Raw genomic sequence first — 72,089 nt, forward strand, 5'->3', positions numbered from 1 at the left:
AAATCTTATTGGAAAGCATATGTTATGAACATGTAATTCCCTTGCACGAGACGATAGTGCATCATAGTCCTCCAATAAAGATAATCTGAGCAAAACATGTCTTTCTTCAAGACAGCCTATAGTGCAATTCCCCTTATTCTCCAATTGTGTTGCCATATTCTTCCGTAAAGAAAATTGATCAGGCCTTCTATAGTAGAATTTATCCACCACCGCATATCATAGATTTTGACTACTGCATAAGCGTTCAAACTCCCTCTTAGTCCATGTAATTGTTGGTTCTCCATGTAGGTAAATGATTGGTTTGAGATCAAACTCTTCAGTATCCTCTTGATCAGACGTGTTATTTAGCGTATTATGTAACACCCCAATATAGTTGGTTAAAGTTGTAGGGGTTGTGTTGGGCAAGCCAGCCACTGGTGGTGGCTAGCCACCGGCCTCCGTGGCCATCCAAGGGTGGCCGATGTCTTTTAGGGTTAGGTTTTTCAGTGTTTTCTCTCTCTCTCTTTGTTGCTTCTCCACCAATGTTTTATTCCAAGGTGACTGCTTGTCTTATTTAATCTTCCTCATGTTAATTCTAAAAATGGTAGAGTAAGGAAAGGGTTCGCTCACCAGGGGGGTTAGTGTGGGTGCCCACTTGACCCACGAGTTGGGTCGTGACATCTGAACTTCTGGCTTCACACAAATCTTTCCTGAGTGTGGTGGAGCAGAATTGGACAGCTGACTTTATTGACAATCCTTTCTATGTGTATCAACACAAAATTAAGAAAGTCAAGAAGGCTCTGAGTCAATGGAGTAAGGACACTTATGGGAACATATTTCAGCAACTTGCTACTATAGAGGATACTATTAAGGTGAATGAGGTACAGTTTGAGATTAATCCATCCTTGGCCAATAGGAACTGCTGTTTAGAGCCTAGACTGAATTGACAAGATATTTAATTTATAACTGGAGGAAGAATATTGGAAATAAGAGTTAAGCATGAGGTGGCATAAAGATAGGGAAAGGAACACTAAGTTCTTTCATTCATATGTGAAGGGAAGAAGAGAAAAGTTAGCTCTACACAGAATTCAAGATCCACAAGGGGATGTGCTTACACATAAAAAGGACATGGACAGACAGGCAGTCATATTTTCTGAAGACCAGTTCCATGAAGAGAGCATGCCAACAGAGTTTGAACTGCTAAAGAATATTCCAATGAAAATTACTAAAGAGCAAAATAATTTGTTAGAAGCAGGGCCAACTGGAGACAGGGTCAAACATGCTATATTTGAATTGAATAGGGAAAGCTGCATTGATCCTAATGGATTTACAGGTATGTTCTATTTAATATGCAAGGATATAATAGGAAAGGATATTACGTTGATGGTTAAGGCCTTTTTTTGGGGTAGTGAACTACCTTAATTCATTACTCAGACAAATTTAGTGTTGATTCCAAAGAAAGAAACTATTTACTCCTATTATCATATGAGGCCAATAAGCCTAAGTAATTAGCTATCAAGATTCTGTCTAGAGTGCTTCATGAGAGATTGGTTGAATTCCTACCTACTTTAATCTCTCCTACTCTTTGTTAAAGGTAGAAGCATAATGAAAAATGTATTGTTAGCTCAAGAGATTCTAAGGGAAATCAAGACGAGAGCCAACTATGTGAATGTGGTAATAAAGTAGATATGGCAAAAGCCTATGATATGCTTTCTTGGCTATTTTTTACTAAGGTCCTCAAAAAGTTTAGCTTTAGTGAAGTGATAATAAACATTGCTTGGAGGTTGTTGTCTAACAACTGGTATTCAATACTGGTTAATGGATAGAGTCATGGCTTATTTAAATCATCAAGAAGTGTGAAACAAGGAGATCCATTCTCATCAACACTGTTTATACTGGAAGCAGAAGTAGTGAAGTTTGAATTCACTATGTGATGATCCTAGCTTCAAAGGGATAGTATGCCAAAATGGAGTCCTCAGATAAACCATTGATCATATGCATATGATATTATAGTATTTTTCTTAGGAGAGGATAAATCTTCGAAAAGCATGTTGAGAATTCTGAGAAAGTATGAACAATCTTTAGGGCAGATGATCAATAATGAGAAGATCAACTTCTATGTAAATCACAAGATTAAGAATCTCACAGTGAACAGAATACAAGCATTCTATGTACGAGAAAGGAAATTTTCAATTCACATTCTTAGGATGTCCAATTTTCTACGGTAGGAGGAAGAAAGTGCACTTTGAAGATCTGGTGAAGAAAATTATGAAGAGAGTTAATGTTATATCCCGCATTTTTGTACAATTGGATAATTCAAGACAATCGCAGGAAGACTACAAGCAAGGCCCTATTTTTGTTTTGCTTGGCATATGAGTTGCTTATGAAGAATTTAGAAGCGGGAATATTAAGAAAGGTCAAGGGCATAAAGGGAAATTCGCAGTATGATTCGTGGAATTATGGAGGAAGACGAAGGGCAAATTTGGAATTTGGAGAAAAATAATTTTTCATTAGTTGTAAGACCAAAATAATATATGGGCTTGGAAATTAAATGGACCACCTAGTCATCCATATGGTTGGGCTTAGGCCCATAAAGAATTAATGAATGGTATTAAAAGATGAATTAGTCATCTTAATTCCATAACTTTCTAGAGAATTCAAGAGCAAAAAAAAAAGAAGAAGGAGCAAAACTCCATAGGCATTTCGGCCAAGGGCAAAAATTGCCAAGGAAATTGACAAAAATTTCTTCAAAAATCATTTCCTACCAATTGAAGGGCCCCTAATAAGGTGGAGTGGTCTTTGGAGCAAGAAAAGTCCATATTCATAATTTGGAAATTCAAGCAAGTTGGAGAATCAAAGAAGGAGGTAAGAATTTATACTCTTTTATATGTTATGGATGTATATGTATGTTGTAGTGTACAAAAATGGATGAAATTCATAAAGAATGTGAACATGGGAGTGGTGGCCGTGTGATATATGTGTGTGTGTGGAAATTATGTGTCAAGTATTTTGTTTAGTGTTTGGTTGTTATTGTTGTGAATGTTATGTTGATAATGGAAGTTGAATGATTTTGGAAAGGTTGTAGTTGTGTATGCATAATGGTGGCCGTGTGGTGTATATTGTATGTATAGCCGTGTATATGTGTTGAATTATAAAGGAATGGTGAGCAAGTTTTATTTGGTATGTTGGTTGTTGTGTTGTGAACTTTATGTTGCAAATAAAAGCCTAATGAGCTTAGTGAAGTATTAGTAGTTGGAGGCTTGTTTTGGAAGATTATGTAAATTGAAAATTTTGTTCTTACATGTATGGAAGACAATGACATTAGTGTGGTGTTGTTGGAATATATATTATAAGGTTGTTATTGTTTTTATTGGAGTTGGAAGGTTTTGAAAGAAGTAGCAAATTGATTGAGTTGTTATAATGTGTCTTGGATTGAATATGGAAATTGTTAGTGTGATTGGTGATATTATGTTGATAGTTTGGCCGGGTTAAATTCCCGGATTGTTGTTGATGAGAATTGGCTAAGTTGATCTTTGGGAATCATGTATTTATAGGGGAAGTGCTGCCGAAATTTCGGTAGCCAAGTATTATCTTAAGATTCCAATTCTAAATGCTCTAATCAAAGTTTGGTAATTGTGACCAATTTGTAGATTTTGGCGGATTTGCGACTTAAATTTGGAATAGCGTAAGGGGCGGAAAGAGGTATGTAAGGCTTCACCCTTCTTTCTATGGCATGTCTTAGACGTAATATGTTGGATGTGAGCCTCGGGGATAACTCTACCCTCCGGAATCCGCGCCTAAAGTTTCCCCTTTTTCATTCAGTAGAATTGAATTAAAAATTGTGTAAAATGTTGGAAGAACTTTCTAAACCTCTAGAACTCGCATAAATAGGATCCGACTACCCTAAAACCCTCACAAGTAACGCCATGACATGTAACATACGTAAATTGTGTACGCCGCCTCATTAGACCCGAGGTGGGCCTATTGTCCTCGGATTTCTCTTTATTGTTCCGTCTATCAAACGACAAGTTTTGTAACTATTCTAACGAGAGTACCTCTATGATGACAAAGATAAGAATATGTCTATGATGACTATGACAAGAATGGTTCCATGTCTAAAAGTCGTAAGTTAATGACCTAATATGAATATAAGGACAACGAGCTAGTTCATGATTTCAATTCTATTCCTTGTTATGATTCCATGTCCTAAGAAACTCTAAAGTATATGAAGTAATGTTTTAAGAGGCTTATGATCTTATTCTATGTCTTCTCTTAATGCTATCTTTCGTTGATAGTCTCGCCTTATAATTATCGTTCCTTCAAGGTGAGACAAGTGACCCCGATTATTCCATAATGTAATCGGAGAATTTCGACCTTACGTCACTCCGATAGAGTTATAGCTTTTGATTTGGGCTCTCTTGCATGCTTGAGATGTGACAGTTACACGGAGCCTAACTGGCCAGGCACGACCACCGCTACGGCGGGCTGCTATGTTTACACAGAGCCTAAATGGCCAGGCACGACCACCGCTACGGCGGGCTGCTATGTTTACACAGAGCCTAGATGGCCGAGCACGACCACCACTAGTGGGCGGCACGAGATGATTACCCCGGACGCGGGCTAATGATGTTATGTAATTCCGACAGGTTATGTAGGTAGATAAAGGTAAAAGTGAGCATGCATGATTCCGCCTTAAGGGGCACTCCCATGTACAGGTCACCGCTTATCATGATACATTTCACATGCATAAGTCACAGCTGTATACATGACATGTTCCATATGTACAGGATACCCACTTTTACATGATTTGCTCTACTTATTATATTATGTTACTATTGATGCCTTACATACTCGGTACATTACTCGTACTGACGTCCCTTCTTGCGGACGCTGCGTTTTCATGCCGCGCAGGTAGACAGGTTGACGAGTTTGACTCTTAGGAGCTTCTCCAGCGAGATATTGGAAGTGCTCCAGTTGTTCCGGAGCCTCAGTTCATTGGTACTATTTTTGTGTATATAATCGGGCACGGTAGTACTCGGCCCTTCCTATGTATATATGTGCTATGTTTAGAGGCTCGTAGACAGATATGTATAGTTAGATGTTTTGTACTTTTGATGGTCCTCGTCGTTGTATAATGTGCTAGCAAAGTTTATCAGCCCATGGTTATAATTACGCTATTAATATTAACGTTAAACAACAAAAAAAATATGGTATAGTTCAGACGGCCCACTCAGTAATGGAGGTAAACGATAGGTAAGGGGTGCTCGGTACAAGTATCGGGTACTCGTCACGGCCCCTAGTTGGGTCGTGACAGTTAATTCCTGAAAAAACAGACTGTTATCTTTTAGAGGCATGCAGCTACATATTGATTAAGCATGTGTTGCTGACCATGCCAATATATACCTGCTTTCAACTATGGATCCTCTAGTAGGAGTTGCTAATCAAATAGACCAGAACTTTGCTAAGTTCTTCTGGAGTAATGCACCAGGTGGGAAAAGAAAACATTAGGTGGCATGAGACACGCCAAAGGATGAGGGAGGTTTAGAATTTAGATCCTTACATGATATGTCAAATGCTCTATTTTCCAAGCTATGGTGGAGTTTCAGAATATCTATGAGTTTGTGGAGTGCATATATAGGCAAAAAATATTGTGAGAAGTTACATCAAGTGATTGCAGAAGACAGGGGTGGCTCACATACGTGGAAGGAAATGATCTTAGTTAGAGGGGTGGTGGAGCATCTGATCTGGTGGAAATCAAAACAAGGTAATTTCAGTTTTTGGTTTGACAATTAGACAAAGCTAGATGCATTATCCTTTATTCTTCCTGAAATATCTAATGGTAAAGAGGCGGATGTGACTACTTTTGTGACAAATGGAGGATGGAACATGTAGATGTTAAATGAGAACCTACCAATAGAAATGGTCCAACATATTGTAGAAAATATAAAGCCACCTTTGAATGAGAATGGTAATGATACAACTTATTGGACATTGGAGAATGCTAAGACATTTTTGGGAAAAATTTCACTTGAGAAGATGTAGCAGTTCAACTTCATATGGGAAAAAGTAATACCAACAAAGATCGACATCTTTATGTGGAGGTTATGGAAGTGCAGGATATCAACAGATGTTAATCTTAAGAAAATGAAAATCAACATTGTATCAAGATATTGGTGTTATGAGGAGTACATGCAGGAGACGATGTCACATTTATTTCTAACATCTTCTATAGTTGCAAGGCTATGACGACAGTTTGCTTCCTATGCAGGTATTAATATGGATGGACTACAATTATAAAAAGTCTTCACTACATGGTGGAATATTGCAGCAGGCTCAAAACTTAAGCCAATACTAAGAGCATTTCCTGCTTTCATACTGTGGTAATTATGAAAAAGAAGAAACTCAACCAAACATGGGAAGATATTAGGTTCAACACTTGGTACATCAATTCACAAGGACCATATTCCGTGATTAATTAATTAATCAGAGTATTAAGCAACTACAAGCCTAAATTGTTCTATGCTAAGGTTGTATGGGAATTACCACCATCAGGGAGACTCAAATGTAATACTAATGGGGCTAGTAAAGGCAATCCAGAGAGAAGTTCATACAATTTTTGCTTGAGGAATGACAGAGGGAACCTGGTGTATGCTCAAGCTCAAGAGATTACTAAAACAAACATTGAAGCAGAGGCCATAACTATTATGAAAGCAACGAATTACTGTGGATCAGTTAGACTCTCAGATGTTGTTTTAGAAACAGATTATTTGATACTCATAAAGATGATACAAAAACAGTGAAAGCCACCTTAGGGGATAAATGAGATGATAGATGATATACATGTTAATATGGAGACATCACCACAAAAAATGGGTAATTTGTGGAGGTTGAAAGTTGCAATTCGCAAGGGTTTTAGCCTCTTCTTGCAACTAGCGGATGCTAAAACCTCAGCGAATTGTAACTTTCAATCTCCGCAAATTACTCATTTTTTTTTTGTAGTGCATTAAGGTTCAGATAGCACATATCTACAGATAAGAAAACCAGCTCTCAGACTTTCTAGCAAATCATGCCACAGAGATTGAAGGATAGCTGCAAATATCACAATTTACAGATTTACCAACACAAGAAAGGAGGATTCTCAATATGGATAAATCTTAGACTTCAAATCTGAGAATCAAGTCTAGAAGAATTATGCATCGAAGAAGATCAAATCAATCATAGTTTTTCTTATATAGCTTTACTCTTTTATCGTTTTTTCCCCTCTTTGTTTTGTTTTTGTTGGGCATGATTTGCTTATTAATAAAAAAAATTCTGTTAGAATAACACCTAACAGAATTAATTTGCCATTTTTTTTTTTGTTGAAAAAAGTGAATGAATAAATGAAAAGGAAAAGAAAAAAGAAAAAAAAAAAAAAGAAAAGGAAGAGGAGGAATTTGACGGGAACCCCTGGGAGGCAGGAGTTGAAAGTGGCCGCAATTAACTAAGCGCTTGCCAGATAATAATCCCTCATAAATAAAACTACGCGCTCTGTTGCTCTTTGTACAATACACATACACAACACTTTCTTACCACAACGCATACAGCTAGCTAATTATACTCTCTCTAGCACTTTGGCCAATTCCACATCTCCCCATTTTCTCTCTCCCTCCTTCACCTAGACATAGATTACAAACTCTTTTTTCAGTCCTTTGTTTTCCTTATTGAAATGTAGTAAGGACAAGAAGTTGCAAATTCGGACTTTAGCTCAGTAAGTGACGTACGTTTTTTCCTAACCCATGTATCAATAACATCCAGTTGCAGAGATCAGACCATTACATAGCATCGATGTCGACGATCTACAGTCCATCACGGAGTCCAGGTAGCTCGAGGTTGCCTTTGGGAGGAGGCGGGGGGGCATCGAGGTTGAGATCTTCATCGCTTAAGAAACCACCTGAGCCACTTCGTAGAGCTGTGGCTGATTGTCTGTCTTCTTCTTCTTCTTCTTCTCCGGCTCACCATGGGGCCCCCTCTGCTACTGCCTCCGAAGCTTCCCGAACCCTAAGGGTTAGACTTCCGATCCTCGTTTGAATCTAGGGTTTACTACAGTACTTTCTGCATTATTTTTGTGATAAAATTGAAGGTTAAGTTTCCTTTTTTGTACATTTGCTGATATACATTGCCGTGAGTTGGGTCTTAATCTAGGAAATTGGGTAGGGAATGTGTAGTGTTTTTTGGATTTATGATGTTGTTAAGTGTAATATACTACTCCCTCCGGCCCAATTTATGTGGCACTCTTTGACTAAAGTTTAAGAAAATAAGAAAGACATTTGGAATTTGTGGTCTAAAACTAAGCCTCAGATATTTGCGTAGTAATTTCATTAAGGGTAAAAGAGAAATTTTAAAATTATGGTGCTTCTATTTTTTTATTTTTTAAGGAGAAGGTAAATGGTGCTGCTAATTATAGAAAGGTTATGGTAGGGAATGTGTAGAGTTTTTTGGATTTATGATGTTGGTAAGTGTAAATATACTCCCTCCATCCTAATTTAAGTGTCTTCGTTTGACTGGGCACAACGTTTAAAGGAATAAAAAGAGACTTTTGAATCTTGTGATCTTAAATTAAAAATGGGTGTAATGTACTAAAATGTTTGCTGAATCTTGTAGTTTTAAACTTGTCATGTACTCCCTCCGTCCGTCCATATTTACTTGTCATGTATTGACTTGACACACCTAGAGGCGAATCCAGGATTTCAATAGGATGGGTTCACCATTAGCTATAGGGTTTTTTGATTTCTTTTGCCTTTGATTCGTTGCAGCTTAGCGCCTATGGGTTTTTTTTGATTTCTTTTGCCTTTTGGGACTTGGGTAATTAGAAATAAAGGGGAAAAATATTCATTAGATGTAATATAAAATAGAAACACGTTTTTTACTTTTGGGTAATTAGAATTATAGGAAAAAAAGGATTTAGAATAATATAAAAAGGAAAGTTAAAAGGCTGCTTTAGAAAATAAAAGCATAAAACGTGCAGGAGCTTGGGTTCGATCCTGAGACCTTGAGGAGATAAACACAACCCCTAACCATTGCTCCACTTGGCCTAGTTTGACCATGTGTTCCTTCAGTTAATATTAGATATGTTTTCAGCAGTGTTATCAAAAGCGAAAAGCGCAAAAAAGCCCTAAGGTCACCTGGGGCTTTAAGCACAAAGCGCGAATAAAGCGTGGGCTTTAATGAAAAAAGGCGCAATGGTGCGGACATACAAATATATATATGTTTAGTCCAAGAAAAATAATGATAAGCATGAATAAAAAATATATGGACAAAGAAATTGTAAGAACATTACGATAAAGTGAAATCTCAATTATCTAGTGTCACCTCATCAAGAGAGGCTCATTGGCAGGGAAAAGTATGTCTTAGAGCCTTGATTGATGACACTGAAGCGCACATAAAGCGAGGTGAAGTGCTCAACATGTTTGAGCCTTGCTTCAGGGCTTAAGCGCGCCTTTGACAACACTGGTTTTCAGAATTATACACATGATATATCGAGTTTAGTCGAGTGACCATGTGTTCGCGTGACCCAAATTTCATACAGAAATTCGCCTTTGGACACACCCCATAAGGAGCCATAAATAGAATGACAATTTTACTCTATCAGTCCTAATTATTAATAAGTCATCTAATGATTGAAATCAATCGAACATACTTTAAAACTTGTGCAGGAAGTTTCGAACCCAATAATTAATAATAAGGGTAAAATAGGAACAAAATGGTAAATTATCTCTTGGTTTTCCAAAATGGACAACTAATTTTAGTAAAAGTGGACAACTATTTTAGTATACAGGATAAGTAAAAATGGATGGATGGAGTAGTATGTTTGAATTGTCAACAGAAAAGAATACAAGCGGCAAAAATTCCAGGAGAAGGTGTGGGGTTTCGATGCTTGTTTAATTTTGAAACTACCTTGGTGTGTACCTTGGCCAATTTGACTAATAATCTTGTACGCAAAGAAACAATACCCAACTTATTGGATTAACAAATACATAAAGATAATCACATCATGACATACAATCTGTATCTTCAGACTGATATAGAAACTCTTGCCTAAAAGGCCAAGTATCTAAATGGTTCCTAAAATGCCGGCTTCTTGAAAATTGAAATGCATCTATTTTGTTTCATCCTCAATTGAAGACTTTGCAATTACTCTAAAACTTGGCCGCTGTCATGTTTGGACCTTCCTAATGAGCCTATACGGTGAAAGGTTTTCTCTTTCTAAAGTTTGAGGATAATCCCTCCTTATATATGTGTCACATTGAAGTTCTGGCATGCTATTTTTATGTTTCTATAGTTGTGCTTTTATTTAGTAACTGAATGAATGGATTCAAACTAGTTAAAAAGGAACTGCTACATGTTTTACGAGTGTACTTTCACGTTATGAATTTTAATGGTAGAATGAATAATAGTTGAATGATCACATATGCTGTTACTCTTGCCAGAAACCTTAAACAAGAAAAGAAAATAATTTGTCCCATTTGGGGAATTTTGTTTTCTAGATAGGAGTCATTTAAAATTGAAACTTAAATGCTTATTGGATTTTGGTGTACTAGTTCTTTTAGCATAATTACACTTTTAAAGATAACACTTGTTTGGCATATGTCCTTCTATATTATGATTATCATGTCATATAGATTCATTGAAACCCTTTGCACTATCGCGTAATGTTTCTAAAATTATAAAGTGAGATGAGAAATTGTGGTCATGCTATGAGATTATATTCTTACAGGAATATCTGGCAGCATATCCAACAACTGACTTGGCTTATGGTGTTATTTTGGATCATACACTAGCAGAGCGCGAGCGCAGGTATACCATACTTTGTTGATAGAGGCAATGATATCCTAGCATGCCTATATACTTCAAAGTAGTATACTTATGTGTCGGTCTGTTGCTGCCATAACTACACTGAATGTTTTTCTGTGCTGTATTTCAAGTTTTACTTGAAAGCCATTCTTTTGATTTTAAAGTTATAAAGGATTATCTAATTCTTGTCATATAGTTCTGGAACTGATTACAAAAGGTCTTTTTCGTCTTATCTTCTAGTCTGGTAAGATGTTTGTGAGCGCTAGTTGAAATGAAGTTAAATCAGTATAAATCTTTTCTCATGAGAAAGATGTAAGGAACGCTGCATGTATCATGTAACTTTATTGGCACTATGGAACAATGATGTCGAATCTTGGTAAGGGCAAAGTACGACTTTCAACAGGCTAATTTAATTCAATATTTTAGGCAAATTCAACATAAACAAAAATGAGATTGCATCTAGTAGCTGATGCTGTTGTGGTATCGTTGTTCTTTATTATATGAAGTTAGCAGGAAACTAACATACCACTAAATGCATGCCTGATGTCCTTTCTTGCAGGAAGGAAAAGAGAAATAATACCCTCTCATGGCGTGCCTAAAAAGCATTGATGTTAAGAATTTAAAAGCATTTCTGGTTATCAACTTTTTCAATTTGATCCAAGGGCTAGAAAAGCTAACCCAGTAAAAAGAATTTTGGATTATCTACCCTTTGTTAACTTGATTTATATAGCCTCTTAGGTTTGATTGTGGAATGGTGATATTTTGAAGTTGAATCTTATGCCTTACCTTGTATTTTCGTTTGTTATTTTATATAAGCGACATTGCACTATATCTTTGTAGAAATCACCGTGCTCTTCTGCTATTACCGGAATCACAACCTACATCGCTTATTGAAGAATCTTAAGAAGAATAAAAGCTTCTTTGTATTTCTTGATGAGTTTACATCCCATGAGAATGGGTTCTTATACAATGTGTCCTAAGACTAAATAAGGAAAGGTAATATTATAAAATCAATTACATTTATGGTTATAAAAAAAAATACAATCAATTACATTTTATCACAATAACAATCTAGCCCTATAACTAATCTAGGAAATCGCTGATCAATCAATCAATCAACACTCCTCCTCATTGCAAACCAGTGTATGGAAAGTCCGTTTGTTGAGGCCTTTGGTAAATACATCAGCTAACTGCTTCTTTGATGACACATGGAACGAACTCAAGACACCATTTGTAACTTTCTCTTTGATGAAGTGTCGATCAATTTCGACATGTTTTGTTCGGTCATATTGGACTGGCTTATGAGCTATACTGGTTGCAGCCTTGTTGTACGTGTCACAATACAAGGAAAGTTTCTCTTTTTTAGACTAGTAGCTTTTGTGACCACAAAAGTTCACAAACACATTGGGCCATAGCTCTATATTCTGCCTCTGCACTTGATCTAGCAACTACACTTAGCTTCTTGCTTCTTCAAGTAACCAGGTTCCCTTCTACGAGTGTACAATAACCGGATATAGGTCTTCTTTCATCTAGAGATCAAACCCAATCTGCAACTGCAAAGGCTTCTATTTGGAGGTGACCATGTCTGGAGAAAAATAGACCTTTTCCTGGAGCAGATTTCAAATACCCCCATATGTGAAAGACAACTTGCATACAAGGATCTCGGGAATCATGCATGAACTGACTCATCAGGCTAACTGAATAAGCTATGTCTCGTCTAGTGTGAGAAATATAAATGAGTCTTCCGACCAACCTCTGATATCTCTTCTGATGAACTGACTCTGCAACTCTGCTTTGTAATTTGTGATTGCTTTCATTGAGCGATTATGCTGGTCTGCAACCACTTCTACAAGTTTCTTTCAAGAGGTCCAGAATATGCTTTCTTTGAGAAATAAAGATTTCTCCTTTTGATCTAGCACCTCAATTTCAAGATCCTTAATTTCAAATTACTGTGAGCAACTTCTTCAATCATGTCATCTCTCCTTGTCATCTCTAGTCATTACTATGTCATCAACATAGACTATGAGAAGAGTGAGTTTACCCTTTTGATGTCTCCTGTCATTACTAGTTCTCAATTGTTGACTCGTTTGTGAATTTCGGCTTCCTTCAGTTTCAGCTAGAAATCTATAATCAAATCTTCTACCCTTTTTGTCCTTACTCCGTGGATTTTACTCACCTTAGTTACATTCCACCAAATCCACAATGAAAGGTCCGTGTTAGTCGAGGTTGGATTAGTGGGGTGTGCAAACTGGAATAATCATTATCTGAGTACCAAGGAAGACAATAGATGACCTCTTTAGAAAAAGATGCAATGGGGTCAACATTATTCTTTACCATCTCTATCAACTCAGTGCATGAGAAGGTATCCATCAATGCTTTGTTATTTTGGGTGACGATATCAGGTGTTTGTTCAGGTATGCGAAGATTTGGATTGTTTGATGGAGGAAACAATGATCGCAGATTTTGGGTAGATCAGTTGCAATTAGTGGTTTGAGGTTTCTTCAGTATCAGATTGGTTATAAAGTAGTGGGCTAAGTGCTTTTAAGAGGAGATGGGGCTTGAGTATTTTTTAGTGTAGATGAGCTTGGTATTTTTAAGTGTAGATGGGGCTTGGGTATTTTTTATTATAAATGGGGCTTGGGTATTTGTCAGGATTTGTATCTATTGTGATAGGGGATGAGTTGAGAGGCATTGGCCTCAACTCAAAGAAGGAGAAAGTGTCGAAGATGGCCCATCATATCAAGGGGATTTTGAATTAGAAGCTTTGGTGATACTTTGACCAGAATCTGCAGCACCACTTGGGACCTCTGCCCTAGAAGCAACTTTTGAGTTGTCTTTACATGTCCAAGCAAAATTTTCGGATATAGAGAGCTTCCCGTCAAACCTCAATTTTCACTTTGAAAAAGTTATTTCGTCGTTAGCGGTAGGAAGAAAGCTTCTTCGATCCAAATAGGGATAGCGATGACATAACTGCCTATTGCTAGGTCTACAAAGCTAGGGAGCTCGTGGGGTGGCATTCAAACCTGAATGCGAGCCCATTTAACAAAGCGAGTCTGGTTGCAGAAATAGAGAAAATCACGGCATTCAAAGAGAAAATCAGCCTTGTTGAGTTCTTTGACAGTGATGGAAACAATCCACTTCTTAAAAGCCCAATTTTGAATTTCAGTTAAAGAGTCCTGAAGTCAGGTGAAAAGAACCCCACCGAACAACATTGAAGATAGTTAAATCTAGAAGTACTTGAAGCCTCATTAATGGAGATTCTAGACCCACTTTGTATAGGAAAAAGGGTGCGAATGGGGCTAATTGACCATTTGGGTATTGTAGTAGTCTCAAAGGAACTACTTGATCTGATTTCTTTCGTCGCAAGAAATGCCACAACTTGGCAGTGATGTCGGACCATCCTACGTTCAGAGAGTGCTCCGGGATGAGAATGTCTTCTTCTTGAGTTAGATTGAGTCGCAATGCACAGGAATCTCTCAAAAAGGTTAAAATTTGGTTTGACTCTGACATGGACTAGCTTATTTCTTATGACCCATCTACTGGTAAATGACATGTGTATTCCGAGACAAGCAATATAATTTTGACAAATCCAGCGAAGGCATCCGGGATGCCTGGTTAATAGATATGACTCATGGACCCTGGTTTTCTCTCAATCCATTCTTACCATATGTCTGATTTAGATGACCTTGCTCTCACTTTGAAGGATTTGTGACCAACAACAAAATAAGAATTCCTATCCATGTTGAGTTTTACGGAGATCACTCTAGGGTAATGATTGTAGTAAAATTGTCGGCAGAGGGAGGGGGAGAAAGCTTGGTGTGATAGGGAGGCTATCAGAGAGATGAGTATCTGAGGGGGTTACGATGGGGTTGGAGAAAAGGTTCCTGGTGGGTAAGAGAGCAAGGAGAGCATTTTCGTGTCAAAGCTTGTTAATATGAAATTGGTTTTTGCTAATTTTCTGTTGTTTTTTTCAGTTTATTCTATATAATGGTATAGTTTTATATTTTTGCCAATATGCCCTTCATGAAAGTTAGTGTAAAGTTGGCATTGCTATGGTTTCTGTACAAGTAATAATTCTTGCACTTGTCAAGAAACACGGCTTTCTTCATAACACGGCGACACACATTGTAATTCGTAAAGGTGTGATCCATTAAGTTTTAGTTAGGAATGTTAGCAGCCCCGTTGATGGGAAGTATCTCATATTCGAAACTTTGATGCAAACCAAGAAGGCCCAATAGTTCAATTTGGTACTTACAAGGTATCTTTGTTGGATATTGGATTATTATATGTGTGCATTTATGTTATTCCTTATTTATATGTGAAATCTAACCTTCTTGATATATCAGTGATATGAAAGTAATCCACAATGAAGGTGTCATTGTGTATTTTATTGCTTAATCACAACAACAACAACAACAACAACATACCTTGTATCATCGCACAAGTGGGGTCTGGGAATTTTATTGCTTAATCACATACTAAAAAAATCATAGGAAGGGTGACGTCTCCGATCTTAAAGTTATTCACTTGGAAGTTGCTAAATGTTTTAGTTAGATGTAATGAAAATGTAAGACTGATAAAAGCTCTACAAAAGCAAATGGGGGGAATATTTCTCCGCAAAAAAATAAAATAAAAATACTATCATAAAATTAAAATCTATGTGAAGAGTTAACATACCCATAACTATAGGAGATTATATATGCAGGAAGGAAAAGAAGAAAAGTAAGCAATCAGTAAGAAATGTATTATTGATATTATTGGGGTCTGTATATGCATGAGGATCATTAGTTTTTGTAGCTTAGTTCAAAAATATATGGACGTACTAGTTCGCCCTACTTAAATAACATGACAGTTTGCTGATGCTCTCCTTTGCTCTTTTAGTGTGGGGCAATGTTATTACAGCTGCAGCTCGGAAGGAAAAGGTTATAATTGTTTATAGTAGCTGGAATTTTAGTTTTCTGCAAATTTGAACTGTTCTGTAAGGCATTGTTTTTCTTGAACTACTTTTCTCCCCTCTTGAGATATTTCTTTTTTTGCTTTACTGCTTCTTGGATGTTCACTTTCCTATAACCATTACTTTGTATTCTGTCCAACTGATGTTCTTTTTTCCCTCTTTAATTTTGAATCAGCCCAGCAGTTGTAGCAAAATGTGTGGCGCTATTGAAACGGTATCTTCTAAGGTAGTTTCTTCCTATAGCTTATGTTCTCTTCTTTCCCATTGAAAATCCAAGGTTTCATATATCACTAGATCACTGGCATTTAGCTTTATTTAGATTGTCATCATTATACATTTTATGACAGCTTTCTTATTTCATCAGTATTTTATGACAGATTCCTGTTACTAACTTTAAATTCATCAAAATCAAATTTACATGAACCTGATATAACTTGCTGCCTTTACCATCTATTGATGTATAGTACTGTAAGATCTTAGATTTTGACTGTTAGTTGTAGAAACCTCGTTAGTGTAAAAAGGACAAGTTTTCATTAGAATTCATTGCGATATTTGTAGAATGAGTAAGTTGATCCACCATTCACTCAAAATTGTTAAAAAGTAATTCCAATGGAGTTGAGATATTAAGTTGTTTTTGTATCAAGGAAATCTTAGTAAAAAGCATTTATTATGATCAATCACTGATGTAGAAATTTGACATACTAAGAAGAGAACATACAAAAAGCGAATAAATGGTTTTAGGTTATAAGAGAACTTAGTAAACCGACAAACTCTTCAAAAAATAACAACTTTCAGTTTCAATTCTTGTAGTGAAGGACGTACTATTAACAAGAACAACAACATACCTTAGACAAATTATTTGCTTGAAACAAATTAGATTTGATCAGCATCAACAGAAGAGAGCTAAATTATGGATGGAGGTACCAGTCACGTCAAAGCTGATGTCAGCATGAAGCATCATTTTTTTTTCTGAGATAGAAGAAGCATCAAATTGTTGGGAAAAATTTGACAGTGAAGATTTTGGAATAAACAAGTTGATCCATTTACTCGTGTTTCTGTAAAGTACTATCTTCGTTTCATTCTACATGATAGTATTTGATAGGGAACAGAGTTTAAGATATTAATCGAACAAAATATTAAAGTCAGAGTTCAAAAATTAGTTTGATTGGGAAAACATCACATCAATGTTTATTAAAAGCTTAATACTTTAATGAATTCCAATTCCTGAAAGTTGTGAAAGTAGTATAAAACTTGACTAGTGTAATACATTTGGATATCCAAGAAGGAAAGAACATTATTAAATTAATTGGAATGGAGGGAATTTGGCGTGTTCATGGAAAACCGAAAAAATCAAACCAAACCGAAAACCAAACCAAACTGAAAAAGAGTCAATTTTTTAATTTGATTTGGTTATATTTTTATTTTTAACAAACTGAAAAATTTTGTTTGGTTTGGTTTTAAGCAAAAAATAATCGAAAAAATCGATACAAAAGGACTATAAATACCTATTAAAAAATCGTACACATACATACATGTGTGTATGCATATTCTTATATATTTTTTGGAGCACTGCTTTTGGCAATAACTTTGACGTGATTGGTTTCTCCATCCATAATTTAGCTCTCTTCTGTTGATGCTGATCAAATCTAATTTGTTTCAAGCAAATAATTTGTCTTCTACAGTTTATAAATATGCACAGGCGTGTATAGAAGTACTTTGACATATGGACTAGTTAAGTGTATATATATGCACTTTGTCAGGTGCTATTACTATCTACCTGTATTAGTGTATTTTGCGTCACATTGTTCCACAATTATGCGTATAGATGATGTCCTTGGCATTGTTTTTTATTTGACAACTGTGTTGTCCAGGTCAGCTTGCGCGTACCTCGACTAATTCCACGGGGTACCTGGTATCTCACACCAGCACATGTACCGGTAAATCTAGGAAAAGATCACCTAGTGTTTTTGCCTCCACTGGGATTTGAACCTTAGACCTCGTGGTTCTCAGCCCACTTCATTGACCGCTAGGGCACCCAAGGGTGTGGCCTAGCGGTCAATGAAATGGGCTGAGAATCACGAGGTCTCAGGTTCAAATCCCAGCAGAGACAAAAAAAAAACACTAGGTGACTTCTTCCAATCTGTCCTAGCCTTGTTAGACAGAGTTTACTTGGTACCTATTGTTGGTGGGAGGTGACAGGTATCCCGTGGAATTAGTCGAGGTGCATGATTGCTGGCCAGACACCACGGTTATCAAAAAAAAAAAGAATTGACTATGATGCCACGCCCTTGGGTGCAAATTAGATGTTGTCCTTGATAGTTCTATGTCACATTTAAAAAGAAATGACAAAAAACCAAACAAACTGACAAAAACTGAACGGATGAAGTTTCTACTAAGTTTGATTTGGTTTAAGTACTTAAAAATTGACTCAATTGGTTTGATTTCTTTTAGGTAAAAACCGAACCGTCAACCCCTTAAAAGGAGTAATAACTAAGGAGTGAAGCTGTAAAGATCTTTTGGTTTACATAAATTCAATATCATAAAAAGATCATTCATCAATATTTGGGAATTTGACAAACTGGAAAGATTACATGAAGATATGATTGTTGGTTATAAGAATCAACTATCTGAACACATGAATTCTAAAGTCATGTTCTAGTTTCAATCCTTGGAGTGAAAAACTTACTATAACCTACACTACATTTCGCATCAGCGTGAGGTGCAAATTTTGTTGCGATAAGTTTGGTTTGGAAATATGAGGGACAATATGTCATCAGTGGGCTATAATACTCTTCCTTGGATCTCATTCAGCCAATTTTGTATATTGTAATCACTTTCATTGAACTTGTCAAGATGATCTATGAGCAACCTATGGAGCTGAATCCGTTCCTACTTTTCTCCTTTCACAAAGTGTTTGTGGGGCCAACTCAAGTAACCTTTTAAAGCACTTAATGTTTACTGCGTGCTTATAATATCCTAACTTCAATTGAATACTATGGTTGTTTACATCTCTTACCGTGAAGAACCTTAAATCTCTCATTGCAACTCTGCTTTATGTTTGTTGCAGATATAAACCCAGTGAGGAGACATTGGTACAGATTGACCGATTTTGTGTAAGCATCATTGCTGAATGTGATATGAGTCCCAACCGAAAATTGGCTCCATGGTCACGTTCTTTAAGCCAACAAAGTGGTGCATCTACCACATCAAATACTGTATCGTCTTTGCCTGTTTCGAGTTATGCATCAGGAGCACTTGTGAAGTCCTTAAATTACGTTCGATCTCTAGTCGCGCAATATATCCCAAAGCGGTCATTTCAACCAGCGGCTTTTGCCGGAGCAGCTACAGCGTCAAGACAAGCACTTCCCACACTGTCATCTTTATTGAGCAAATCCTTCAACTCCCAACTTAGCCCTGCAAATGGTAAAGAATTATTAGAGAATAAAGACGTGTCTACTGTTTCAACTTCAGGCTCACCTATAGCTGGAGAAATTAATAGAATGGAAGATCATGAATTCACTGCTTTTGATGTTTTCAAGTGGCGTTGGTGCAGAGATCAACAATCATCACCATCTCTATCCAAAAGGTAGTTAAATTGTTTGCTAGTGGTCCTGTCATTTCCCTTTGCTCTGTGTGGCATTTACTGATTATGGAAAGCTCAACTTTCAGTGACCATCTTTTGAATCCCAAAGATGTGAGTGCACATAATTTCCTCGAAGTAGGTGCAGCAGCTCTTCTTGTTGGTGACATGGAAGCTAAAATGAAGGGTGAGCCTTGGAAAATCTTTGGGAGTACAGATATGCCTTATCTAGATCAACTTTTGCAGCCTTCACTGCTCACGACTGTGACCAATTCTGCTTCTGCTCGTGCCCACTTAAGAGCAATAACAGCTCTAAAACGTACTAAACCAGGGCCTCATCAAATATGGTAAGTTCAACTGGCACTGTTTTTCTATATCGTTTTTGAATTTACAAAAATGCTGCTTGAGGTTGGTTTCTACTATGACAGAAAACAATCTCAAATTCTTAATGGAAGTTATAGGAGATCATTTGTCCAATGAATTCACTTTCACTTGTTTATCTTCGAACTATTTCTTCTACACACTGAATGTGCTTCCTGCAAGCTGATGTACAGTCGACTTTCATTTGTTTCAGCATTGGTGCCTATTTTACAGGCTACTATATCTTGAATAGTATAAAGGTTCAAAGGCATGTGGAGGTTTTACTTGAGTTATAGAAACATGGATTCCATAGTCTGTATAAGAAGTGTTGAAAACCCTTCTTTATCTCAATGTTGTACATCTATGAAGAGCAATAATAGTATTTGAAGTCATGCAAAGTAATGAATCTGAACCAGTGAAACTTTAATTTTTGTAGTAGTAATTCTTCTTTCCTTTATATATGTGTAAATCAGGGAGGATTCTCCAGTGAGCACTTTCCGTCCCCGTGCAAAGCCGCTTTTTCAGTATCGACACTACAGGTATGTCATGAGGCATTACGTACTAAAAAAAAGATATTTTCTTTTAAGATAATTCAAGTGTTTAGTTATCTCTGGAAGCAACCTTTTTTAATGTGAGATCAAGATTTTCTACGCTTTTCTGCCCTAGGGCTTAGTTCAAGTGGTAAAGGTTTAGGGACTTGTGATTTGGTCACAGATTCGAGCCCTACACCATGCAAACTAAGACGGGTATGTAAGTGGAGAAGGATAGAGGGGCAGTCCCATTATCCCCTAGTTCAAAGCTACAGTTAGTCCTAGGTTGGCAAGGGTGGAAGGGCGGGCCCATTATCCTCTAGTTTTGATGGTTGCGGTTGGTCGTGGGTTGGCCCAAATGGATTTCTCGGTCATTAAAAAAAAAAAAAGAAACCCACTGGGTGCAAACAATTTCTGAGGGCCATCGGACTGGGTAAAACCCTGAATTACCCGTGGTGCACTTGCGGGAAACTCCTTGCCGAGGGCCTGTGCACCCCCGGGATTAGTTGGGGCTCAAAGAGCCTCGGACACCCGGTGCTTAATCAAAAAAAAAAAAAAAAAGAAAAAAGAAGAAATTCCTTGCTTTCAAATTATAGATGTTCTTGAATTCTTATGTCCAGCCTTTGATTCTTCAAAATTTGTGGTCAATCTATCCTATTTCGGTTATACAATTGAGTTATTAGAATATTATACGTTTCCCTCCCCCTCTCCGTCGGGATGTTGGTCTGTGTCCCCATCTCCATGAATTTAAAGTACTTCTAGCTAGTACCTTGTCTATTTACCTCCTTTACGGATATGTTTGTAAAGTGGACTAAGTTTGAGCATTTCTTTTGAGTTGTTGATGGTCAATTAGTAAAGATAGATGACCTATCCTGTCTTATCTCGTCATATCCACTATTTTTGCCGAATTTCACCTTGCTTCTTTGTTAGGATTGGGCTACAACCTATGTACTCAAAAAACCAGGTTCTTATAAGGTAAATTGCGGGATAAAATTAATCAACACAAGAATTTTTCGTGGAAAACTGCTTGCTCAAGTGAGGCAAAAACCGCGACCGATCTCTTATAGGATTTTCCCAGCTTCACTAAACTCGAGCAGTTTAAGGTTACAACAACGTAAGGAACTGTTCCCTAACAGTCCCACCTCTACCCTCTTAATGATAAACTTCAACGACTCGACCCTGTCAAAGAAGTCCCGTACAGCTCGATACAAACACCTATTACACAACAGTGTTGTCAAAGGCGCGCTTAAGCCCAGAAGCGAGGCTCAAAACATGTTGAGCGCTTCGCCTCGCTTTATGTGCGCTTCATTGTCATCATCTAGGCTCTAAGACATTCTTTTCCTTGCCAATGAGCCTCTCTTGAAGGGGTGACGCTAGATAATTCATATTTCAGTTTATTGTAATGTTTTTACAATTCCTTTGTCCATACATTTGTTATTCATGCTCATTATGGTTAGTCTTAGACTAAACATATATAGATTTGTATTTTTGCACCATTGCGCCTTTTTTCATTAAAGCCCACACTTTATTTGCGCTTTGCGCTTAAAGTCCCAGCTGACCGTAGTGCTTTTTCGCGCTTTTCGCTTCTGATAACACTGCTACACAATTCTAACAAAGTAAATAGATGGAACCAACCAACCCTCAGGGGTTGCCCTGGTGGTAATTGGCTTGAGCCTTGGGGTGCTCCCTTTCAAGATCTCAAGTTCGAAACCCACTGGGTGCAAACCATTTCTGAGGGCCATTGGACTGGGGTAAAACCCTGAATTACCCGTGGTGCACTTGCGGGAAACTCCTTGCCGAGGGCCTGTGCACCCCCGGGATTAGTCGGGTCTCAAAGAGACCTGGACACCCGGTGCTTAATCAAAAAAAAAAAAATAGATGGAACCAACCAAGTATTAGTTTCATAATTGTACCAGAAAACCAATGCTTGTTTTACTTGGATCCTCTTTCTTTCCTCGTATGCGCGTCGGCTTCCTTTTCCCACTTCAATGCTAATTCCATGTTGATCAACTTATGGTAATATTTCCATAATCTGAAATCCAACCTTTGATCGAAGAGGAATGAGTCATTCTACTGTTACCTCCCAGTTGGCATGAAATTGCTCTTTGGCAGTCTCTAGTGTTGCGTGATAAGGATCAGTTCCTTTGAGCAATTCCTTTCTTGATATGACTGCTTCACTGAATCCTTCGGAGATCAGTTTGGACTTCTGGTTCTTCAAATGCCTTCCTTATAATTCCCTTGATTGTCTTTGGGTACATTGTTTGTCAAATCATCAAAACATCATTATAAGCTCAACATCTGTTATTGAGTCAGCAGCTACTTAACATTCAAAACATCATTATAAGCTCAACATCTGTTATTGAGTCAGCAGCTATTTTAACATTCTTCCTTGTCATATAAATGCACAGCTATCGCTGCGTTACGTTGATCCTTTGTCTATGTCGTGATCAGTGTCGGACGAGTCTAACATAGACATGAGTACTTCGTCCCAGTTCTTCAAAATACATTACGAATTAGCAACAAACTAAGCAGAGGATACTTGTACTCTTAGTTACTTTTTGGTATTTTCTGCTCTTTTTATCACCATAAAAGTTTTTGTAATGGGAAAATTGCTGATGTCAAAATCCTCACAAGGGTAGAAGATTTATAAACAAGGGGATTTAGTCATTGAGATTCTTAAAGCTTAGGAGATAAATTTTGTCTACAGGTAGAAGATTATTTCAGAGCTGATAGATATGATACTGAAAGTTGTTTCTACTAGATTAAATGTTCTCTATTCAATGACATATTATATCAGGTTAGGTTTTCTTTAATATGTGTGGTCATTGGGGTTTCTCACTTTAAAAATATATTTTTGTTGCTTTCCTTCTAGGTATGCGTTTATCATCTCCCACTACCTAATTTCCTCCCTCGTTGTCTCTCTTGACTCATAATACTTTGATGTTATCAGTGAACAACAGCCTCTGCGATTGAATCCCATGGAGGTCTATGAGGTTATTGCTGCAGCCTGCTCTGAGACTTCTCCGCCAAATACTTATGTGATGACGGTTTCATCTAAACTAAGTAACAACAGTGGAAAGCCATCAATGGACGTGGCTGTCAGTGTACTTGTCAAACTTGTAATTGACATGTATGTGCTCCTTTCCCTGCATCTAAAACTTTTACTAAAAGTAACAGCTATGACTTGAATCTTGTTTATTTTTATATGTTATCCCCTTAGAGGTAACTTGATAGATCTTGAGTAGTGGAGTTCGGCAGCAAAGTAGAATTAAATCTGTTAAAGAAGAGTCATTTCCTTCTCAAACATCAAAGTAATGGCATATGCATAATTTCCTCTGCATGCTCAATATTTTAAGAATGCTTATGTGTTATGAGTATCAGCACTGGATGCGCTTTTCCAGTTTCTTGATTTTGAAATCTAATCCTTGAGTGAGTAGCCAACAGCTCTTAATGATTCAATACCTTGCCATTCATGTTCGTAGGCTGTGGACCAGGACAAATTTACAGTCCTACTTGTCTTGTAACAGTAGTCTAATTCAATATTAGCTTTTTGATAATGCAAGTACTGTAGATGTCTGTCTTTTTTTTCTTCTTATTTTACACTGACAAGTAAAATTTCTTTGACCTAATTTGGATCTTTTTTTATGAACAACTAATATGGATCTTTATTGGCCTGATATGGACCTTATGGGATATGCAGGTGGCAACTGTGTTACGTATAAGGAAGTACTCAATTTGATGTTTATTGGTGCATTTACATCACATTTCCATGATAAACCCACAGTACCATTTAATGTTTAGTGGTGCATTTACATCACATTTCCATGATAAATGAATTTTTAGTATCATTTTGGTAATTGTTCCCAGGGGTAATCTATCTTTGCTAATTGTGGTTTGTAGGTATGTTTTGGATTCTGAGACTGCTGCTCCTCTTGCGCTGTCCATGCTTGAGGTGCTGCCTTGTTCTAGATGCTCGCTCTTTTGTGTTAATGTTCAGGATACTTACTTTTGTGAAAATTAATTGTAGGAAATGATGAATTCTACTCGTTTGGAATCCAAGACTCGGGCCTTTGATTTAATTTTGAATCTTGGAGTTCATGCTCATTTATTGGAGCCTCCAACAACAGATGATGCTTCGACAATTGAAGAAGAGTATTGCAAAGAAACTTTTTCGGACAATGAAACTCAACTTTCTTTGGAAGGAAATAAAAAATCAGATTATCTTAAGAAAGCTGGGAATTCCTCAGCCATTGATAAGTTTGAGTGTTGGATTTTAGGCATCCTCTACGAGATCCTTCTTCATCTTGTCCAGGTAAATGTGGCTAACAGTCAAAGCTCTTTCTCTCTCTCTCTCTGTTATTTCCTGGTCATCATCTTTTAATGTTTATTTTTTCCGAGCTTTGATTTTGTCCCATTCTTTTGTTATTATTTTTGGTTGGCTTTATATCTAGCACTTCAATTATGTAGGATCCAGTTCTCCAGAATCTTAAATTTTGGTTTTTCTGATTTGTCATAATTCATTATAAAATGTTGAAAATTAAGATTTGCATGCATTGTTACATAGCTTGAGTGCTCACAACTCTGTATTGCCTCCACACCACAGGTTAAAGTATAAGGCTAGAAGTTCTTGGATTAAGCTGGAACAAGATTTAACCTTTACTATTGAGGAATAACTTGTCAGTTATTAGTAGGCCATTAGACTTCAGTCGGAAAGTTCTCGATACTGAGTTGGGGCACAAATTCACCGGCTTAGTCCTACACCTGATTTTTAGAGTTAGTTTGGGTTTTGTGAATTGCTTAATTGGTTGCCAAATTATTCCTGAAGGTACAATTTTGTCCTTGACTGTGTCCTGGTTGCCTTTTGATAAGAATCGCCTCAGTGACCCAAGAACACAATAATGAAAATCAAGATTTCAAAGAAACGTGAGGAAGCTGAAAAGAAAATCAAAGAAACGAAAAAGATTTGAGATTTAGGATAAATTGAATTCAAGAAAGTGTTTCTTGGATTCAAGTACAGATCAAGAAGTTCAAAAATAATCCAGAACTTCAAGATAAGTCTAGTTTTTAAAATTGGCTCCTAACATCAATAATTAGCCTAAACAAATGACATTTAGTAGAGAATTAACACAAGAAATACAATAACAATCCCGATTCCCTTAGAATAACGAAGAAGAACAATAACCCTAAATTAATCGCCTTTCTTGATACCTAAAAGTAATCTAAGATTTTGAAGAATTTAAACTTACCCCCTAAAAGTGTAGACGTGAAGGTTGAAGAATAAATCCAAGGTAGCCACACCCACAAGAACAAAAGAGAAAATTATCCAATATTATTCAACAACAACAACAACAACATACCCAGTATAATCCCACAAGGTGGGATCTGGGGAGGGTAGAGTTTACGCCAGTGTTATCAAAAGCGAAAAGCGCAAAAAAGCTCTACGGTCAGCTGGGGCTTTAAGCGCAAAGCGCAAATAAAGCGTGGGCTTTAATGAAAAAAAGCACAATGGTGCAAAAATACAAATCTAATATGTTTAGTCCAAGACTAATAATAATAAGCATGAATAACAAACATATGGACAAAGGAATTGTAAAAACATTACGATAAAGTGAAATATGAATTATCTAGTGTCACCCCTTCAAGAGAGGCTCATTGGCAAGGAAAAGTGTGTCTTAGAGCCTTGATGATGACACTGAAGCGCACATAAAGCGAGGCGAAGCGCTCAACATGTTTTGAGCCTCGCTTCAGGGCTTAAGCGCGCCTTTGACAACACTGGTTTACGCAGACCTTACCCCCCTAATTTGGAGGGTAGAGAGGCTGTTTCCGATAAGATGATAAGATAAACGAAGTGAAGGAAACAATCAGGTAGTACTAGAGCTATAAGAATCTGTCTAATACAAAACAAAGCACTCCTATTTATAAGGCTAAGCAAAACTAACCAAAATTGGTTAGAACAACTAAGCAATAATGGACAGATCAGTTTCTGAAGATTTTTATCAATCTTAGAGGCATAGTATGGACAATGCCTAGGAAGATAACTGAGGTTCTCTTTAGCTTGGAGGAGGGTGGAGCAGGAGTCTTAGACAAGGATAGATGGAGGTTTGTCCCAGCTTGTATATGGGACAATCTGTAAAGAGAGGAATTCCAGATGTTTCGAAGACACTAGCAATTCAGTACAGAAGATTAAATTGAATTGCAATTAGACTTTTTGCCTTTTGGTGTAAACAAATTTACATAGAAGACACGTGTCAATCATAGATAACCAAGGATTCTGCTAGGTTTTGATCAGTTGCTCTTCCTTTTTGCCTCGTAAAAATTGTTTCAGCACAACCTATGTGTTGTTTTGGTTAAATATACACAACTGTTACTATATCAAAAATAAATTAACTAAGAAATAATTAAATCGGAAATAACTAGCTATTAAAGAAAGACTAGGGATCCTAGCATTCCTGGAAAGGAATTCCAACAACCTTAATAAAATCCTAACTACCTTGGAAAGCATTAAAGATAGTCCTAACAATTAGGAAACAATTCCATAACAAACTAGGAAATGAATTATTTATCTACAGCTAAGGGATTGCAAGGATGGAACATTACATTTAGGAGGGCTCTAAATGATTGGGAAATTGAAAGAGTAGTGGAGTTTTCTAAGACCTTGGAAGTCTTCCAGGGGTTATCAGAAGCAGAGGATAAGCTGCTTTGGAATCCAATCTAAGATGGGGCCTTCACAGTCAAATCTGCCTACTTAACAATCAGCAACTACGCTCATCAGATAGTCAACTGGCCATGGAAGTTTATCTGGAAGACTAATGCTCCTACAAAGGTTCTATGTTTCACCTAGCTGGTGGCTAGGCAGGCAGTTTTGACTCGAGGAAGGTTGAGAAGAAGGGGGTTCGAGGTATGCTCCAGATGTTTGTTTTGTGGTTCTTACACAGAAACTAATAGTCATCGGTTTCTTCATTGTTCTTTCACTATTCAGCTGTGGCAGCTCTTCCTCAATATTGTGGGGATCAAATGGTGTGTGCCTGCAAACACTGTTGATCTGCTTAAGAGCTGGAACAGTTTGGGAGTTTCAGTTAGACAGAAGAAATGGTGGAGATTGGTTCCTGCTTGTATTTGGTGGACAATTTGGAAAGAGAGAAACTCTAGGGTTTTTGATGATAGGGGTAATCATGTGCAAGATATTAAGATGAAGTGTCTACTTTTGTTTCACTTTTGGTGTAAAGAATGCTACTTAGAGGAAGAGGTTTGTTTCCTTAATAGATTTTATAGGCAATTGTAACTGTTTTTTAGGATTTTTGTTGGCAGCGGGGACTTCTCCTCTGTAAATATGGCTTCAGCACTGCCCTAGTGGCTATCAATACCAACGTTACCAATTTCGGAAAAAAAAAAAAGTTTTGACTTTTCTCCCTAAGTTTGGCGACAAGTAGGAGACTTTCCTTAGCTGATTTACGCGCCCATGTTCATGCTTCTTGGGCAGCAAGTAAGCCCATCTTAAGGGCTAAAAACGGGGCTCCATGTGATATTTCTTGGCTGCAAGTTTGACACAGTTTAGATGCTTAAATTGGTCCAAAAGTGGACTGATTTGGCTCATTTTTGATTCCTCCAAAGGCTGATTATTGGCTCCAATCTACCTCATCTTGGACCTCAATTTGGGACATAAAATAGTTATAACACATAACCAACTCATCTCCTCTAGCCTTGGGCTCTTCCTCAACATCAACAGCTTCTTTATTTGCACTTGAAGTCCAATGACCTTGTTTTGCAATTCTGTAGCTTGAGATCTTGTTAGTTCCTTCTTGGAGCTTCTAAAGCTTCATCTTTGTCCTTGAATAGAGTTGAGCTTCCTAGGATGCTTTGACCGCTGCATCCTGAATTCATAACTGTTGTGTTTGTTGTGTCCTTCTGGCAGCTGGGGGGACATATTGAAGCTGGGACTCATGTAATGGCATGTAATGCTTAACAAGGGTAGTTTTAAAGATTATTATTTGTAATTGAAATTTGAAGAAAAATAGAAAAGAAGGAAGAACAAGTTTAAAAAGGAAAAACTCAAAAAGAAATTCACAGAAATTTACCTCTTCGTCTCTGTTCAAACGAATTGCAGCCATTTCCTCTCTGGGAGATTGTGTATTTGCAGATTGATTGAAGAAGTCAAGAGAGAGGAGGGATCAGGTGTCTAAGAAAGAGTCTCTGTGGTTGAACAATTAAGATTAGATTCTGTGTTCTTTTCATTTTCTGCTTTTGTCTCTTGGTTTTCTTTTTTGCATTTACTTTTTTGGGCAGAACATTTGTTTGAATTTTAGCTTTGTGAAGCATCAGGTGTTGCTCATAGGTGCAGGTTGTTGTTTTATTACAGTACTGGAAGTGATATCAGTAGAGTAAACTACAAAATGGACGTGGAAGATAATAGTTATAGAATTAATAATAGAACCCAAAATGGATTTTGGGTACTCCTGTAAACAGTGTTGATAACTTTTTGGATTTTGTTGGCTCCTTGACTCTTATTTAGCAGAGTTTCTAAGGCAGCATAGGTTTAGACTGTTTGCACAGGTTTTTGCTCACCAATCTAGCTTCATGCAGCTCTATGTTTGAAGCTTAGGTTTCTCTCTGTAACTTTGCATCTACTTGATGCCTTTTCTAATGAAATTTGTTTACTTTACCAAAAAAAAAAAAGAACCCAAAATGGATGAAACAACTTATCTATGGCCGACAATGGCTGGAAAATGGTAAAGGAAAATCTTATAAGTTCTTTTTTAATAAGCTAAGGATGCAATATAAACCTTGAAGTTTACATAGAAACAAGAAGATATGGTTGACTTTGCTGTTCTGTCACATAAACCGGTCTGCCAAACACTGGACTACAATCCGATCTGGTCTATAATGCCCACCTGCAATCCAGTCTGAGGGGATTGTGATGCTAGCTTTTCCGATCTGGTGTACCGAACAACTCTCCGGTTATCCTAAATATTGGCAAAGATCCTCTGACATCAGGATTGCATGTTTCAGCCCCCAAATAATGCACTAACAAAAAGCAAGCTTCCAAGTTGTGTAATTTAAAGTTCCAACCCCTCAAAGGTCTTACGTCCCATTCTTTCTTAACATGCCACTGAAGGCGAACTGGAATAAATAGGAGTCCTTTCTTGTTTATGTATTTCCTTTAAGGTAATAATATGTTGCAAATACCTTTCAAATCTGTCTGATATAATGAAAATGGAATCATGGGCTCACTAATACCTGAACCACTTAAGTAGACGAACTGTGTTTTTTGTGCTCGGATTTCAGGTGCTGGTTCTTAGACTGATTTGTTGTTTAGATTCTATAACACAGTTTATTAGTTTCGTCTTTGCAGACCCTTTAATGGTCTCCTGATCCAGCATTGTCTCCTGCTTCTAACTTTTTCTCATACTTTGAACTCACATATCTCTACTTAATGGCATTGTACGGTGATGACTTAAAGTGCTATTCTCGTTCTAAGTCTATTCACAATGTGATGAACAGACAGAAGAAAAGGAAGAATCCATCTGGGCTTCTGCTCTCAGTTGTTTACTATATTTTGTCTGTGATAGAGGCAGAATAAGGAGGAGCAGACTTAAAGGTCTTGACATAAGGGTGAGTCTATACCTTGGCTTGTTATTGTTGACATTTCATGTTCACTTTCTTTTTCGTGGAGAATATTTCACCTACTTTGTTTGTTATAACTTATAAGTATAGTAAAGGGAAGAATGTGATTGGACTTCCATAAAATTCCAGAAAGTGGAGAAAGGTTTTTGTGGTGGGGGACTTAACTTCTTGATTTAACGGACCAACTAAACATAGAAAAGAGAAATAGGTACCTGATATGACTGATTAATGAAGTTTATCAATTTCATATATTATTTATCATATAACATCATGAGTTCCTAGCTGGTGAATCAATTTTTGTAGTTAAGGAAAGAACTGTTTGAGGTACAGTCACATTATCCACCTAGTTTCAAATCCGATAATGGATGTCTCTGTTATCCATAAAAATAAAAAAGGACAAGAATATTGATAGATGAAGTAGATTTGTTAAAAAGAAATAAAGAAAGTAATTACTCCCTGTGTTTCAATTTAACTGGTATGGTTTGAATGGGAGTGGAGTTTAAGCAATTATGAAAGGCTTTCATTTTCAAAAAAAAAAAAAAAAAAAAGAAGGAAATAAGGAAAGGCTTTGAATATGTGGTCTTAAACATGCCATTAAACTTCTGCATGCTAAAAAAGCATGCCAGTAAGGGTAAAATTAGAAGTTTAAAATTGAATTTTTCTAAATACAAAGAGTTGCCATTCTGTTTGGAACAAACTAAGAAGGAAATAGTGCCACATAAAATAGCATGCTGTTAAGGGTAAAATTAGAAGTTTAAAATAGAATTGTTCTAAATATAAAGAGTTTCCATTCTGTTTGGAACGGCCTAAGAAGGAAATAGTGCCACAAAATGAAATGGAGGGAGTAATAGATGAACAAAAGTACGATTTTTGGAATCTATTCAAATAAAAATATTATTCGGTGGTACTGGTAAACTGACGAGCTTATAAGTGAAGTACATGAAAATGCAGGATAAGTTGGACGCGTTTTATGTTATTGTATTTTGTCCTCAATGACCTCAGGTGCTGCCTTATTTGTTTAAATTTGTCTCTTAATCTTCCCCTTCATAAAATGGTAAATATGAGTGTCAACACCAACTGATATAATTTGTGATCCCTAAACGAATATCCATATGACCAACGACGGTTGTGCATTTATGTTAAGTATCTTAAGTCTCAAAAGTGCTTGATATTTGTTCCAACTTTTCTATTAATGCTCTTGCAGGTTGTTCAGGTACTTATATGTGTTAGCAGGATGAACTCTTGGGCTGAAATAGTTCACAGCAAGTTTATTGGCATGTTAACAAACATGTTTTATGAAATTCCGGAGATATCTAATAAAGCTCTTTCGGCTACCCCTGAATTTCTTATTCAGCAGGTTGATCTGATTGGAGGAATTGAATTCATATTTGTAGAGGTACTGTCCTATCCATGGTTATAATTCATGTAAAATTGTCCGAGAGTCCTTCATGTGGGAGTAACTTTTGCTTGGCATTTTGTGCCTATTGTATGGAGTTAAAATTGTACTGGGACTCCATCAAATGGGAATAACTTTTGCTTGGCATATTGTGCCTTCTGTATATTTCAAGTGTATATTGTTTTTGGTACAAGACAAAAACTTATGGGTCAAACTATCTGTAGAAGCTTTCTTTGTATCTGAGCAGGAAGGTTAACAATGCTTTCTGTTTATGTGCTATAAGTTGTACAATCTGCAGAATCTCTGAAGAGATTTTGGTGTGATTAAGCTGGAATAGTCTAAAGTTGGGGCTGGGGAGGGGGGAGTTCTATTTTTTAGTTAAAGTTGGAGCAGGAAATTTTTTTACCCCGTGCAGAGTCTGTGAAATGATTCCATTATTTCAAGAGCTGTTAGCAAAAATAATTCTGGTCTACTTGCAATTTCATATGTGATTGCTTGTATATAGCACAAAGAGAAAGGTTTTGCTTAAAGATAAGTTCTTTCCACCAATGCAGTTAGTGCTTTCAAATGCAAGGGAAGAAAGAAGGAATCTGTACCTGGTGCTTTTTGATTATGCTTTGCATCAAATAAATGAGTCATGCATAGCTAGTGGAACTTCAGACTACAGTGAGGATGAGGTCCAACCTGTCGCTATGCTGCTTATGCTCGCAGATGCACCTGAAGCTTTGCATATATCAGTAAAGCTTGGATTGGAAGGCATCTTGGAGCTTCTGCAACGCCCAATATCTAGTGCATTGTCCAAATATCCAAATTCTGATAGACTTTCTATGGTAATGCTAACTTCATTTCTTGCTTATTCTCATTGGCCATCAAACATGATAGTGTCCTTTTTTCGGTGAAAACATCTGAGAAAGCTTATCCAATCGGGCTTCTTTATGATAACTTGTAAAACGATTGATGCTTCTCATTATATGCTGTGTTAATGAGCAGTAATTTGGTTGTGCTTCTTGGAGACTAATCAACATAGTTGATAGCCTAAATATTGATGCAAGGGAAATTGCATCTCAGCGAAAGTAGTTCTCTATAAGGTCCAAGAAGGTTTCTCCTTGGGTTGCCTATCCAACAGTCAAATTGGTCTCCAATGTACTTGTTCCTTACCTGTTTTAATTCTCTATGTGCACTCCAATCTTTATTTCCATGCATCCAACCCCCCCCCCCCCCCCCCCCCCCCCACACACACACACACACACACACATACCCCCTGCAAAAGCCAGGGGTATTATATGTTATAGACAAAGATTCCATATGCGTTGACCTTCTATTCTCTTTTCTTGGTCCGGGTAAGGAAAACCTAAAAGTCTAGTTTCGGTCATCTTGACTTTGTTATCAGCAATACTTGTTCAAATTTCTTGCCATTTGCGTGTAAGTTTCATGAACTTAGTTAATCTTAGACTCTAGGTTAATGATGTGCTTGTTCAAGATTGTGGCCTAAACCATTCACGTAGTAATTCCAAATTTTCGATTTTTCGCCTGTCTCTGTATCCCTTTAGGTATTCCTCCATCTGGCGTTGTTTCAAGAACACAAACATGGGGACATTTTAATTTGCATGAGTTTTGTGTGAGTTGGGTGTTTACCATAAAATCACCTCAGTGATACAATCTGTAGAAATAAAACTTAGTGATGTGATGTTTCAATTTTTTGGACACTTGCATCTTTTTATTAGTTTTTGGGAGTTTTGCTGAAATTTTGTTGTTTGAATTTGTTTACTAAGAATCTCATGGCGCGACAAGCCATTTATCATTAGAATAAGTGTCAAGTGGAAGTGTAGTGTATGCAGCAATATTCTGCAGGTAAGAAAGACATTATACACAAGTAATAGAGTTTATTAAACTTTACCTTATCAAAAAAAAGGTAATAAGTTTATTAACTATTTGGTTTCAGATATCCTTTGTGCAGAAGGGTTGGGTGTTAGAATCTATAAGTACCGCTGTAACACCTTCAAGTCAATTATAGAGAGACATTAACTAATGCAATATATGCAACTCATCACTCTATCTAATACAATATATGCAAATAATTTTTTCCTGGACCATACCATGCAAATTTCTTTATGATGCGAATTAGGAGATGTTCTTCGAGATTTTCTTATTTTATTTTGTGCCTTTTTCTCAAGATTGGTCAATGTTGCTCTCTCGATGAACGTGAAATTTTACGTCACACAGAGGTAGTCACTAGTTTACGTACAATGTGGAGTCAGAAAGAAGATATGGAGTGTTAAAAAATTATAGCAACATGGGAGGGTTTCTTCTTTTTATATGTAGTATCATATATACCTAAAAAATGCCACTGAAATACTTAAATATCCCGTTTTGTCATGAAATATTATTTCAATAATTCAAATACTTAAACTTGAAACAATTATTTGCAAGTAGTAGTTTGGCCATGAAGTCATAGATTTAAGCGAAATACTATTTGAACTCCAAATGAAATATTAAAATAGCTGTTTCAAGGTGAAACTGAAAATAAATAAATTCAAAGCTTCAACTTACACTTACAAATTTTCAATTTCTCAAATATTTTCAAGTGGAAGTCCATGTTCGTACACTACTTAAATTTTCATAAACATGTTTCAAGTTCAATTTCAAATACTCTTTTGTCAATTTTCAACTAAACTATTGTCCAGACGCATACATTGATACAATAACATATTTCCATCTATTCCATGAAAAACAAAACATATAAACTCCAAGTTTGAAGGTTGCAGTTGACCCAAAGGATTGACTGTAGACGGATTTCTCGGTCATAAAAAAATTGATTCAAACTAAAAGTATCAACACTACACAATATAAAAAAGTCTTCGTCTTGCTCAGATTCGTACATCGTAGAGGAGTCAACATACTCCTTTACATATCTGTTACTATTGGCAGGGGATAACTCCCTTTTTAAAAAAAAATTTCATCTTGGAGTTTAGTAGAATGATGTTCTAATTCTTAAACTGGATTTGGAGTTGTAATGCTGTCTTAATGGCTTTCTTCATAGTGGAACATATTTTTCTACCAGTAACATTATTTTACATAATTTCAACAGTAAATCAAAATTTACTTGATTAATCATCTTCATTCTTTGATGTCTTCTCCATTATTAATCTAACTTTTTTTCAAAGTAAATTCTCAATTAACTAAATTTTTGTTGCTTCAATATCAATAAATAGAAGGGTCCCATCTCTAAATGTTAAGCTTTTAAACGAGTCAGTTCACACAAATTATATCAGTAATTCTTTTTTTGATCAGGTACATCAGTAAATATTTTCACTTGCTTGTTTCAAGAAAAATAATCAGGTGGAGGTCCATATGGAGTAGGGGGGAAGAGGGAGGGAGGGAGGATGAGTTCCGAACCTAATATAAATAAAGTGTCCTTTCTCTCACAATTAAAGCTTTTAGATGAGTCAGTTCCCACGATTTATTACTTTTCAACCATTATATTTCACTTATTTTGCTTCCACTACTTATAAACTATACAAGTCAAGTTAGCATCTTAAACTCCATGTATATTCACTGACTCGTTTAAAGTGGGATGGGGGAGAGTGAAATGGTACATTTCTACGGTAAATTATACATATCCCCGAGATCATTGAACTGAAGACTACTAGGCACATGTAGGTGTTTTTGGATCCAATTTTAAGGACTTTGGGTCCAAAATCTGAAGAGAATTGGCAAAACTGGTGTGTCCAAAGTTGAAGAGAATTGGCAAAACTGGTGTTTTGCGACTTTGGCCTAGGAGTTTCGGACAAATGTTTGGTAGATCTGGCCAGATATTTGGCTACTCTATAGCAAAAATTCCATAACAGCATTCCAGATTTTTGTGTTTGGACTGCTTAATGCTCATGCCAAACTGAGCGAATGAACTAGATACAATTTCAAGGCATAAATGAAAAGCTCTTTGGATTGTGAGGCATATCTAAATCTGTCATTTCTTTGCACTTGATTGTATAAATTTGCTTTCTCGACTTTGTAAAGAAATTAAAGGCTGTTATAACTATTGTGTTCTGTATGTGTTGTTATACACCTACATAGCACTCCTTGCTTCCATTCTTGATAATCGTAGACCTTTTTAATGAATTATTTCTTCTTTCCATGTGGTAATCTGACCTTTGTTTCATTTGCAGCTGTTGGGAAAAATTGTCGAGAATTTTGAGATGCTTATAAAGTCATTTACTCATCTTGATAAGGAATTTGCTGATATGAGGCAGATAACTAAATCATGCAAATCTCTAGAAAGTATTGATGGAGCTTATGGAAACAGTTTTGGCATGAAAGCGAAGCTCTCTTGGGCCACCTTACATTCTCTTCTTCATTCTGAAAGAACTCTGTGTCGTCACAATGGTTATCTATGGTTGGGGGATTTGATCATCACAGAAATTGTCGAGGAAGGGGATGCTAGTATATGGTCAAGCATCAGAAGTTTGCAGGAGAAAATTTCTCGGGCCAGTGTTATTGACTATTCACCTGATTTAGATGTCCCATTATCCATATGGCTCATGTGTGGGCTAATAAAATCGAAAAGTAACCTCATTAGATGGGGTTTTTTATATGTTTTGGAGAGGCTTCTTATGCGCTGTAAGTTTTTATTAGATGAAAGTGAAGTCCAACACGCAATTAGTGGTGAAACAGTTGGAGATCTGCATAGTAAAACTCGTCTCGAGAAAGCGAATGCAGTCATTGACATCATGAGCAGTGCCTTGTCCCTGATGGCCCAGATAAATGAGACCGACCGCATGAATATATTAAAGGTGATTTCTTTTATCAAAAATATTTATATTAAAGGTGATTTCTTCTGTCCTTTTCTGGAAAAAAAAAGAGGATAAAGGGAGGAAGAACGAAAGAAGAAAGTTAGTCAATCTTGAAACGCTTCAGATATGGTGTTCTTAAGAGGATATAAAATTTGTGGACCTTGAGTTAGATGACATGTGCACCTTTATGCCATGTTATTTGACCTTTAGAGGTATATGCATTTGAACTACATTTGCATATCTCTGTAATGCTTTTCTCTGTTGAAGAGAGCAATAGTCATACTTTTTTCGGAAGGATAAATATTTTGTTCCCATCATTTAATTAAACCTTATTCACAACAATGCTTTGAATTACTATGTTCTATGGACTTCAACAACAACATATCCAGTGTGATCCCACAAGTGGGGTCTGGGGAGCATGGGGTGTACACAGACCTTACCCCTACCTTTGCGGGGTAGAGAGGCTGTTTCTGAAAGATCCTCACCTCAGTTCTATGGACTTCAGTGCCATGATATTTTCCATTGCAAGTCCAGTCTGTCTTGTCTGTTGTTTAGGGTTTGCACTGCTCATAGGGTGATCATCTTACAAAATGCTAATTTACGTATCAATGGGGATACAAGTGGTGGTTAGTGGGTACTACTGTTTAACTTATTTTACTACAAGTGGTTGTATCTTCCTGTTACTTATTACCTGTGTCATTGATAGTCAGTTTCAGTGTCTCACTCCAATAATGCTGTTAACCTTTAAACAGATGTGTGAAATTCTTTTTTCTCAACTGTGCCTAAAAGTCCTCCCTTCAACTGTGACATCTATGGATGATCCTATGACCTGTATCAAAGATGTTAGCTGGAATAAGACGATTGGTCCAGGAGAAAGCTTCCCTCGACAGGAGTGCTTTGGCTGGGAGGAACACATTGAAGATACTAACCACAAACTCAAAAGAAACAAGGATCCTCCAAAACCAGAAACTGCATCGATGGCAGCGCTGCTTCTCCATGGACAGGCCATTGTTCCTATGCAATTGGTGGCACGTGTTCCTGCTGCTTTGTTTTATTGGCCGCTAATCCAACTTGCTGGTGCCGCGACTGATAATATTGCATTAGGTGTTTCTGTTGGCAGCAAAGGAAGAGGAAATGTTCCTGGTTCCACCTCTGACATACGAGCCACTCTTCTCCTGCTTTTAATTGGTAAATGCACAGCAGATCCTGCGGCTTTTAAAGAAGTTGGTGGGGAGGAATTCTTTAGGTGATTTCTAGATATTTTTTCTCTCCAATAAAGTATATTTTTGTTAATTTAGAAGTTCATAAACAAATTTTCACATATGGGTATTTTGCAGGGAGTTGTTGGATGATACAGACTCAAGAGTGGCATATTACTCTTCAATGTTTCTTCTGAAGGCAAGTTTCATGTTGTTTTCCTGTTCTTTTGCAATGATAAGTCCCACTACATTATGAATTAATCTGAAATTGGCATTTTGCAGAGGATGATGACAGAGGAACCGGAAAATTACCAACGCATGCTGCATAACCTTGTTTCTAGAGCTCAGCAGGTGCGGTCCCCCTTCTTTGTTAGAAAATTTATGGGACTGGTGGACGATAAAAAGTTATTATGTGTTATTGGCCCTCCCTATTCCACCTACAAAAGTTTGTCTGCATGATGATAAATACCAGCATCTTGTAACAGTTTGTTTCCAGAGCCTCATCATGGCATATTCTGGTTCTATCATTGTTTTGGTAAAATACATTCCTTAATTGCATCCGCTGACAACTCCAACAATTGTCTTGAATTGCTGGTTCTTGATGTCACTTGGACCTTGCTGTTTCTTGTAGCTGGTATCTGTAGGTCTGATGTTTCATTGCTTTCCCACCGGACATATTTTACAGTGAAGTACCCCTGAAATGCTGAGATGCCTGGATTAGAAACTTGTGTCTGCTCTATGAAACATGACAGTGTCGGGAAAATTGCTGACTTGATGTGTCGTGATTCATAGTGCTATTTCATAAGCAGCAATTTTCAGCTAAATCTGTTGAGCTGTCATATATTAGTATAACTAAATGCAAATGGTAGGCTGCATGTACAGCTAATCTGTTTCTGTTGAGATCTAGTTGTTAAAATTGGTATGTTATATTCATTTGCAAAAGCTGTCCTGGGCTGTGCAGGATCATGGAAATCTGTAGGCTCTATCATGTTACTGATTACAGGGTTGGACTTGTAATAACTGATTCCCATTTGTGTTTATATGGTGTTCTTTGCAGAGCAACAATGAAAAACTCCTGGAGAATCCTTACCTTCAAATGCGGGGTTTACTTCATCTGTCAAATGAATGATATACCACATGATCCTTTGCTCTGCTTTATGAAATTGCTATTTAAAGAATCTTGATGTTCACTGCTTCTGACAATCATGGAGCCCAACTGCAGGGAAAAGTATTCCAAGTTGTGAGCCCAAGGAGGATATCATCATGAAATGGTTGTAAGTGTGCACTTCTGTGGGTGTTTAACCAAATAATAGTACTCTACGCAACATGGATGCCAAGTTGCTGTACTGGGCTGGCTCGGTTGTTTATGCTTCAGCAGCTTCTCTTATGTCATCTCATGGAGTTCCTCTGAAGTGCAATTATGGAATTTGTTTCCATTAATTTTATTGGCATTCTTTTCATGGATGAGAGATCTTCCGATGATGTTTTGAAGCTGCTTGTTCATCAGATGAGTAAGGCAAGCCGAATATGTCCAGAATTCACGAGCACATGGAAGCCTGAGGATGCACTTCAACCTTACTGTTGATGTGTCAGATTGGGTTACCGAGCAATCTTCAGGTATTAAATCTGTCTTCTTTGCAGCATTGACTTTTCAGTGTGAGTATGCTTTTGGGTAAAGTGAGTGGTCTCAACATACTCTCTTTAGTCTTTTGTAAGTTCATTTTTTCAGGACTTTTGCTCCTGTTGGTAAATGCATTCTTACCTTGTGAAGAAAAGATTATTTTACTCTATTGGTTCTTGCTCTATTTACTTAAAAACGTGCCTGACTATTGCCATTTTTGCTTATCATGTGAAAGCAGGTGCTTGTTCGAACGAATTTCAACATCATCAGAACTTTTGTACAGGATAAAATATCCAATCGGCATCTATCTCTTTTGCCTTATTTGGGAATGGTGCTTTATGGAGTTTATAAATTCATATAGGTCTTCCTTGCACCATGGATGACAAAATTTTGTGGATTATAATCTGGATCCCGCACATAGGAGAATCACAAGCTTGGACGGTTATCAGGTTTACAATGTTTAATGTGATCAAACATGGCAGGGTAAATATTCTTATTCTTTTATTTTATTTATCATAGCTTTGTACGTGTGTGCAATTTTCTCTTTTCTTCCTGGGTCCTCAAAAGGAAATAATAGATCCTTGGAGGGGAACCGTCTTTTTGATAGATGTAAAAGAGATGCTGACTGAATATCCATTTAACATGTAAAATATTAGATAATGCAAGTCCTTTTATTTGATTTTTCCGTCAAACTCTAAGTGGAGGAATTGTTTGGCTAGTGTGCAAATATGTTGCGATGATTCTCCAGCGTATGCTTCAACTTTGTATAAGCTGCAAATAGGTCGTTCCTTTATCCAAATTTTTGTTGTGAAAAAGTTCATCAAATTGGTTTACCATGTTGATGCGTATTTTGCATACTGAAACAGCTCTATGCTTGATGGTAACTTAAAAAACAGCTTTGTACATTTATGATATCCATATTCGCTGTGTACGTGTGTAAGGAAGAGCGAGAGAGCGCTTTAAATGCAGATTTAAAACACCTGAAATTTACATGGTAAATTACTTCAAAGATTTAATAAGCATAATGCTCAGTTTTTTTAAAGTATTACGTCTCATGCCTCATTCATTATTTCAATTATCGTATTTTGAAAAGTATTTATATTGTACCAAAGCATGATTTTCTCATGCAAGACTTTGAAAAGTAGCATTTCTCTCTTTACCCCGATAAATTTCATAATGGGTGACCGGGTGATGCACAACCAATAATAGTTGTGTGAGGGCATCCTTTCCTCGTTAAGTGTTTTGTGGGCCCCCATTGTCAGCACTCCTTATCTCTCCTTCATTTCTTTTATTTTTTATTTTTTATTTTGCTGAAATCCGTCATTTCTTCAAACGCACCTTTGTCCCACATTTGTAGTTCTATTTGGTTCTGTTCTTTCTATTTTGTATAAGCTCTCGCACTTGTATTTTTCTCAGCTCTTTTTTGTACTCCTATGTGACATGGCAGAAAAGAAGGGGATTACACATTCACAAATTCACTTGATTATTTTTTTCTTTGCCATTAATCTTTGCACGCGTCAACTAAATCAATTAAAGAAATTTACTCCCTCCGTTTCATTTTAATTGTTATTTTAGATCTTTCACGTTCATTAAGAAAAATAATGAATATAAGGTATAGTTATTAAGTTAAAACGCTTTTTGAGAATTGAGTAATATTAAAAAGAACTATTTCTTTAATTTTAAGGGCATTCGAAAATAATTGACTACTTTAGTTTTGAATTCCTAAAGGACAATTATTTTGAGCTAAAATGATAGTTAAAAAAGAATTGAAATTTTTGAAAATTTCCAAATCACATCTCAAAATATTATACTTGGAGCCCAAGAGGACTTCAAAAAGATAATTCTTACTCACTCTGTCTCAATTCATGTGGCACAGTTGAAATTTCGATATTCAAACTTTGAACTTTGATCGTGTATTCGGACATAGAAGCTCTAAGTTTTTTGAAATAAAATTTATATATTTAAAAATTATGTAAAAAGTACTATAAATCATAATAATTAACAACTTAAAATATTTAAAAGACATATAAGAAAATTTCGGTAAACAACGACTTGATAGACTCCAAATTTCAACCATGCCACATAAATTTGAATGGAGGGAGAAATAAGAAACTTAAACAAAACTTAGATTAGCAATAATCACTGAATAGACGCTAAAGCAATGATAAATTTAACGAATATGAAAAAGAAGAAAGATAATTGGTCGGTTAGTTCTTCTAGTTTCTTTAAAAGTTTCACCAAAATATCTTTTGCTCATCCATGAGCAAGTGAAAACACACTAATACCAATCAATATCAACATGAATTGTGGTGAGATGGTTAGGACCTCTCCACTCTTAATCAGAGGTCTTGGGTTCAATACCCTGAGAATGGAAAATTTTGTGTTGGGAATGCCGCCTTTACAAATGGGCCCTGTAGAACGCGAATTCGAATTTAGTCGGGCTTCAATGCGGATACCGTACATCGGGTGGGAAAAAAAGAAGCACACCATAAATATCCTCTAAAACCTTACTTGTCGTTGTCCAGCTTACAAAATTATCAGAAAACCCCCCTTTTTAGATTTTGTAGTGTGTTGAAGAATATAAATGAGGAAAGAAAACTGACACATTTATAAAGTTCAGTCTTTTAGGATATCAGGGAAATAGAAAAACAAAATTAAATCCAGATTAGTACACTCCATTTATCTCTAATGGATTTTTAACAAATGAAAAAAAAAAAACTACTACTATAAATTAGACGCGGAGACCAAATAAGCCAAACACCTGTCACGCCCCGAACCATGGCCTAGGCGTAACACGGCACTCGGTGACTTGCTGCATGTGACCGAGCAAACGACATGGCTAGCTGAATCAACATGGGGGCGTGAGCTGATACGGAATACACTTTAAAACATGGATAATCTGAGTAAGCATGAAATCTTATAATAATACTGAAAATACTTGTTTGAAATATGAGGCGGAACTAGTCTGAATAAATATGATAATACTGAGCCAAAATGGCTATATGACTCTGAACAACTGACATCACATAACTGACTAGTCTATGAAACCTCTGACATGAGTCTGACTGCTAAACTGTTTACCGGGATAAGGCCTCCAGCATACCTTTACTGCATGACTGAAATAAATATAAATAGAGATAACACCCCGAATAGAATGTGGCTCACCCAAAAACTGATACGAGCAAGTCCTAACGTGCTGATCCGTCGTCCTGTAAATCTGCATCGTGAAATGTGGGCCCCCGGGCAAATCAAGGGGACGTCAGTACACTTGAATTGTGTCACGACCCAAACCGATGAGCCGTGATGGGAGTCTGACCTCTAATGACCAAACACCCCTAAACACGTATCTAAAACATACTGAACGTCAAAGGCCCGTAAATGGCATAAATTGATCTCATAAGAGGGAAACATCAGAACTTTGTACAATCTGTATATACATATACAAAACATGAGGAAGAATAGTGCAAGCCAGCTAGGTTGCTACTTATACTGTACACAAAAGAATAGAAGCCGACAAGGCTACATCATCTGACTACTACATACAACTGTCTATAGACCTCTACTGAAATAAAAGCTGTAGAAAGGACGGGACAGGGCCCCGTCATACCCATATGTATACACATCCAAAAAGGGTCATACCAAAACTGACCGTAGCTTCAGATCAAATGGAACGTACTGACCACTGCTAGATCTAGAGGTCCTACTGAGCTGGACCACCTGTCTGTCTCCCTGTACCTGCGGGCATGAACGCAGCCCCCCGAGCAACAGGGAGTTAGTACGGATAATGTACCGAGTATGTAAGGCATAAGAACAACATATATACATAAGAATCATGGATAAGATCTGAATTTATAAACTGAAATGACTGACTGCATGTACTTGTATGAACTAGTATCTGCCTAAATCTGCATAAATCTGTATAACTGACAAATGCCTCTGTGGGCACATAATATGCATGCTCATACCTATCAATGATGGTCGTGCATCTATATATGTGTGCGTATATAACGCCTGATATGTGTGCGTATATAACGTGTAATAACCCAATTTTTAAATTAGGGTTTATTTGGTAATTTTAGCTAAAAGGAATTAAAAAGAAAAGAAAATCGAAATTAAAAAAAAAAATTGAAAAGAGGAAATTTAGTGGGCCAAACCCAAAAAGGAAAAGGAAAAAAAAATAGGGGCTTTAAAAGTCTGATGGTCTAAGCCATCAGACGTGACAACTAACTGAAAGAAACAAAAAAAAAGGACGAGCAACAGAGAAGGAAAAAACAGTAGAAGAAAAGAAAAGAAAGGGAGAAAAAGAAGGGAAAAAAGGGTATAAAAATAAGACCTTTCATCCCAAATCATCAAGGTAATGACTCTAATCTTTTATTTAAGTTTATTACATAATTATGGGTGAATCTTTATGGTGAAAACATGGGGATATTTTGAGGAATTGAGAAAGTTTAGCTCTAGGGTTCTTCAATCAAATCATTGATTTGAAAGGGCAAATAGCGTCATATTTTAGACTTCTATATATCGTTGTAATCCTCTCGTTAAGGCCTTTCCGAAAACATAAGTCTTGTCGGGTTTTGAACACATTGACCAGAGGGCGTTTTCGCCCTTTAAAATTTGACTTTAACCGTTTAAGCCTCTAAAAATATAGAAGTGGTTTACCCTAAGGGTTTTGACCATTCTAAATCTGTTTTTTTGTAGTTTGAGGCAATCCGGAGACTCGAGAACGCAATTTTGAATTATTGGGAAGTGTGCTTGAATTGTGAATTTGAGGTAAGTGAGACTTTAAGCTTTGGATACTTGCTTTTCAAAATCCGTTTTAAAAATATGTTTTGTCTGCCTGGTCCATGTGTTGGGGCGAGCGTGTGCTTAGCAGAATCGGTGGTCCTTAAGGCCAGCCGCATATATTTTATTTTCAAATAATCTAAAACTCTCTTTATAAATTGTTTTGTGATGTGATATAGCTGTGAGCCATGATATTGGGACATTGTGTATGCTTCCCTTAGCATTGTGTATGCTTCTTGATTATATTAGGGCATTGTGTATCCTTCCCTTAGCATTGTGTATGCTTCTTGATGATATTGGGGCATTGTGTATGCTTCCCTTAGCATTGTGTATGCTTCCCGACATATTTGGCACATTGTGCATGTTGCCGTGGATTCATGGTGTTGATTAATTCTTTAACTGTTGTTTATGAAAGGTCCTTAGTGTAAACTGTGTTGAGATATATAATATACTTGATAAACAGTGGTTTGGGCCTTGGTTGCTATTATATAATGATATATTCATGTGCGTAATATTTTGTGCTTGTTGTGTGTTTGTATTTTCTAACACTTGTTCCAGAGGTATTTAAAGTGGCGGGTGGAGGATCTTGTGGGTTATATTTATGTATAACTCACTCCTTACCTGCATGTCCATGCAGATACTATCATTGAGAACGAGGCTGGTAGTTGAAGATTTCGTGAGTGGATTCTGTTGCTGAGGTGAGCCACCGCATTGTTCGTGGAGGCAGACATTTCAGCTTTATCTAGTTTGCTTCTAGTTATTTCTTTTATCTTGGGTTTACATGCCCGACATTCATGCTCATGTAACTATGTTAGATGCTCCATGGTCTTAGCGTGGGATGTGGGCTAGATATTTTTATCTTAGCGTTGGTTGGTTTTCATAAATTGATTATGGATTTGGTTGGCGACTATTTCGCATTTTTATCATCAATAACGTTGTTGGACTTGCACTTATTTTCTTTTAGTTCTTTCATAAATGATTAAGGATATGATATATGGTTCGCCTGGCGGGTGGTGTTTGCTGGGTGCCAATCACGTCTAGCGGGTATGTTGGGATGTGACATAACGCCTGATGTATATGCGTATATAACGCCTGTAAAGCCTCTATGGTATCTCATCATATCGTATCGGCTCCTCTGCGGCCATAATCAATATAATCATCATAGTGGTAGTGCGTATATAACGCCTATATCTCTTCTCATACTTTACATATATCTAATATTCGTGTATATAACGCCTTCTGGTCACGGGTCAATATACATAAATATATAATGAATATAATGCATGAATAAACTGTATGAACAGAACTGGCTACATAAGACTGGACCCATGAATAGAAGGATTACTCATAAATGGGATACATGAACATCAAAGACTGAAGTGCTTCTAATGCTTCTAAGAGTAGAGTAAGATGGAAGCTCGCTTGTTGGATCATATCATAGGATCATGCCAAAAGAAGGAAGGAATGGCCTTAACATACCTGGAAGTATACTCAATCGTCCAACTTCTACCTCTCGAACTTGCAAGTCTACAATTAAGATAACATAGGGCTTAGTTAGACTATTTACTTAACTTACTAACATCCTTTAGATGCATATAGAGCTTAACGACTTGTAGACAATATTTTCCTTATAAGCTTACAACTCTTCAACTTCTCATTCGATCCAATGTCAATCACAATATCCACAACATGATGACAACACACACACACACACACACACACACACACACACACACACACACACATATATATATATATATATATCAAAATATATTCAAATCCATTCCCAATCATCTCTTAAAGTAACCCTAAGTCACTATCTTATCTTTCATCAACTTACCACCCCCACAAATACCCTCTCTTTACGTAAAATCATTAAAACTCTTGATACACAACTTAAATATAAGGGTAGAAATCATTTACATACCTTGAGGGGTCAAGGATTCCAAGAATCACTTCAACTTCAACTCCCTAAACTTCACAACCTTGAAGAAACCCTAGAAGCAACCTTCTTCTTCACCTTCTCGGGTTTATGGGGTCCGGGTCTTGTCAAATCTTCACTATTATGATGAAAATTATTAGGAGATAATATCTTAGGGTTTTTCTGATTTGGAAAGGAGGAAAATGTGAAATAAGGTCGTGAACCACCTATTTATACTTGGAAGCCAAAAAGGCTACAGCGGTCCGGTTCGACGAGCGGGTCGACGGTCTGTCGACTTGCTCCATTGACCTGCGCCTGCAGATGCAAGGCTGCGGGATCCTGTCGATGCCGCACATCGACGGTCCGTCGACCATGTCGATGACCCGTCGACGATGACTGGTGTCCTGCAGATTTTTTTGATTCAGTTCCGATTGCGCCGATTCAATTTGTTCAACTTCTGACTCTATAAATTGCCAGGAATATCTGCTGGTACCCTCGTACACGGGGTAAGGCATTTTCTACCTCCAAACTCGAGCTCAGGTCTCTATTCCAAGGGCATACCCGGCTAGGAAACCATAGGTTCTACCACTACGAGCACGAGGGGGGTAACAAATTGTACTGGTATGTAAAGCAATTGAATGAAATAAAGCATGGCACATGAAATAATAGAACTGAAACTGAAACTGAAACTGTAAGCTGAGTGTGAACATGAGCATATCTGACATGAGTAAAACATATTAAGTGGGAGAGCCTTAGTATAACCGACATGTAACCACCACGTAAGTACTTGGCGTCTGATCTCTGCCCGACCAGCTAAGCCATCCTGTACCTTGCTGGGGTACAAGACATGACCATGAGCATGAATGGATCCAATAACCTGCAATGGATAAACATGAAGGTATCGTCCTAACTGGGGGGAGCGATCCTTACCATACGTTGGCAAATGTAGTTTCAGGCTGTTTGAGCCTTCTCGGTAATCTGTACTACTCCCAAAACATGAACATGGATATAGTTGGCTTAGAAGCCCATGAATTTCATAAACCTGACTTGTAACATGGTTTATAATTATAGTTTAACATCAACATAGATACATAATATAACTTGCATAAAAACATGGAGACATGTAGGATTTTCATGAAAATAAACATGATAGTTCATATCTTTCCTGTAAGAACCCATGGAATGCAAAGTATGGGTTTCCATGGATTACAGACCGATTCCCAATAACCAAAATGGAATATCAAGAATACAATAACGAAGTATCAATACAAACATGGTATATCATGGTACATGAGCTTAGGGTCATCATAAACATGTCTAGAACCCTAGTTTTGGGTGAACTTCGTATAATCATGGAAGAACGTGGTGTGAGGAAGAACAATGATGTTCCCACACGTGGATAGAAACCATACATACCTGTAACGCTCCAAAACTTGTAAAAAGGTCTGAACTTGAAGGAGAAATCCAAAAGCTTTAGTTTGAATCCTTTAGATGGGTTTTCTTGAAAACCCTAGGTTAGGAATGATGAACTCTTATCTAATATTCAAGAATATATGTTAGAATTCACTTGAGATGCTTAGAATAGGCTTACCTTGATGTATTCTGATGGTGGGAAGAGAAGAACTTCATGCTAGGGCTTGGGAATGTGAAAAGTGGAAATAAAAACTAAAGTCTGAATTTATACTTTTCACTGAAGCGGAAAAAGTACGAGCAACTTATACGTCCCGTACTTTGAAGTACGGGCTGTACTTGTAAGCCGTACCTGGATTGTCAAAATCCAGTGACTTGGTATTGATGCTTGAATTGTACGAGACAAAAGTGCATCCCGTACATTGATGTACGTATCGTACATCCTAAGCCGTACCTCGTATGGCAAATTCTAGTGACTTCAACTTTTCCCCCAAGTTGTACGCCCAAAATGTAAGTCCGGTACAAAATTGTACAGCCTGTACAAAATGACGTAAGACGTACAATTACCATTCCAAGGTAAATTTTCAATTCCAACACTTCCCGTCTTGGTTTCTAAGTCCTGAATTATGAACATAGCTTAGTTTAGAGGTACTGGGTGTTACAACACCCCTTCTCAACCATCTGACAAGCCTTAAGGAACGATATCACTTTCTTCGGCACATGACTAGTAGCACCCTTGCACTCCAACCTAGGGACTTCTGGCATAGCTAAAGGTAACAGTCTTGGCATGACATTCCAAGATCTCATGATAAGGGGACAACCAATTTATACCTAGGATAATATCGAAATCTACCATATCCAGAGTCATTAAATCGGCCCAAGTGTCATACCTCATCAAAGTAACCACACAAGCTCGATACACTCGATCCACCATTACAGAATCCCCAACAGGAGTAGACACACTAATAGGGAAATCAAGCGACTTACATAGCATATCCAAACCCAAAGCGAAATAAGTAGAAACATAAGAGTATGTAGAGCCTAGATCAAATAATGCTATTGCTGACCAACGGCAAACCAAAATAGTACCTGTAATGATTGCATCATAAGCCTCTGCCTTTGGTCTACCTGGAAATGCATAGCACTGAGCACGTCCACCCTCGACCTGAGAACCTCCACGACCACCACCTCTACCTGACTAAGAACCACCTTTGCCATTCTGTGCACCACCTCTAGCCAGCTATGCCAGTGACCTAGGTGTAGCAATATGAGCCTGAGGGTAGCCCACCCTATCTAAGTCTAGCGCACTCCCTGGAAAAATGCCCTAAATCACCATACTAAAAACATCCCCAGCATACCATAGGATGCTGAGCAGAACTAGAATAATCGAAATGATCACCTCGACCTCCAGATCGGGAATAAGAACTTTGAGAACCGTTCCTCAAACTATGAGTACCACGACACAAAGAACCACTTTTCGAAGTCTAAATCGCTGCCTGAACTGGTCTACTGAACTGAGGACGATAACCTCTACCATGATGATCCTACCTCCAGATGAGGTACCTCCATAACTGCCAAAACTGCGGGGCTTCTTTCTTGGTCTGTCCCCGAACACCTGATGTCTAATAGACTCAACACTCCTCGCAGCATCAACTTCTTCCTGAAAAGTACCTCCTAAAGCTGCCACATATGTCACTGCCAGTCGAAGGGAATAAGACGGACCCTGATAATCTTCCTAATCTTCCCGGTCTCATCAGGTAGAATGGTTAACGCATGGCAAGACAAGGAGTGAAACATCATCTCATTGTCACGACCCAAATCGATGAGTCGTGACGAGTGTCTGACCTCTAGCGACCAAACACCCCTAAACTCATATCTGAAACATACTGAACATCAAAGGCTCATAAATGGCATAAACTGATCTCATAAGAGGGAAACATCAGAACTCAGTACGATCTGCATATATATATATATACATAACATGCGGAAGAACAGTGAAAGCCAGCTAGTCTGCTACATATACTGTACACAAAGGAATAGAAGCCAACAAGGCCACATCGTCTGACTACTACATACAACTGTATACAGACCTCTACTGGAATAAACGATGTAGAGAGGACGGGACAGGCCCCGTCATACCCATATGCATACACATCTCAAAAGGGTGGCATACCAAAATTGGCTGTAGTTCTGGATCAAATGGAGCGTACTGACCACTGCTAGATCTAGAGGTCCTACTGAGCTGGACCACCTGTCTGTCTCCCTGTACTTGCGGGCATGAACGTAGCTCCCCGAGCAACAGGGAGTCAGTACGGATAATGTACTGAGTATGTAAGGCATAAGAACAACATATATACATAAGAATCATGGATAAGATCTGAACTCATAAACTGAAATGACTGACTGCATGTACTTGTATGAACTAGTATCTGCCTAAATCCGCATAAATTTGTATAACTGACAATGCCTCTGTGGGGCACATAATATGCATGCTCAGGCCTATCAATGATGGTCATGCATCTATATATGTGTGCGTATATAATGCCTGATATATGTGCGTATATAACGCCTGATGTGTGTGCGTATATAACACTTGTAAAGCCTCTATGGCATCTTATCATATTATATCGGCTCCTTTGCGGCCATAATCAATATCATCATCATAGTGGTAATGCGTGTATAATGCCTATATCTCTTCTCATACTTTACATATATCTACTATTCGCGTATGTAACGCCTTCTGGTCACGGGTCAATGTACATAAATATATAATGAATATAATGCATGAATAAACTGTATGCACAGAGTTGGCTACATAAGACTGGACCCATGAACATAAGGATCACCCATGAACGGTGTACATGAACATAAAAAACTGAAGTACTTCTAATGCTTCTAGGAGTAGAGAAAGGCTTGTCGACTTACTGAAGTACTTCTAAGGCTTCTAATACATAAGTTCGTCGACTTGCTTCGTCGACCTGCGCCTGCATATGCAAGGCTGCGGGACCCTGTCGATGCAGCACATCCACAGTCCGTCGACCATGTCGACGATGTCTGGTGTTTTGCAAATTTTTCTGATTCAGTTCAGATCGCGTCGATCTGATTTAGTTCAGATTGTTCATTCAACTTCTAACTCTATAAATTTCCAGGAATATCTGCTGGTACCCTCGTACACGGGGTAAGGCACTTCCTACCCCCAAACATGGGCTCGAGTCTGTCACGACCCAAACGGAGGGCCGCGACGGGCACCCGGTGCTAGCCCACCCGGACACCTCTTAACATACCTTTACATTTATATCTAGGTGAGCCACATATTAAATCATACATTTCTATTCATCCATCATGCTAGTCCCATTGGACAACAATACCTTTATATCATCATTGACATCTATGCCTATATCAATGTACATAAGCCGACGAGGCTAAAAAAATGAAATCCAAAATATAGGCCGACAAGGCCAAACACATCTAACCATATACACATGTCTACGAGCCTCTAAGGAGAGTATGTCATATCATATAGGTGGGACAGGACCCCGCTAGGCCCATAAATATATACACAAAAGAATGAGTACCAAAAGCTTTAGCTCCGAAAGAAATGGAGCTCCGCTATGTAGTCCCTGAGTAAATGTAGCTACGAATCAAGTCTGACTCCATGGACACCTGCGGGCATAACCGTTTCTGTATTCGTATCCGTACTCATTTACATTTCGTATCCATAATCGTATTTATATGCCTATTCTTATTCCTATTCGTATCACGACCGTATTCGTACTCTTTTACATACCATATACATATCCATATCATATACATATTTATATCATAGACATACCTGGCCAACCAAGGCTTCAGGGTTACACATACCTGGCCCTACCAAGGCTTCAAGGTTACATCTACCTGGCCCTACCAAGGCTTCAGGGTTATATCTACCTGGCCCTACCAAGGCTTCAGGGTTATCCGTACCAACTGCAGAGGTGTGCGCGCGTTACATAAATATATACATATTCTACCTGGCCTTATAAGCTCGGGGTTCCATAATAGTCATACATAGATACATATACATATTAGCTCATAAGCATCTTTACTATTATCATCACTATCATTATCGTCATCGTTATCGTCATCGTCAGCGTCATTACCATTATAGTCGTCATCAATATCATTGTCACTATTATCGTCATTCATTACATCTATATTTATGGACTTACTCGTCATATGAGGAACTTAGTACAATCGTAACATATCGAAAATCATGAGCTTAATAGCTCGGAAGATAGAATCATTTGAAGGACATCATAGACTTATAGAAGATTTAAATGATTGGCCAAAGAACCATGCCTTAGGAAAGACGGGTTAGCCTTACATACCTTTCCGTTCAACTATTTTACCACTTGCACGTTCTCCTTCAACGCTCACGTTTATACCTTCATTAAAGTCATACTATCATTAGAAATCGATAGCTAACATACATGACTAAGGCTAGAGAAAATTGGACAGCATCCCCTTTATTTATACGACATTCCTCCTGTTACACCTCGTAGTTTTGTCCGTTAAGATCCGTTAGGCGTTAGTTGTCCTAATCGCGGAAACGGGAGTTACCTTAGGATATATGAGATTACATGTTCCCATATTATGGTTATGGGGGTTTAAGCCCATGAAATGAGCTATGGAAGGATTTAAGATCAAACAAAAAAGGAATGGAGTTTATAGGAGCTTTGGTAAAACTTGGCAAACATTTTCGGACAGAATTTGGTCCCAAATGGAGGGGGGCATATATCCTAGAATATGAGGAGTTTTGGTGTGTTTATTTATTCCAAATTTAATTTCATCGAGTCTAGTTTCCAACGCAACAAACCGCTCGTCAATGTGACGTCTGAGTAAAAGGTTATGGCCATTCTACGACAGACTGTCTGAGCAGAAAATTTCTGCGGACCATTTGACGGCCCGCAGGAATTTTGACACTCCGTCAAATTGACACAGCCCAGTGTCAAATGGTCACAGTGACCCATATTTGACTGTGCAGTTCTACGGACCATTTTGACGGTCCGTAGGAATTTTGACGGCCCGTCAAAATGGGCGCAGAATTGCCCGACGGGATTTTAAGTTTCACTTTATATATTTCACTCCACTTCGTTTGGACATTTTATTTTACCAAATCAGATCCAAAAGCTCTCCAAAAACCCTCTCTTCCACTCCATAAACTAATCCAAGACAAATCCAAGAGAGATTAAATATCTCCGCCCATATAAGGCCTCATAAGGAGCCATCTGAATACTGGAATGGTAACTGTTGTTATATGCAAACTCGATAAGAGACAAATGATCATCCCAACTGCCTTGAAAGTCAAGTACACAAGCTCTAAGCATATCCTCAAGAGTATGTATAGTACGCTCTGCCTGTCCATCTGTCTGGGGGTGAAACGCAGTACTAAGACTTACCTGAGTCCCCAATCCTTACTGAAAAGACTTCCAGAATTTCGCTGCGAATTGTCAAAAGGATTGGGGACTCAGGTAAGTCTTACCTGATATATGTGCGTATATAACACCTGATGTGTGTGTTATATCCCGTATTTTATGCGTCAAATTATTCATAAGTTAATCGACATAAGTTAAGGACGAGATTATTTTGGGATATGGAATAGGGACTTTTAATTCTCAAATTTAATTAGTGCACGAGTGTTTATAAGTTTCAATTAGTATGAAAATATTAATGGAGATTAGGGATTAATTAACTATGATTAGATTATTAAGTGGCAATTAGTAATTAATTAAAGTTAACCAAGTAAATTAGTGGGACATGTGTCAATGCTATGGCCTACATATATAAAGCCATAAGATGACTCATATTACACAATTCATTCACAAATTCATTCATCAAGTAGAGTTAGTGAGAGAATCTCTCAAACTTAAGAGAGAGGAAGTCACGGCTAGCTGTGGCAGCAGCCCTATAAACCCACGGCCAGTTGCTGTTTACTTCCATTAAAGTACCCAATCCTACCTTGAATTTAAGGAGAAGAGATGACCATCCATGGCTGCCAAGTTCTCGGCCATGGCAGTCCTTGATTGCCTCAAGTGTTGCAAGGAAAATCAAGGTTTTAAGGTAAAGATTAATTCCATCTTGCACATTTAGTGATGGCTTGATCCTTGCTCAATTTGGTGGAAGTGAAATTTGTAAAAATGAAAGCTCAAATCATGCTAGAATGTATATTGGTTTCATGGGCTGTTTTAATTAAAAATGGTGAATTAATTTTAATTAGCATTGTGGTTGTTGTTGTCATGGAGTATATGATGAGAATGAAGGAATTGAATGGTTAGAGTTGAAGTTGTATTTGTTTTGTGGGTTGTTGTAAGGACTTATGGTGATATTAAGGTAGTTTTCTTCCATAAGAATGAATGATGTTGTAGCCGTGTGTGTGTTAATACGATTCACAAATTTGGATGAAAGGAGTATATGAAATAATGCATAAGGAGCGTATGTGGTTTGCTTGGCGTATTTGTAGACATTTGTAAGATTATCGGGCATCCTTTTATGTTGTGATTAGGGGCTGTTTTGGGCATGTTGTTATTCTTGTTGAATTGAAAGAATAAGTATAGTTAAGATTATACACTGTGTCGTTATAATGGTTGGGCTGTTATAAGGTCGTTTCGATGAAAAAGTTATGACTATAGTTCATTAAGAATAACTTGAATATGTCGTAATCGTATATAGATTATTGTTGATTTGTTGTAATGTGTGGGCTGTTCAGAGTATTCTTGAATTATATCTTGGCTAGTCCGAATATAGTATTTGAGCGTGCGATTGTTAATGCTACTTGGTTGTTGTATGGCTGTTTTGGGTGTGAGGAGAGTGAGCGATATAGGGGATGTGCTGCCCAATTGTCTAGAAATAAGTTACTAACGTTAAAGTACGTTTTATTCCTTTTCGTAGCTTAACCATAGTCTTAACGTCTTAATATAGGTTGAGATATTCTAGCAACGTATACATATCGAGTCACGAATTAAGCGCCAAAGGTATGTAAAGTTATCCTTTCTTTCTTTTTGGCATGATCCTTATCACATGAATGAACACCGTGAGCAAACGAGTTCCAAAGATTCTAATCTTAGATAGTGTAGAGATATTGTATCCTTGGCCTCTTATGCTTTATGTCCATAATTCCCAGAGACTTTTCATAGTAGCTTCTTATGTCACCAGAAGAGTTCAGAATATCCTTTTCCGAGTTTTACATGCATGTATATGTATCATATGGTATTATATATGGATCGGGCCGTACGTTCCTCGGCACTAACATATTATATTATATATGGATCGGGCCGTACGTTCCTCGGCACTAACATATTATATTATATATGGATCGGGCCGTACGTTCCTCGGCACTAACATATTATATTATATATGGATCGGGCCGTAGGTCCCTCGGCACTAACATATTATATTATATATGGATCGGGCCGTACGTTCCTCGACACTAACAGTTATACCATAATCTATGCCTGTCATCCGCCGTAAAGTTAATTTCAGTCATATAGAGTTGTGCAGATATTATCATATGTTAGCCACAGATGCATTCAATTATTGAGATTATTTTCATGATTCATCTGTACTTGATGTTCTTATGCTTTATATACTCAGTACATATTCCGTACTGACCCCCTTCTTTCGGGGGGCTGCGTTTGATGCCCGCAGGTACAGACGCTCGATTCGGTGATCCCCTAGCTTAGGATTTCCAGTCAGCTGTCTTGGAGAGCTCCGTTGTTCCGGATCCTAGACTTTTGGTACAGATCTTCTGATGTATTTATATATATGGTTGTCCAGGGGTACGACGGGGCCCTGTCCCGTCATATTTCACTGTTAGTACTCTTAGAGGTCTGTAGACATGTGTGTGGGTTGTATATAGAGTATGATCAGCTGTGTCTATATAGTTGTTGTGGACGTTTCTGTTTGTTGTGGCAGCCTTGCCGGCTTGCATATGTTATCTATACGTAATGGCAGCCTTGTCGGCTTGCGAATTATAATGATATATAGTGGCAGCCTCGTCGGCTTGCGTATTTTTATTACATTGTGATTGGTTGAGACTCCGCAGGAGACAAATTATCATGATCTATGACGTCGAGGACCTTTGGGTCAATGTCGGTTCCCGTGTTGTCTATAGTGTCAGTCTGATTGTGTCTAACAGGTATACATGTAGGTGTCCAGCTCGGGCACTAGTCATGGCCCACGGGGCTGGGTCGTGATAGTGTGTGCGTATATAGCGCCTGTAAAGCCTCTATGGCATCTCATCATATCATATCGGCTCCTCTGTGGCCATAATCAATATCATCATCATAGTGGTAATGCGTGTATAATGCCTATATCTCTTCTCATGAACGGGGTACATGAACATAAAAAACTGAAGTACTTCTAATGCTTCTAGGAGTAGAGTAATATGGAAGCCCACTTACTCGCTTGTTGGATCATATCATAGGATCATAGGTAAGAATATCAAAATATGATTAAAATGTTAAGTTGAAGGATGAAAGAGAAGGTAGATAGGAAGGTATAACAGGACAGATCGTTAAAGGATTAGGTACGTCTCGAGGTGCGATATGTGAGGTAAGTCCCGACACCTTTATACCTTTTACTGGAAATTGGGAGCCCTGTGTGGCTATGATACGATATGATATATGCGTATATATGTTGGCCCTGTGAGGTATTGTTGGTATTTCCTGCGTGCAGGTTTTGGGATAGTAAGAAATACAGAGGAAACTCTGCCCAAATTTTCCCAGAAATAGGAAAAAGAAGAGAATGAGATATAAGTTCATAATATGTCTTGAAAGTCGATACCGATAGGGATAATTTATTATGTTGGACTAAAGCTTTAAGAGATACTCCATGTCATTCGTAAGAGGCACCATTCTTATTTGGAAAATTTTATTTTGAAAAAGCATATATGAGTAGCAAAGTTTGGAATTCATTTGAACGGACCAGAATACTTTCCAACCACATTTTGCCTTCGAAAAAGGCTCACGTTGAAGGGCAAAAATGTCCAGTAATCAAGTTTCACTTTATTGGAAGAGTACAAAGCATACAGCAAGTAGTTTGTGAACTAAATAGTTCGTACATGACCCAAAAAAAATATATATGAGGGTAAACTGTGTGAATTAAGCAATAAAAGTCTCGTGGTGCTTGTTGGATTCTAGTTCTTCTTGTGTAGTTTCGGGGGACGCTTCATGGTGACGTAACCTTGGAGTAGGAGTGTTTTTGTGTTCTTGAGGCAACATTTCATCGTGTCCTTGAGTTTATTAGTTTTTAATCAACTAATTGAAGGTAGAAATTGTGGAAGGAAAACTCAAATTTATGGGCTGTCTAGGATCATGTATTTCATATGTTGTGGATGAAATGCTAGGATGATTCGGAAGGGCTTGTGATACTAAGGGATGATTTAGAAAAAGGTGGCAACTTTTAACAAAACATTTTATTGAGGTATCGAGTGAACCGGTAAGTGGGGATAAATTACGACGAGTTTATAGTTAAAAAGGAGTAGTAGTATGATTGAGATAAAGATACGGAGGAGGAAGAGTTATGACAAATTATGAAGGTATTGATAAGACAGCTTGCGAGATACTAAGGGTAAGATCGATCAGAAAGGGTGAAGGATTAAGTACGCCTAGTCCACAGAGTGTAATTAAAACATAGTATGAATCGTGAATAAGGTTAAGGAGTGTTACGTTATAGGATGGATTACGAACAGGATGTAATGTGAATACCATAAGGATTGTTATAGAAATGAGTAAAGCCTAGCAAGGAAGTAACTAAAGGATATGATGTGATTAGTGTGAAACAAAAAAAGCAGATGCAGAACGAATAACAAAGACCTACAAGTCCTATGGGGAAAGTTCAGAATAGAAGTCAAGTGGTAACGAAAGTAAAAGCGAGCACAGGAAGAGAAGAAGTTAATTGAAAGAAGAAGATAGGAAGAAAACGAGTGGGATTACAGTGGAGCGATGTGTTATGACGAGTATAGCTAAGAAAACGAGTAATATAAACGACAGAATTGTGAAAGACCAACCTAAAGGAAAATGAGCAACGAGATAGAATGAATGCCAGAAATGACTGGTATGATAAGAACAAATAGGGATGAACAGAATATGTTTTGAAAATGAGAAAAGGGTTATGTAGAAATAGTGTTTACCGAAGGATACATGAGTAGCATGAAATTCCTCGTGCATAAAATAAAAGATGGACATAGACTGGAGAAATGAAAGGAATACTAAAGGAAGCACCCAAGACAAACGTAATTAATTGAGTATGAGTATAGAATAAAAGGGAAATATATAGCTACGAACTTAAGGTGTAGTACGACGAGAAGGTGATAAGACAAGGCCACTATTAAGACGACTTTGATATGATTTTGAGTACGACAAGGCTGCCACTACATACAACATCCCAAAATATGTATGTACGCAAGTCGACAAGGCTGCCACTACGAATGGGAACGTCCCAAAATGCAAGTCATGCTAACACAACCGGACAACATCTATATACAACCCACACATATGTCTACAGACCTCTAAGAGTATCGATAGCGAAATATGACGGGACAGGGCCCCGCCGTACCCCTGGATAAACATATACATATACATCATAAGATCTGAACCAAAAGTCTAGACTCTGGAACAATGGAGCTCTTCAAAACAGCTGAGCAGAAGTCCTATGCTGAGGGGCACCAAACCGACTATCTGTACCTGCGGGCATGAAACGCAGCCCCCCGAAGAAGAGGGGGTCAGTACGGAATATGTACTGAGTATATAAAGCATGAAATACGATAAGAAAGATCATAACTGAAGTAGAGATTACCAGAAACAAGTATAATAATCTGGAAATCATTGTACCTATGCCTTACGAAACAAAATCATGCATATCATTATCATATACCGTACCCGGCCCATTATGGGACTCGGTGCCACAATCATATCATCATATCATCATATACATATACCGTACCCGGCCCTCTAGTGAGGGACTCGGTGAATAAAGTCGTGTACACGTATACCGTACCCGGCCCATCATGGGACTCGGTGTCATAATCATATTGTCACACCCTAATCTCGCTAGGGTGTGATGGGCACCTGACCCTTACTTAGAGCCGAGCGAACCCTCTGACTCTTAATACACACATAACCTCATTGGACCTTTAAATCAAATAAACATGAAATATATGGAAAGGCTTTCAGAAATATTCTTTTTCTTTGTTCTCAAATCAAACAAAATCTGACATTATATGGACTTTATCACATAATACAGAATGACACATCGGCTGATGGAGCCGCTTACAACACTGACATTCTATACCCACGACTCTGTCTGCAAAGTCTCTAACATTAATCAGACATCATAGCACATATACTCTGACTCGGCAGCACTCCAGGAACAAATGGAGCTTGCCATCTCCGCTGGTACATCTTTTATAATAGCTTCAACTCATCTTGGTGTACCTGCGTGGCATGAACGCAGCCCCCGAATAAAGGGGGTCAGTACGGAATATATACTGAGTATGTAAGGCATGAAATACAGAAAACAGAAACATAACCGGAACAACGGTACAAAAGTAAGTACATTAACCAGAATACCAAGGTGCTTATTTTCCGAGCGTAAATCATGCATACCGATGTCATATGTCAGAAGAAGTACAAAAAATGAGTAAATTGTCCAGAGCATCAGAATACTTACTTTCCAAACACAGATCATGCGTGCTGACCTCATATGCCATCATATACATATAGATATAACAGATCTCGGCCCTCTAGTGAGGGACGCGGTGGATGGAGTCATTATGTATGCTGACATCATATATCATATACACATATAACAGATCCCGGCCCTCTAGTGAGGGACACGGTGAATGGAGTCATCATATATGCCGATATCATATACCATAAATGCACATAACAGATCCCGGCCCTCTAGTGAGGGACGCGGTGGATGGAATCATCATATATGCCGACATCATATATCACATATGCATGTAACAGATCCCGACCCTCTAGGGAGAGAAGCGGTGAATAGACGTCCTGGACACCATCGTATCATCATATACAGACATACATATAACAGATCCCGGCTCTCCAACGAGGGACGCGGTGAACAATGCAGAGGAATGTGCACGATAACAGAACCTGGCCCGGGACGCAGTGGAGGACATACCGAGGCTTGCACGAACAGAGTAGTGCGAAACCATATGCACACAAATCAAGACGCGATAGATACGTACACATACTGACATCTGAAGGCTCAGAAACGAGTTTCGGGTCAATCAGACTTAGTATAAGAAAGTTACGAGCGTTTGAAGTACAGAACCTTCTACGTATGTTTCAGAAGCCATTTTGGAAAATCAAAGCAACAATCATGTTAAGTACCTTCCGAATATCGTTATGGATCAACTCAGATAGAGCTCCTGGAACCATATGTACATATCAAAATGTATCAAAGACTCGACGGAATAATCAAACGTGCTATCATTTGAAAATTAAAACTTTAGTCATATCAATTATCTTTCGAATGCCCTTCGGAAACATACAGAACTTTTACGAACGATACAAAGCAAATCCGAGATCTTTTTCGAAAGCTAGGGACATTAAAACTTACAGAACTCTTTTAAGAACAAAACTCTTTATGCTCATCTCGTTATGCAACCATACAATAAGTTCAACTATGTCGAACGTACTCATGTCAGAAGTGAATAAGAATCATAGACAGACTCGGAAACATATCAAATAGAGCTTCGGAAATCATAGATACATATCAAAAAGGTGAATACGAATCATAAACAAACTCGGAATCACAGAATAGAGTAACCCCAAGATGCATATCATATCTTATTTGGCTCTAGGACATGCCAAAAGAAAGAAAGGGTAAGCCTTACATACCTTGTCCGCTTTCTACGCTAATCCGAACTTAAGTCTTTGGCTTCGCAAGATCTACAACAATATTCATACATACCAAACATTAGCCATAACACTTAAGAGTCCCATTCTAAACCAACACTTTATTTACCGAAATTTCGGCAGCATTTCGCTTGTAAATACAACAACCCCGAGAATTCAACTCGGCCAAAAATACAACAACAAATCCGTGAATTTAACTCGGCCAAAATATCAACAACAATACCAACAATTATTCTAGCAATATCCACAATCGATTCAAAACGCATGCTAACATTAGCAACTTCATTCTACAAACTTTGACGACTTTCCATTTACGTTCAATTCATAATTGCTCACATATTCAAGTATTAATCTGAAACCATTCAAACAATATTCAAGAATACTTCAAACAATCCGTACTATATTCAAAATAATCCAACCAATATGCCATTCCACCCGAAACTTCCCAAATGCAATAACAACAACAACAACACATTTTCTCCTTTCAAATTCATGAATTATACTAACAATTCACACATTAACAACATTACCTTCCATAACTACAAAAAGTGACATTAAAATCACATTAGCTTCTAAAACAACTCTCCAACACTTACAACTTCAACTAGAATTATTAAACTTTCATTTCCATCATAGATTCCATTACAACAACAACCAAAATACTTAAGAAAATTGATTCATTCTCTTCCATACCATACCACAACCACACAACCACAACACATAATCCATATTTTTCATGAATTTCACCCATTTCTATACACTACAACATACACAACCATCCATAACATATAAAAGAAGATTGATTCTTACCTTTTCTCCTTAACTTCTCACTTAGCTATGATTATAAACTTGCAACAAAGAGAGGTCTTCTTGCTCTAACAATTATGCCACGTTTAAGAGGACCCTTGAATTAGTAGGAATACTAGAAGAAATACTTTTTTGGATCAAATTGAAGGCTCCAATTTTTTTCCTCTCCTTGGCCGAATAGGCCCCCTTTTTTTCTCTCTCAAAGTTTCTTGAACTTTCTTATGTTGAAGATGAATTTGTAATCTTTCTTTACATATATTAAACTCCAATATGGGCCTTGGCCCATTAAGGTGGACGACCACTTGGCTTTTTTTTACTTAAGCCCAACTTTTTTTTTTTTTTTTTGTTTTGCAATTCATGAAAATTTTATTCTCCAAATTCCAAATTTTCCCTTAGCCTTCCTTAATATTTCCACTTCAAAAACTTTCATGAACTTGTGTGCTAAGCAAAATCAAAATATAACCTTGTCCTTAACTTCCCGCGATTATCTTGAGTTATCCGAATGTACAAAATGCGGGATATAACATCCTCCCCCCCTTTAGAACATTCGTCCTCGAATGTTGAACCTGTCTCATGGCGTATTATAATACTTCGGGGAGGTCTCCTCTATAATTGTCACATATGATCATTTAACATTTCCGTTTTAGAAGCTTAGATTGCCTGTGGCATAGAAAACAATTAGGGATACTTTCTCTTCATTTCTTTTTTTTCGGCTTCCCAAATCGCCTCCTCTTTATTATTGTTTGGCCGCAATACTTTAACCGGAACCACGTCTTTGGCATATAACTTTCTCACCTGACCATCCGTTATAGACACAGTCTATTCCTTATATGGTAGCTTCTCTGTCACTTAGATATCATTTCTATGAAACACTTGGGAAGGGTCACCAACACATTTGTGAAGCATAGGCACGTGGAAGATTGGATGTACCGCTTCTAATTCGGTGATACCTCTGATTCGTGGGTGACTTGCCAATCCTACTGACAATTTGATAAAGTCTACTATATCTCAAATTGAGCTTTCCCTTTTAATTTTACATCCTAAGTGTTTATCCAATCATGACTTTGTCGCTAACGAGCATAATGATTATGTTCCTTTTCAAGGCCAGTTTATCAGTATCCAAAACGTATATACATGATATTGCTTTTCCATTTCTAATCCTTCGCAGTCCAACTATACTCATGACAACTTATGATTCGAATTCAGTTAATTTCTTAACTCGCAACATCTCTGGATTCTTGCCGCAACTTTTCTTTATTTCCTTCTCTTACATTTCTCGACACAAGTATACTTGTTTTTGACCTCTTTGTATTGGCGCTCGTTTTGTCCATTGTTGTTCCTTGTTGGCCCTTTGGTGCAGATTCCTTACGAATATGATCGCGCATCATTTCACATCGATGACTTATATAATTTCACAGCGTGTATTCTCATGTTCTGTATAATTAATGGTCCATGAACTATTTTCTAGTATCTGATGAACTCTTTTATTTCATTCGTAGGCACCGCGTTCTTTCTTTCTTTCAAAAGTTTCCGAACTACCGATTGTTGATACTTTTATTATAATAGCCGTTGTCGTCCGAAATACCTTTTGAATCTTATCATTTTCTCCATTATCCTTTGTGAACTTAGCTTGTAGCCTTTTCCTGCTCTTTTTATTATTCTTTAAAACACGTCGCTGCATACTTAGGTACGACACAAATTTTCCCAATATGAGGGATTCAAATCATGTTCTAAACATATCATAATTCATGTCGGCATGAAGTATTCTCTTAAAGTATCTTTCATCCTTTCCCTTCATGTCGGCATCACGGTATACTCATCGTCAATTCGTTTCTACTTCTTTCATGTATTCTCTTGGTATGCCAATATATTTTGAACTCCGGCCCCGAGCTAATAAATTTTCCTCCTCCTTTTAAGTCTAACATAATATGCTCTCTCCCCCCCCCCCCCTTTTAGGGGCTTCTCATATGCCAATAGTCCTTTTGTGAAATCTCTTTCCAACTCTGTGCATAGCATATCGAAACTTCTCACCATAAGTCTTTCTTTCATTTTGCGCCTATATCATCGTTCTTGTATACATTCTCAAATGTTCTCCTCTTCCTTCGACTAATCCGTTAGTATACCTTTCAAGGGCCGGAATTTTCTAACATCGTCACAACGCTTTATCATTCTTTCTCTTACTTCACATTCCTTGTCGTAGTTACTATTTCTTTAGCCCTACTTATTGGAATCGGTTCTCGAGCCTCACACATTCCTCTTTTGTTCTATATTACCACTCCTTATCCTTCTCCCATGCCTACTTTGAGTTCTTACCCAAATAGTCTCGTGCTTTGCCGGTAGTTTCTCTCGGGAGCTTCACTCACTGAGGTTTCTTACTTTTCATTTTCTTCTGACACTTTGATCTCTTTATTTTCCATATACTCACTCACTTTCTTTTCCAAATATCGTTGTGTTAAGCCTTTTCCATTCTTAACCTGTAGCGAAAATAACATCAGCTTATCTTATAACACTTGCACCATTCATTTTTGTTGTCACTTAAGCTTCGGTACCCTTACTCAATTGTTGTCTTCCATACCGCAGCACCGCTCGCTGGGACACACATGCCCACCGATACGATCACATATGTGGGATATCATACACATTCATATATATATATATATATATATATATCAACTAGCCCACAAAATACTTCCAAACACTATTCAAGCCTATCCAAATTTCCAGAGCTGTGATGCACTTTCTGTTTTTTCACCGATCTAGTCTGTCTCATCCTATGTGGCCTCTTATGGTCTCCAACCATCCCGTATACTCTAGTTTCCCTTAGGCCACTCTAGCTTCCCATTTGCCTCTTACGTCTAAATCTATAGGGTTTCTTGCACACTTCCCAGGGGGTCACCCATCCTGAAATTTCTCCCACCTTAGCACGCTTAACCTCGAAACATTGATGGAATCCAGTGCCTTAATGCTGATATAATCGCGTCCGCTTCCTCGCATGGCCGTTATTACATGATTTGGAGCGAGTCGAGGTCTTACAGATTCCGAGACATTCTCGTAACACGTCCTTTCCTTTACAATTACTATTTTACCCTTTTTCGATTCTCAATATTCACCTTTCACTTATGTGCATAACTATCTTTCGTCCTAGATTCCCAGATTCCCGATGGTAGCGAATATATCTTCGTCGCCATTACTTATGAGTACTTCAGGTATCAGTCTGTTCGGGTTTCCACTCACCATCCTTACATGATAATCTACAGCAAAACTGATTGTCAGCTTTCTCTGAATCCTCCAGCAAACCTTGTTCTTACTAAACCTCGAATATCATCCATTTTAATCCTTCCCACTGCTAACCGTCTAAGACATGCCAAAAGAAGGAAGGGACAGCTTTACATACCTGTTAACGATTAATCGTAATCTCGTTCGCTTCGTCGCCCCTTTAGCCTATTTAATATAAAAGTAACGCTATCGTTAGTAACTATACTTTCTAGTTCGTAAATCCGTAGCCCATCGCTTATAGGACTCATTCTTTAACTTATACTTTCTCGATTAGGATTTTCATTAATTAAGGACTTAACGGAAATCGAGCAGCATTTCCCCTATATATTCGCCTAACCCGAACTTCCAATTATCCCCCTGTTATCACAGAAATACCAACAATGACAGTAATAGCAATATTCCTATAGAACCCTTACAATTCAGCCCATAAACAACTCTAACAATCCAATAACCCTTTTTAATCCTTTTCAACCCACAATTTCGTATAACAACGATTTCATGCAATTTCTTACTTCCAATTTCATCCAATCCAATTTTAATCCTTCCATTACAACACCATTAATACAATTATACTACAAAACAAGAAAATCTTACCTTAATTTTCTCGGAGAAATTTCTACACTTAATTGCTCCAATATCACAATTTCTTCTTCCTCAATTCAATATCCAATGTTGCTATCACCTCCTTGAACTTGCAAATCATCTTGGAATTAAATCAAAGCAAAAACAAACAACAAAATTCTCTTGACCATGGCTGGCCGTGAGCAGCAGCCATGGCCATGCTCTCTTCTCCCTTTTTTTTTCTAAATGGGAAAGTGTACAAATGGAGTAAACGGCTAGAATATGATTCACAATTTGTGAATTATATACGCTTTGTAGCCGTAGGACATGTGTCCTTCAACATGACATGTGTCCACCATGTTGACACATGTCAGTGGGGCCCACTTAATTCCTTAATTAGTTACTTAATTAATCTTAATTAGCAACTAATCCCCACTTAAAAATTTAATCATGGTTAACTAATTTCCTAATCTCCAATTATATTTCTAGTCTAATTAAAATTTATAAACAATTTGTGTACTAATTAAAATTAAAAATTAAAAGTTCCTATTTCATGTCCGAAAATAATCCCGTCTTTAACTTGAGTCGATTTGCTTGCGAATCATTCGACTTATAAAAATACGGGGTATAACAGTTAACCCGCGTCTGGGTAACTTTCACACGCCGCCCACTAGTGGTGTCATGTCCGGCCATCTAGGCACGGTGTCATGTCAAGCCGCCCGCCTTAGCGGTGTCTTGCCCGGCCATCTAGGTACGGTGTAGTCATAAGCCGCCCGCCTTAGCGGTATCATGCCCGGCCATCTAGGCGCGATGTAATCTCATCATCATATACTTATCATATAACATACATTAGGAATCAATTAAAAACTACAACTCTATCGGGGTGACGTAAGGTCGAGAACCCCCGATTTCATTATGGAGTAGTCATGATCATCATATATCACCTTGAAGGAACTAGCTTTATAAAGTAAGTCTAGCAACAATGAATAACATCAACGAATCATTGGCTACGTATAAATATCATATCATGAGCTTTAGAATCTCTAGACTTAGACTCATCATCATCATTATTGTATTCATATCACATTTCTTATCTTTATTTCATGAGAAGCTCTTTATAAACATTGACTCATAGTTTCCGGAATGTAAGAAGGTCATGGAAAGATAAGGGAAGTCATGTCATAGGAATCATGCCTTAGAAAGGAAGGGACTAGCCTTACATACTTTGATATCGCTCTAACTTTATCAATTTAAGCGCTTTCCTCCAATGTTCACGATTCTACATTCAAGAGAATTCGTACCAGAATCAGATGATCGGAAACATACTTAAGCTTAAGCAAAGGCTAACGAAAATTGGGCAGCATTTCCTTTGTTTCTACAACTTCCTCTATGTGATATAACAACTCCCAAACATCAATAACAACATTCGTAATATCATAATCAACAATCTTCATCAACCATACATTATTCGATTCTCCCAATTCCATTTCAAATCATCCATAACTAAAATTACCACACTACATCGTATTCGTCAACACACAGTGCCTCTTCAACACTTTTAATATCATTTACAACAATATTATATTCATAACATGTCAAGAACTATAGTCCAAATCAAGTCAGTATTCAAGAATATTACTATTTTCATATTTACACTCCACTTCCTCCTCCCTTCCATAATCCAATTCTTTTAACCTCTCAATACTCCTAATAACATGAAACGAACATAAAGATTACCTTTGATAATGTGGGAATGGTCTTTGGATGAAAATACTTCACTTGAGAAAAGCCCCAACTTCACCACTAGAGAAGTTCTTGACTTGTATAAACCCTAATGAGCATTCATGTTCTTGATTCCATCAACTCTTGATGTTTAACTCTTGATTTCTCTTGGGTATATGTTAAAATGGTATAGAGAATATTCTAGAGCTTTCTTGAGGTGTGGAGAAAGGATGAAATGAAAACTGAGGACCTGGGGGTCTCTATATATAAAATTAAAAATCTGTCCCGACGGTATTATATGGACACATATACGGTCCGTATATGTGACCGTATAATGCTTCCAATGGTGGAACCTTCTCTAGACAGGTTATACGGTCTCTTATATGGACCGTATAAATTATACGGGCCGTATAAGTTGGCCGTATAACTCCCAGTTTTCCAAAGTTACTCTCATCGTTCTGTTTGATCTCCGATTCTTATGGAACCTTCTTAACACTTGTTTAACACTTTATCAACAATATAAGGAGCATTATAACTTTTCCTCAGGACATTATTAAATCAACATTAGCTCGGTACTTTGCAAACCCTTTTCCAAAACACGACTTAAGCTTGACATTCTTCAACAAACTTTCTTCTCTTGCCTCAAACGTCTTTGGAATCTTAATTAGAACCATTAAGTACGACTTCTTACTCATAGGAACATCATATACTTCTTACCCCGCATTAGTCTATCTACCATATGACGACATGAATTTTTTTTGAGGTGTAACAGAAACCCTAGAAGCAACCTTCTCCTTCACAAGCTCGGGTTTATGGGTCCGGGTCTTGTCAAATCTTCTTTAATATGATGGAAAATATTGGGAGAGAATATATTAGGGTTTTTCTGATTTGGAAGGAGGAAAATATGAAATAGGGTCGTGAACCATCTATTTATACTACGATCCGGTTCGACGAGCGGGTTGACGGCCCGTTGACTTGCTCCGTCGACCTGCGCCTGCGAATGCAAGGCTGCGGGACCCTGTCAATGCCGCACATCGATGGTCTGTCGAGCATGTCGACGACCCATCAACGATGACTAGTGTTCTGCAGATGTTTCTGATTCAGTTCAGATCGCGTCGATTCGATTCGTTCAACTTTTAACTCTATAAATTGCCAGGAATATCTGCCGGTACCCTCTTACACGGGGTAAGGTACTTCCTACCCCAAACTCGGGCTCGGGTCTCTATTCCAAGGGCATACCCGACTAGGAAACCATAGGTTCTACCACTACGAACACGAGGGGTGTAACACTCATACTTTGTCATAGATATCCCGCGCTGCTCCAACATATCAAACTACTCACGCCTTTTATTCCTCAAGCTACGGGGAACCCACTTCTCCAGAAACACACGAGAAAATTCAACCCAGGTAAGTGGAAGCGACCCAACTGGTTTAGTCTTAAAAAACCCTCTACCACTGGTTGGCAAGGCCAACCATCTAAAATGCTATGAAATCAACTCCGTTGGACTCAACCAACGCCAAATTATACAATTGCTCATTGAAACTAACCAAAAACTCATACGCGTCATCATCAATATGCCCATCATACCGTGGAGGCTTAATCTTCTCAAACTTATCCCATCTCTTCTGTTCCTCAGCGGTCATGGTAGGCTCGGCAACTGGGCGGATAGCAACACCCGAAACCGGAAAATCCCGAAACTAAAGAGACATAATAGCAGCTGGGTGTTCCCCTGGGGTCCTATACCCGGCAACAACCATCAGATCGGGAGTCTGAGCTCTAACTTTGGTCTGAGAACCCTCAAGAGTAGCCAGCAGTATGCTTGCCTGGGCCATACCCTCAAAGAAGCTCAAGATGCACACCAAAGTGTCCTAAAAAACAGGAGTAGCAATGCGTTGGCATAATGCCATGTGTGAAGTTTTGATGATTGACAAAGTGAACACAAAGTTAATCTACAATGTAAAGAAAACTAGGTCTTGATACACGTGATGATTGACAAAGTAATTAAACAAAGCTAAAAAGTTGGTTGAGATAAAGCAGAGGATCTAGACAATGAAAAAAGCTTGAAAAATCAAGCAGCACAGGATGGCTAGAACAGGTCCATAAACATGTTCTTTTTCAAGAAGTCACAGGGCTATTGCAAACATGTGTGTCAATGCAAAGACGAGTGCAATGGTCAGATCAGAGAGAGTGAACGAATACATGATCAATCACAAGATAGATGTAGACAGAGCAAAAGAGATGAAGATGACTCAGTCACAGTGTAATTCATCAAAGAATAGAACAATCATGAAAACATGTTCTATCTCAGGAGTCACCAGGTACAGTTGTTGAATGAATCAAAAGAGAAGAGATCATGATGCAGAAAAGGTGAAGATGACTCAGAACTAGTTTGTTTGAATAAAGAGAGTTGCTGACAAAGCTTATGGACCAGGTCTAGAAACATGGGTTACACCTCGGAAAAATCCTCCATTGTTTCCCAAGTGGATGGACCCGCGAGGAGTACGAGTATCCAATATTTTCATGAGTAAGAAATAACATTTGACGACCCTAAGTAAGATTCCGAAGGCAATTGCAATAAGAGATAGGTTATGCTCCACAAAGACTAATTATAGGTTTTGGAAATGTGAAAAGTTGCAGGTTTGCATTCTGGCCAGTTGCACGTAAAATGAAATACAGACCGTAAAATGGTATATGGCCTATAAACTGCATGTCGTATTTTGGCTTCCAAAACTTCAACTGTTATATCCCGTATTTTATACGTTCGGATATTCCAAGGTAGTCGTAACGAAGTTAAGGGAATGACCATTTTCCAAATGTATTTCAATGAACAAGTGGGTTATAAATATTATTCACAACATTAGTATTATGGAAATATTAAGAAAGGTTGAGGGAGAAAAAAAAAGAGAAATTCGCAAAATAGAACCATGGTGATATTATGGAAAGCTAGGGGTAAAATGGGAATTTCACAAAAGTCTTGAAAGTTCATAAAATTTCCATGTTGGTTGTGTGGCATAAGTATATGCCCACATTGCTTTGGGGGCTAAAGTGTACCAAGGAAAACATTTGGTCTTCTTTGACCAAATAAAACAATTCAAGAAAAGAAAAGAAAAAGAAGAAGAAAATTCTAGAAAAGGAAAGGAAAAAAAATAATTAAATTAAATTAATTAGTCTTCTTTTAAGAAGACTCTAGAGAATAAAAGAAGGGGGGACATGTGAAAATTTTATGATTGGAAGGGACTAAAATATAAATATGGAAAGATGACTAGTTCATCCTTATTTAAGAATTGGAGAAGAAAGAAAAAAAGACAAAACAAAAGAAAGAAGCAAGAGATGAGAGGGGGTTTCGGCCATGGCTCTTAAAAATGAGCCATGGGAAGTTGATGGAGAAAAATCTTTTTCTTCTTGCATTTAGAGTGATTGAGAGGTCCTCGTCAACGTGGAGAAGTTGTTAGAACAAGAGAACCGCTCGTTGTTGCGTTTTAGCAAGCAAGCCGAGTGGAAAAAGGGTGAAGAAGGAGGTGAGGTTTAACCTTCTCTTTTATGTGTTATGAATGGTTTATGTATGTTATTGAATGTAGAAGTGATGGGAATTCATGAAATATTGCATGTACAAGTTGGGCCGTGTGTTGTGTGAAATATGTAGGAGTAATGAATTAAGTGTATTCAACATGATTATGTAGTGTTGTAATGTATAAAAACAATGAATGAAAATCATGGAGTGGGTGTGTTGTGGTGTTGGCCGAATGAGGTGTTGATTGTATAGAAAAGATGAAATGATTTTTATTTAGTAGTTTGATGGTTGTGTTGTGAATTCCATAATGCAAAATGGATGAGAACTATGGAACACATGTATATGGTGGAAGTCGTGTGTTGTGTTGTGTGTTGTGTGGTCTAAGTTGGCCGTGTGTGTGAATTGTGTTATATGGAAATGAATGAATGAATTTTATGTAGCATGTTGTTGTTGTAACATGTAGAGATGGAAGAAATTGTATGAAAATATGTAAGGAGTCATTGTGGTCGAGAATGGTGTTGTTTGGTAAGTTAAGGTGAATTGATGTAATTTGATGTTCTAGTTGTCGCCGTTATGAATTATGTGATATTGAATGAAGGGTGTCGTCGAAGTTAAGGTATACGAACGATAAGTAAATGTATGGTTGGGATTGAAGTTGAAGGTTTCGGATGAAATAGTATATTGATTAAGTTGTTGGAATATGGTGTGAATTAAATTGAATTGAATTGAATGTTGGAATATTGCTAGCATAATTGTTAGTATTGTTGTTGATTTGGCCGGGTTAAATTCCCGGATTGTTGTTGTTGATTTGGAGCCGAGCCATATTCTCGGGGTTGGTATGTTTACAGGGGAGATGCTGCCGAAATTCCGGCAGAATATAAGTAAATGTGTTTGAAAGGTTAAAGCAAGTATATGATAATGGAACTAATGAAGGGATGAACTTTCTTGCATGTAGACAAACAAGTTGGATGCACAAGCGTAACTAGTTGGTCGCAGCACAGGTATGTAAGGCTTACCCTTTTTTTTTCTTTGGCATGTCCTAGAGCCAAGTAAGGTATAATGTGATATGCTGCCTTGGGGTAACTCTGTTCTGTGATTCTGAGTCTGATTATGATTCTAATTCACTTCTTGACCTGAGTTTGTGATCCTAGTTCATCCCCTGATATAAGTATTTGATATAAGTATTCTGGTACAAGTATTCTGATATCCGCATTTTGACATAAGTATTCTGATGTAAGTAGTTTGATATAAATATTTTGATATAAGTATTTTGATGTCAGTCCTTGATATAAGTATTTCGATACGAGTATTTTGATATAAGTATTTCGATGTAAGTTTGCTGATATAAGCATTCTGATATGAGTATCCTGATATGAGAATTCCGAAATCAGTATTCTGATATGAGCGTTCTGATATGTTTATTCTGGTTCGAGAACTTCTGTAAGATTTAACGTCCCTAACTTCCGTGTACGATCTCGGATTGCTCTGAAATGTTCGAAGAGGTTTCTGTATCAAGACGTCCATAATTTTCTTATACGTAAGTGTGGTTCCAAAATCTCTATTTGATCTGATTCGTAAGGACATCCGAAGGTGCCTGATATGACTATGACTCTGATTCCCCGAAAAAGGCTTCTGAAACGCTTATAAAGCGTTCTGTACTTCGAACACACGTAACTTTCTCATACTACGTCGGATTGACCTGAAATCTGTTCCGAGCCCCCAGGTATCGGTAAGTATACTGGTCTGTCGAGTCTTGATTCCTATGCATGTGGTTTCTCACGACTCTGCTCGTGCATGACTCAATGTATCCTTCACTGCGTCCCGGGCCAGGTTCTGTTATGTCCTCGTGTGTCCGCTACGATATGATTCACTGCGTCCCGGGCCAGGTTCTGTTATTGTGCGCATTCCTCTACATTGTTCACCGCGTCCCTCATAGGCGGGCCGGGCTCTGTTATATGGTTTGATGATATGATGATATGGGGTGGTGGCCAGGATGGCATATGATCTGTCTGTTCACCGCGTCCCGTACTAGAGGGCCGGGCTCTGTTACCGCACCCCTCACTGGAGGGTCGGGTTCTGATATATGCATATATGATACATGAATTTGATATATGATGATTCTGTTTACCGCGTCCCTTATCACAGGGCCGGGTTCTGTTATACGCATATGTGACATACGATTCTGAGTATTTTGTATGTTCTGACATCATCTGAGTATTCTGTATGTTCTGCATTCCGTCCGATATACGACATCATCTGTACGTTCTGTATTCCGTCCGATATATGACATCATCTGTACGTTCTGTATTCTGTCAGAT

The 72,089-nt window shown here is 37.8% G+C and overlaps 1 protein-coding gene across 4 annotated transcripts; it reads left to right on the plus strand.

Moving 5' to 3' along the window:
- Positions 1 to 7,496: 7,496 nt before the first annotated feature.
- LOC132606181 (uncharacterized) lies at positions 7,497 to 39,552 on the plus strand. 4 transcript variants are annotated; one of them, XM_060319557.1, is made up of 18 exons: positions 7,497 to 8,022; positions 10,733 to 10,812; positions 15,939 to 15,989; positions 18,831 to 19,349; positions 19,433 to 19,690; positions 20,177 to 20,242; positions 23,184 to 23,363; positions 24,134 to 24,185; positions 24,261 to 24,545; positions 29,732 to 29,842; positions 31,059 to 31,250; positions 31,805 to 32,080; positions 35,417 to 36,040; positions 36,793 to 37,286; positions 37,378 to 37,438; positions 37,522 to 37,590; positions 38,297 to 38,856; positions 39,099 to 39,552. In XM_060319557.1, the coding sequence occupies exons 1-17, from the start codon at positions 7,804 to 7,806 to the stop codon at positions 38,366 to 38,368; spliced, it is 3,609 nt and encodes a 1,202-aa protein (XP_060175540.1). In that variant the 5' UTR covers positions 7,497 to 7,803; the 3' UTR covers positions 38,369 to 38,856; positions 39,099 to 39,552. The 4 variants fall into 4 exon arrangements, with proteins under 4 accessions (XP_060175540.1, XP_060175544.1, XP_060175542.1 ...); XM_060319561.1 differs by lacking the exon at positions 10,733 to 10,812 and having other exon boundaries at positions 7,910 to 8,022; XM_060319559.1 differs by lacking the exons at positions 7,497 to 8,022; positions 10,733 to 10,812 and adding an exon at positions 15,691 to 15,731.
- Positions 39,553 to 72,089: the final 32,537 nt, after the last annotated feature.

Source organism: Lycium barbarum, chromosome 8 (genome assembly GCF_019175385.1).
Source record: "Lycium barbarum isolate Lr01 chromosome 8, ASM1917538v2, whole genome shotgun sequence".
In the NCBI taxonomy this organism is placed as follows: domain Eukaryota; kingdom Viridiplantae; phylum Streptophyta; class Magnoliopsida; order Solanales; family Solanaceae; genus Lycium; species Lycium barbarum.

What these genes read in the sequence shown, in the direction of transcription:
- LOC132606181 (XM_060319557.1), top strand. Translation starts at nt 7,804, where the DNA reads ATGTCGACGATCTACAGTCCATCACGGAGTCCAGGTAGCTCGAGGTTG. An exon ending in CCAGGGCCTCATCAAATATG is followed by an intron (nt 19,691 to 20,176) that starts GTAAGTTCAACT and finishes TGTGTAAATCAG; the next exon opens with GGAGGATTCTCCAGTGAGCA. An exon ending in TTGTTTCTAGAGCTCAGCAG is followed by an intron (nt 37,591 to 38,296) that starts GTGCGGTCCCCC and finishes TGTTCTTTGCAG; the next exon opens with AGCAACAATGAAAAACTCCT.